Here is a 60,948-nt window from a genome sequence, read left to right on the forward strand (position 1 = left end):
CCTAGTTTTTAAAAATTATTTCCTTTTTCTCTGTAATAATAAAACAGTAACTTGTACTTGATCCCAACTAAGATATAATTAATCCTTATTGGAAGCAAAACCAATATATTGGGTTTATTTAATGTTTTCATGATTTTCTAGTTACTTAAGGACTTAAGGTATGAAGATTCAAATTACGGAAAGGTGCTTTATCCGGAAAACCCCAGGTCCCGAGCATTCCGGATAACAGGTCCCGTACCTGTATTTTGCTACAATAAAAATCCTTTTCCATAGAATAACATTTGACAAAACTCTGATAGCTAGACCTAGAATCTCAGCCATAAAGGAAAGGAAGACACAACTGCATTGGGTTTGAGCAAGTACAGTGTGAGCACACTGACAGAATGCTCTGTTATACAGATAGCTAGAATCTCAGCTGCCATAAAGCAGGACAGGACTGCTGCTTACAATGGGGATCAGATAGGATCTGTGCAGCCACTGGGACAGAATGTTCTGTTATACAGATAGCTAGAATCTCAGCTGCCATAAAGCAGGGCAGGACTGCTGCTTACAATGGGGATCAGATAGGATCTGTGCAGCCACTGGGACAGAATGTTCTGTTATACAGATAGCTAGAATCTCAGCTGCCATAAAGCAGGACAGGACTGTTGCTTACAATGGGGATCAGATAGGATCTGTGCAGCCACTGGGACAGAATGCTCTGTTATTCAGATAGCTAGAATCTCAGCTGCCATAAAGCAGGGCAGGACTGCTGCTTACAATGGGGATCAGATAGGATCTGTGCAGCCACTGGGACAGAATGCTCTATTATACAGATAGCTAGAATCTCAGCTGCCATAAAGCAGGACAGGACTGCTGCTTACAATGGGGATCAGATAGGATCTGTGCAGCCACTGGGACAGAATGTTCTGTTATACAGATAGCTAGAATCTCAGCCATAAAGCAGGACAGGACTGCTGCTTACAATGGGGATCGGATAGGATCTGTGCAGCCACTGGGACAGAATTCTCTGTTATACAGATAGCTAGAATCTCAGCTGCCATAAAGCAGGACAGGACTGCTGCTTACAATGGGGATCAGATAAGATCTGTGCAGCCACTGGGACAGAATGCTCTGTTATACAGATAGCTAGAATCTCAGCTGCCATAAAGCAGGACAGGACTGCTGCTTACAGTGGGGATCAGATAGGATCTGTACAGAATGCTCTGTTATACAGATAGCTAGAATCTCAGCTGCCATAAAGCAGGGCAGGACTGCTGCTTTTCCAGAAAGACTTAACCACTTGATTATATTTCAGCATGTAAATCATTTCTCCCCCAACATTAAATGAACAACAGAACCTTTCTCATCTGATTAATAGTGTCCTGCAGATGAACTGTCACAATTAAAGGAATATATGACAACACACTTCAGCCAGTTAATGAATGACGGTTGCATTGCTGCAAGTGACTAATGAATAAAGTAGAGATACATTACCTGCTGTCAGGCTGTCACTGCTCAGGCACAAGAGTCACACTGATCCTCAGTTCTGGATATTAATCTCCAGCCTTTTCTGCCTCTCGGGGGAAAATGACCCCCTATTTATAATAAAAGGACCGCCCCCCCTCGCTATGCCCCACCCCTCACTATGCCCCCTTGGGTGCACCTGGGATGCAATGTTTTGAAGGATCATCGTGGTTAACCGACAGTGCTTTTAAGAACGCCAGTATCATTTCAATGCCGGGGGCTTGGGAGGCAGTGCGTGACCTCCACAGCTGTGTTATTCGGCACCACTTCAAAAACACACAATGTTTTCTGTTTTTTGTGGGTCAAACATATTGTCAACAGCCCCCCCACCCCGTGCGTCAGGACAAACAGACTTTACCCTTTCACTGCCAGTGCAGAGCTTTCCAAGCTGCCAATCCTGGTTATACAGAGATATAAAGGAATCTGGATTCTAATCAAGTTGCTAGGGTCCTGCTTACCCTAGAAACCAGGTACTGGTTTGAAGGACACACATTCCCCTTAGTGCTCAGTTACTTAGGGGGTTATTTATTAAAGTCCAAATTGGAAAAACTCAAAAAATTCAAGTTTTTTTTTTTCACTAGCATTTTTTTCATTGGAAAAAAAAAAACCTCTAATGTGGCAAAAAGCCCAAATCTGAAAAAACATTATCTAAGACCTATCAGGGTCCTGTATAAGTCAATGGGAGAGGCACCTATATCAAATAGAAGTTATTTGCCAGAAAATTCGACTTTTTCTTGGTTTTCAGGCAAACACTCGAGCGATTCGGGAAAAAAAGCCAGAAAAATGACAGCAATTCGGCTTTATCCACAATCTGATTAAATCAAGTTTTGTTATAAATAAATAAGCTAACGGGCATGGGAGTTGGGTTGTGGTTTTTTAATAAAATAGGAGATACATTTGGATTTTAGTAAATAACCCCCTTAGTGTCCAGGGTCATAGTAAATAACTTCTTGTGTGTCTCCTACAAAACTGTGCACTGCTGCTTAAGACTATTGCAATAATGTAGGCATTGAGGGAGTCTTGGCTGGAGGAGCTTACTGGTTTCAATTTTATAATCACCATAAATGTGCAGAAACAGGTCGGCATTTTATTGTGGGGGTTGCAGCTCCTTTAATGTGTTTTGTGGTTGCTAGGGTCAGGGACTCCAGCAACCAGAGGATAGAATAAAAAGTCACATAGCAAGTGGGAGCATCGCTTTTGATAAGTCTTGAACACCCCTTGTACTTATATTGTGCAGAAATACTTACTGGGTGTTTCTGGAGACTCTGACCCAGGCCTGGACTGGCAATCTGTGGGTTCTGGTAAATACCAGAGGGGCTGCTGTAAATTGCCATAGACAGTCATTACTTAATGGGCTGGTGGGGGACCATTTGGGTTTCTGTGTACCTGAAATGCCAGGGCCTATTTTGAATCTCAGTCCAGACTAGGGATGCACCGAATCCAGGATTCGGTTCGGGATGCGGCCTTTTTCAGCAGGATTCGGATTCGGCCGAATCCTTGTGCCTGGCCAAACCGAATCGGAATCCTAATTTGCATATGTAAATTAGTTGCGGGTAGGGAAATCACATGACTTTTCGTCATAAAAGAAGATTTTTTTCCACTTTTTCCTTTCCCACCCCTACTACATATGCAAATTAGGGTTCGGATTTGGTTCTGTATTCGGCCGAATCTTTCATGAAGGATTTGGGCGAATCCCAAATAGTGGATTCGGTGCATCCTTATTCCAGACCTGGTCTGAGCTGACCCAACCTCAACCTGGCCAAATGCCCAGCTAGAGATAAACAAAATATATAAAAATTGGGCAATACCCAACATATCATTGCAACCAATGCTAGACTTCTGCTTCAGTTACAGTCCATAAACCCTCTTTCACTTCAATAAAACATCCTGCCAGCCAGGGATTTTGGTACTTTCCCATTATTGAGTATTGGCTGGAATGGACCATTTTCCCTGACAGCAGGGGAGCTTCCACTCCTGTCCATGCTGGCAGCACAAAGGGCTACATCGATCAGTAAGGGGAGCAATGCACATTTGTAGGGGCATTATGGGCAAAATACATGGTACCTATGGTTTGAGCTATATAGATTTTGAGCTAGTTTCGTTATCCTAGTATGCTGCTGTGCCGCAGGTTTGTAACATAAGTATATAACAACAAAGAAACGGTGAGGAAATAGACTATTGGAAACAATAAAGATAAGTTTCCATCTAGTACCTCAAAGCAAACCAGTTTGGTCAGCAGCGTGTCAAAAATGTAACAATACTTAAAATGTAACTTTTAATGATTTGTGCCAGTAAAATGCGCTCATTTGCATACACACCCACTGCTCAGCTATAATGCTGGCAGTGCTGGACTGTGTCCATAAAAAACATTAAAGGGATCCTGTCATCAGAAAACATGTTTTTTTCAAAACGCATCAGTTAATAGTGCTGCTCCAGCAGACTTCTGCACTGAAATCCATTTCTCAACATTTTTTTATATTTAATTTTGAAATCTGACATGGGGCTAGACATATTGTCAATTTCCCAGCTGCCCCCAGTCATGTGACTTGTGCCTGCACTTTAGGAGAGAAATGCTTTCTGGCAGGCTGCTGTTTTTCCTTCTCAATGTAACTGAATGTGTCTCAGTGGGACATGGGTTTTTACTATTGAGTGTTGTTCTTAGATCTACCAGGCAGCTGGTATCTTGTGTTAGGGAGCTGTTATCTGGTTACCTTCCCATTGTTCTGTTGTTTGGCTGCTGGTTGATATCACTCTAACTTGCAGTACAGCAGTAAAGAGTGATTGAAGTTTATCAGAGCACAAGTCACATGACCAGGGGCAGCTGGGAAATTGACAGTATGTCTAGCCCCATGTCAGATTTCAAAATTGAATATAAAAAAATCTGTTTGCTCTTTTGAGAAATGGATTTCAGTGCAGAATTCTGCTGGAGCAGCACTATTAACTGATTCATTTTGAAAAAAAATTTATTTCCCATGACAGTATCCCTTTAATTAAAAACAGCAAACGGTGGACACGTGGATTTTGCAAAGCTGAGACAATTCTCATGCCTGTGATACCTTTTTGCTTTTTTTAGTCTAGTATCATGTGGTCCCTGCACCCTCTCCCACCCTTCCAGCCAAATACAGCCCAAGTAATTCTGCCTGTCTACGTAGGGACTCGATGGGAGTTAGGCACTCCACGGTCCACCTATGCCAGCCAAACGCGTTTCGCCAGTTAGTCCGGCTTCATCAGGGGCATAAGTCACCTATGGTTTGAGCCCTATAATAGTTAAACCAAGAACAGTTTTATTGTGTTTTGCTCATGGAATCCAATCTGAATGTGGGAAGACCAAGTCTGAGTGGATCGTAACCATCAGTATGGCAGCTCCCTTCCAGCCTGGGAACAACAATCAGGCTGCAGGTAATGCAGTAAGGTTACATTGCCTGTCAAATGCAGCAGTAAAGGTAACGCTATGATTGACAGCTTTCCTATTTCTTATCTTTCCCTCTGGCTTCATTATAGAGGAAGCAGACCCCAGGGTCCAGGTGGGCTCAAACCGCAGTTTCCTCTGTAGAATGGACATCCCCCCTCCCTAAATGATCTGATACTGAGAGCTGGAAAGAGACGTGATTAGGCAGGACAATGGGGTGGTGGGTTTGCGTAGGCTTAGCTGTGCACAACAGGCCTATCCAGAAAATCTTTTGGGCCCTGTAGTCCTTCCCTCTGTTAAAATCAACACCAGGTATAGTCTTTACTGGTTTGGCACTGAGAGTACAACATGTATGGACTGACGGCCAAATGCCAAACTTAACTATGAAAGAGAAATGAGGGAGGAGAGGGCTGCTGGGGACATGCAAGGGCAACAGTACTATGGCAGCATTGGTATTCTCCTGTACTAAGCACAATTCAGCAGGAACAGTCCCCTAAGTTTGCTCATAGTCTGTACAGAGAGATCCCATAAAACTATGGCAGCATAGGTATTCCTCTGTACTAAGCACAATTCAGCAGGAACAGTCCCTAAGTTTGCTCATAGTCTGTACAGAGAGATCCTATAAAACTATGGCAGCATAGGTATTCCCTGTACTAAGCACAATTCAGCAGGAACAATCCCTAAGTTTGCTCATAGTCTGTACAGAGAGAGCCCATAAAACTATGGCAGCATAGGTATTCCCTGTACTAAGCACAATTCAGCAGGAACAGCCCCTAAGTTTTCTCATAGTCTGTACAGAGAGATCCCATAAAACTATGACAGTATAGGTATTCCTCTGTACTAAGCACAATTCAGCAGGAACAATCCCTAAGTTTGCTCATAGTCTGTACAGAGAGAGCCCATAAAACTATGGCAGCATAGGTATTCCCTGTACTAAGCACAATTCAGCAGGAACAGCCCCTAAGTTTTCTCATAGTCTGTACAGAGAGATCCCATAAAACTATGGCAGCATAGGTATTCCCTGTACTAAGCACAATTCAGCAGGAACAGTCCCCTAAGTTTGCTCATAGTCTGTACAGAGAGATCCCATAAAACTATGACAGTATAGGTATTCCTCTGTACTAAGCACAATTCAGCAGGAACAGTCCCTAAATTTGCTCATAGTCTGTACAGAGAGATCCTATAAAACTATGGCAGCATAGGTATTCCCTGTACTAAGCACAATTCAGCAGGAACAGTCCCCTAAGTTTGCTCATAGTCTGTACAGAGAGATCCCATAAAACTATGACAGTATAGGTATTCCTCTGTACTAAGCACAATTCAGCAGGAACAGTCCCTAAATTTGCTCATAGTCTGTACAGAGAGATCCCATAAAACTATGGCAGCATAGGTATTCCTCTGTACTAAGCACAATTCAGCAGGAACAGTCTCCTAAGTTTGCTCATAGTCTGTACAGAGAGATCCCATAAAACTATGGCAGCATAGGTATTCCCTGTACTAAACACAGTTCAGCAGGAACAGCCCAGTAAGATCCAGTATACAATATTTCTATAATACTATTCGGCTCGTTACAGCTATTCAGGAAGAGTATTCCTCCATACAAACAGTACAGATCCAGTACAACCCTCCCCACATCTCCCACAAACCCCCACGCTACACTTTACAAGTTTCCTTCCCCGGGACGTCACACGTTTACGACGCGTGGGCGGGTTCTTAGTACACGCCCCTCTCAGGCCTTGAGGTCACATGTCTGTGACATTACGACTTCCTCAAAGTCCCTCAGAAGTTTGTGTGTAGATTTCCGTCCCTGGGAAGAACAGATACCGGAAGTTGCTGTGGAAAATAAGTTTGCGCCAAGCGGCAGCAGAGAGAAGCCGAACGGGACTATTTCCGGCATGAGCTGGGTGTGACGTCGTGGGTGCGGGGGGAAAGTTCTGTGGGGACGGCAGGAAATGGGCCGCGGAGGAGAAAGTCGGGCAGAACGGTAGTTGCGGAGGCCGGTGAGTGAGGCGCTGGCGAAAGGCTCCTCTTATTAGTCACGTGTCAGTCAGCTTGTTTCACTGTGTGTACTGATAACTGTGTTATGTTTTGTACTGACAGCTGTCTCATAGTACTGGCACACTGTGTGTGTGTGTGTATCCACTTATATCTAAATATATATATAGTTTGTGTGTGTGTTTGTGTCAGACAGTAATCAGAGATTTACACCCTAATCCCTGTGTGTGACAGGCAGTAAGGGGTGATCCACTTCCCAAGTTTTGTGTGTGTGTGTGTGTGTGTGTGTGAGAGAGAGAGAGAGAGAGAGAAGATCCACATCCCAAATACTTTGTGTGTGTGTCAGACAGTAATAGGAGATCCACATCCCAATCCGTGTGTGTGTTTGTGTGTGACAGACGTTAAGGGGACATCTACATGCCAAGTACTGTGTGTGTGTGTGTGTGTGTGTGTGTGTGAGAGAGAGAGAGAGAGAGAGACAGGCAGTAAAGGGATATACACTTTCCAAATACTTTGTGTGTGTGTTTGTGTCAGACAGTAATCATAGCTGTACACCCTAATCCCTGTGTGTGTGTGTGACAGACATTAATAGGAGATCCACATCCTTGTTTGTGTGTGTGTGAGCATTAAGGGAATGTCTACATGCCAAGTACTGTGAGAGAGAGAGAGAGAGAGAGAGAGAAGATCCACATCCCAAGTACTGTGTATGTATTTGTGTGTCTGTCAGACAGTAATAGGAGATCCACATCCCAAACCATGTTTGTGTTGTGTGTGACAGACGTTAAGGGGACATCTACATGCCAAGTACTGTGTGTGTGTGTGTGTGTGTGTGTGTGAGAGAGAGACAGCATTAAGGGGAGATCCACATCCCAAGTACTGTGTGTGTGTGTCAGACATTAATAGAAGTTCTACATCCCAAATACTTTGTGTGTGTCAGACAGTAATAGGAGATCCACATCCCAATCCGTGTGTGTGTTTGTGTGTGACAGACGTTAAGGGGACATCTACATGCCAAGTACTGTGTGTGTGTGTGTGTGTGAGAGAGAGAGAGAGGCAGTAAGGGGAGATCCAATTTCCAAATACTTTGTGTGTGTTTGTGTCAGACAGTAATCATAGATGTACATCCTAATCCCTGTGTGTGTGTGTGTCAGACAGTAATAGGAGATCCACATCCCAATCCTTGTTTGTGTTATGTGTGACAGGCGTTAAGGGGACATCTACATGCCAAGTACTGTGTGTGTGTGTGTCAGACATTAATAGAAGTTCTACATCCCAAATACTTTGTGTGTGTCAGACAGTAATCGGATATCCACAACCCAATCTTAATCCCTGTGTGTGTGTGTGAGAGGCAGTAAGTACTTCCCAAGTAGTGTGAGGGGACATCTACATGCCTTGTACTGTGTGTGAGAGAAGGGGGAGATCCACATCCCAAATACTGTGTGTGACGGGCAGTAAGGGGACATCCAGATCCCAAACAGTGTGTGAGAGTGAATGGCATTATCTGATAACCAGAACTACAGGGCAGAAGATAACTGGCAAGCCCCTAGTTCAGTGACGAGCAGGCAGAACACTATATACTGTAACTGTACAAGCAGGACCCAAAGGCACCAGGGAGCGATGGCTGGAGGCCCATAGTGTGAATAAGACACACATATATAAATGCAGCAGATCACACAGGAGGTATGTGCACTTGGGAGATAACTACAGGCACTGACTGATGAGACAGTGACAGGTACATACCAGACACACCTATACACCCAAATAAGTGCAGGCAAAGGTGCCAGTAAATCTCCACCTGGAACAACACAGGCTTCTTATATATGAATTCACCCATCACTTGCCCCGATGCCCCCGTGTAACACCCACTAGCACCCACTGTAGTGACTCCCCCCCCCTCAGCTGCACCTGTTTGCTTGTAAGAAATAAGAGTAAAATAAGATTAATATGTTGCACTCAAGAAGCGAGTCGGTTACACCCCCACACGTGTGATCAAACGCAAGAAGCAGCATGTGATGCCAACGCTTTCCCAGAACTCCACACCCAATTGTAGCACACGCTGTGCATTCCATTAATCATCCACCAGGGGACTGGGGCACAGGTACAGGGGGTTAACCCTTCCAGTGCTGCAGCCTAGGGTAAGGATGGCCTGATTATACCTAGCCAGGGAAATGCTGAATATTATAGTTCAGCAGGACTTGCAGAGTCATAGGTTATGCATCTCCTCCAGCTTCCCCATCGTATAGGGCCCCTGTAGCCTTGCTACACTGAAAACTCAGGGGGACCCACAGCAAATACAGGACTTGTTGGAAAGGAGTATTGCTGTGAGCTTTTCGGTGCTACTACTGCCAGTTGCAATGCCCCGTATTCACATGAAATGACCCTAGCAACCATGCATTGATATGACTAAGAGACTGCAATATGAATAGGAGAGGCCTGAATAGAAAGAGGAGTAATCGGTAATAACCTTAATAACCTAATAAAAAGTATCAGTAACGGTAAATTTGTAGCCTTAAAGAGCATTTGTTATTTAGATGGGGTCAGTGACCCCCATTTCAAAGCTGGAAGAGACAGAAGACTAGGCAAATTATTCATAATCTATAAAAAAAAAAAAATAATGAAGACCAATTGTGGCATTCTGTTGTGAATTTTCGGGTATTTATACATGAAATTGTCACTCTTTCATCTGATGTGATTTCTGGAGGTATTACAACTGTGTTTTTTTTGGGGTTTTATAAATTAAATTGCTTCAGTGTCTTTTTTTTCTCAGAATGATGAGATTTGTGCTTTAGGAACAGCTAAAAGAAATGTTTAGCTACCGGTATCTATATATTCAATATTTCTCCCATAGTGGGCATAGTCACAGCACAATCCAGCAGGAACAGTCCCCTAAGTTTGCTCATAGTCTGTACAGAGATATCACATAAAACTATGGCAGCATAGGTATTCCCTGTACTAAGCACAATTCAGCAGGAACAGTCCCCTAAGTTTGCTCATAGTTTGTACAGAGAGATCCCATAAAACTATGGCAGCATAGGTATCCCCCTGTACTAAGCACAATTCAGCAGGAACAGTCCCTAAGTTTGCTCGTAGTCTGTACAGAGAGATCCCATAAAACTATGACAGCATAGGTATCCCCTGTACTAAGCACAATTCAGCAGGAACAGACCCCTAAATTTGCTCATAGTCTGTACAGAGAGATCCCATAAAACTATGGCAGCATAGGTATTCCCTGTACTAAGCACAATTCAGCAGGAACAGTCCCCTAAGTTTGCTCATAGTCAGTACAGAGAGATCCCATAAAACTATGGCAGCATAGGTATTCCCTGTACTAAGCACAATTCAGCAGGAACAGTCCCCTAAGTTTGCTCATAGTCTGTACAGAGAGATCCCATAAAACTATGGCAGCATAGGTATTCCCCTGTACTAAGCACAATTCAGCAGGAACAGTCCCCTAAGTTTGCTCATAGTCTGTACAGAGAGATCCCATAAAACTATGGCAGCATAGGTATTCCCCTGTACTAAGCACAATTCAGCAGGAACAGTCCCCTAAGTTTGCTCATAGTCTGTACAGAGAGATCCCATAAAACTATGGCAGCATAGGTATTCCTCTGTACTAAGCACAATTCAGCAGGAACAGCCCCTAAGTTTGCTCATAGTCTGTACAGAGAGATCCCATACAACTATGGCAGCATAGGTATTCCCTGTACTAAGCACAATTCAGCAGGAACAGCCCCTAAGTTTGCTCATAGTCTGTAAAGAGAGATCCCATAAAACTATGGCAGCATAGGTATTCCCTGTACTAAGCACAATTCAGCAGGAACAGCCCCTAAGTTTGCTCATAGTCTGTACAGAGAGGTCCCATAAAACTATGGCAGCATAGGTATTCCCTGTACTAAGCACAATTCAGCAAGAACAGTCCCTAAGTTTGCTCATAGTCTGTACAGAGAGGTCCCATAAAACTATGGCAGCATAGGTATTCCCTGTACTAAGCACAATTCAGCAGGAACAGTCCCTAAGTTTGCTCATAGTCTGTACAGAGAGATCCCATACAACTATGGCAGCATAGGTATTCCCCTGTACTAAGCACAATTCAGGCGAGCAGGCGTGCTTCTTTAAAAAATTAAGCCTGAAGTCGAAAGTTGGCAGTTGAAGGTGGCAGGCAGGGAGAGCAGGAAGAAGATCTCAACCCGGACCCACCCACCACCAGCAAATGGGAGTGCAGGTATCAGGCCATCCAGCACATCACTACTCCCTATAATTCCAGTAGCCTCTATATAAACATACCATGAACCCCCCGAGCAGTTTAGCACCCGTCTCCTTTATGGAGTAACTGTTAGAGGCACATTTATCAAAGGTTGAATTTCGAATTCGTGTGTGTTTTTAAAAACTCCCGTGAACTGGAAATTTATTTAAAAATAAAAAAAAAAGTAATTTGTAAAACCCTGTTGAATAGGATCGACCCAAAATCTAAAATTCGAATTCGTGTTTTAAAAACCGGAATTGAGTTTTTTCTCTGAAAAAAAAGTCGAATGTCAGGAAGGCTGCAAAAAACAACAAATTTGTCCCAGGTCTTCTACCCATTGACTAAAACAGCAATTCGGGAGATTTTAGGTGGCGAATAGTCGAATTTGCGTTCTTAAAAGGCCAGATTATGATAAATCCCAAAAATCTGATTTGAATTTTTAAAAAAACTTGAATCTAATTTGAACAATTCCCTAGTCCTAGTTGACCGTTTTGACCATAAAAAAAAACTCAAGTCTAATTTTCAATTCTATCCTTGATAAATCTGCCCCTTAGTGGGTTCTTCCCATCCCAAGGCAGGTATTCTCATTGCATTGAGACAACCCAGTCTGATCCAATCACTGGGGTCTCCTGCTACATTAAAGGGGTTGTTCACCTCTGAGATAACGTTTAGTATGATGTAGAGAGGGATATTCTAAGACAATTTGCAATTAGTTTTCATTTTTTATTATTTGAAGGTTTTTGAGTTATTTAGCTTTTTATTCAGCAGCTCTTCAATTTGCAATTTAAGCAGTCTGGTAACTAGGGTCCAATTTACCCTAGCAACCATGCACTGATTTGAATAAGAGACTGGAATATGAATAGGCCTGAATAGAAGGATCAGTAATAAAAAGTAACAATACATTTGTAGCCTTACAGAGCATTTGTTTTTTTTAGAAGGGGTCAGTGACCCCCATTTGAAAGCTGCAAAGAATCAGAAGAAAAAGGCAAATAACTATAAAACTATAAAAAACAAATAATGAAAACCAATTGAAAAGTTGCTTAGAATTGGCCGTTCTATAACATAATAAAAGTTACCTTAAAGGTGAACCACCCCTTGAAGAACTGTTTATATCGTATGAGGTGTCTGATAATAATCTGCTTTTTGTTCCCCATCAGGTGCTGCTGGTGAGTCCCCCCCCCCCCACCCCATTACTATGAGTATCCTGAACCCAAGGACCAGTTTGGAGGCAGGAGATTCAGACGACGCCTGCTGTGCGGCTATGGCCAGTGCTTGCTGCTTAAACACCAAGGAAGATTGTGACAGCCCCTCAACTGCTCTCCCCAGCGGGACCCCACAAAGCTTGGAAGTGGAGGAGGTTCAGGGATATGACGTGGAGTTTGATCCTCCCTTAGAGAGCAAATATGAGTGTCCCATCTGCCTCATGGCTCTGCGGGAAGCTGTACAGACACCTTGTGGCCATAGGTTTTGTAAAGCCTGTATCGTTAAATCTCTCAGGTGGGTCACCTGTCTGAATTTGTCTTTAGAGGCTCTGTCATCCCTTTAACTAAATGTCAGACTAGGGGGTTGTTCCTGCTGAATTGTGTTTAGTACAGGGAATACCTATGCTGTCATAGTTTTATGGGATCTCACTGTACAGACTATGAGCAAACTTAGGGGCTGTTCCTGCTGAATTGTGCTTAGTACAGGGGAATACCTATGCTGCCATAGTTTTATGGGATCTCTCTGTACAGACTATGAGCAAATGTAGGGACTGTTACTGCTGAATTGTGCTTAGTACAGGGGAATACCTATGCTGCCATAGTTTATAGTATCTCTCTGTACAGACTATGAGCAAACTTAGGGGGCTGTTCCTGCTGAATTGTGCTTAGTACAGAGGAATGCCTATGCTGCCATAGTTTTATGGGGCTGCATTCTGGGGGCGTGCCTTTGGTTGATAAGCAATAACCCCTGCTGGCTAAATTATAACCCTGGATCCTCTCCCTGTGTTATTGTATATGTGTCCTTGCCCCTATAAACTACATGTCACATGTATGAAATAAGGTCACTGGTCCTGCTGAAGTTCTAGGACAGCAAATTAGAATTCACCCCAAGAGCCTTCAAGATTGACTCAAGCTGTTTTGGGGCCAGTGAGGGAAAACAAGGGACTAGCATCAAGGTGGCTTGCCTATATAATTAATGGCTATTAGAAATCTAAATGTACTTGTCCTTTAATGAATATTTTTCAATGGGATTTACACAAGGGGGTTGTTATGAATTTGTGAACCATTTCCCTAGACATCAGAATAGAACATTTCCCCAGATGGGAGGTGATTGGCCAAATCCTAGAGCTGCTGTACAACAGGTGTAGCCCCAGGTAGGAGGTGATTGGCCAAATCCTAGAGCTGCTGTACAACACGTGTAGCCCCAGGTAGGAGGTGATTGGCCAAATCCTAGAGCTGCTGTACAACACGTGTAGCCCCAGGTGGGAGGTGATTGGCCAAATCCTAGAGCTGCTGTACAACAGGTGTAGCCCCAGGTGGGAGGTGATTGGCCAAATCCTAGAGCTACTGTACAACAGGTGTAGCCCCAGGTGGGAGGTGATTGGCCAAATCCTAGAGCTGCTGTACAACAGGTGTAGCCCTAGGTGGGAGGTGATTGGCCAAATCCTAGAGCTGCTGTACAACAGGTGTAGCCCCAGGTGGGAGGTGATTGGCCAAATCCTAGAGCTGCTGTACAACAGGTGTAGCCCCAGGTGGGAGGTGATTAGCCAAATCCTAGAGCTGCTGTACAACAGGTGTAGCCCCAGGTGGGAGGTGATTGGCCAAATCCTAGAGCTGCTGTACAACAGGTGTAGCCCCAGGTGGGAGGTGATTGGCCAAATCCTAGAGCTGCTGTACAACAGGTGTAGCCCCAGGTGGGAGATGATTGGCCAAATCCTAGAGCTGCTGTACAACAGGTGTAGCCCCAGGTGGGAGGTGATTGGCCAAATCCTAGAGCTGCTGTACAACAGGTGTAGCCCCAGGTGGGAGGTGATTGAGCAGAATCCAGGGGCGGAGAAATGTTCCACTTCTTCTTTTTCCAACTTCTGTTTTTTCAATTTCAGGGACGCAGGTCAGAAGTGTCCGGTAGATAATGAGATTCTTATGGAGAACCAGCTGTTCCCGGACAACTTCGCCAAGAGGGAAATCCTTTCTTTAAAGGTGAAGTGCCCCAGCCAGGGCTGCACAGAAACCATGGAGCTGAGACACCTGGAGGTGAGGGAAAACGTTGCTTCTTGTAGTTCCATCGACTCACTATGAGGACAGGCCTTAAAGGAGTGGTTTACCTTTAAGTTAACTTTTACTATGATCTATTCTAGAGAGTGATATACTGAGAGAATTTGCAATTTGTTTTCATTTTTTATTATTGAAGGTTTTTGAGTTATTTTGCTTTTTATTCAGCAGCTCTTTAATTTGCATTTTAAGCAATCTGGTAGCTAGGGCATAAATTCCCCTAGCAACCATGCATTGATTTGAATAAGAGACTGGAATATGAATAGGAGAGAGTCTGAATAGAAAGAGGAGTAATAAAAAGTAGCAATAACAATACATTTGTAGCCTTACAGAGCATTTGTTTTTTAGATGGGGTCAGCGACGCCCATTTGAAAGCTGCAAAGAGTCAGAAGAAAAAGGCAAATAACTAAAACTATGAAAAATGAAGACTAATCGAAAAGTTGCTTAGAATTGGCCTTTCTATAACATAATAAAAGTTACTTTAAAGGTGAACCACTCCTTTAAGTTATCTTTTAGCATGTTACAGAATGGGCAATTCCAAACTTCTTCAGTTGGTCTTTATTATTTATTTTTTATAGTTTATTTATTTGCCTTCTTCTTCTTCTGATTCTTTCCAGCTTTCAAATAGGGGGTCACTGACCCCATCTAAAAACAAATGCTCTGTAAGTTCACCTTTAATTTTTATCTTGATAAGTTACATTATGCCGTATTCTTAGCAGCTTATCAATTGATCTTCATTTTTTTATAGTTTCAGAATTATTTGCCTTCCTCTTCAGGCTCTTTCCAGCTTTCAAATGGGGGTCACTGACCCCGGTAGCCAAAAATATATTGCCCTCTCCTATTCATCGTCCAGTCACACCATTGGCTAGTTGCTATTGCGAATTAATTTATAGCAACCAGATTCCAGCTTCTGAAATTCCAAATTGGAGAGGTACTATACAAAAAGTAGTTTAAAAAAAATACACAAAAAGAAAAGTCAAGTGTAAAAAAAAAAAACATAATTTTTTTTAGTTTAATTTTAGTCCATTTTAAAGGTGAACTACACCTTGAAAGAGAACATTTATACTAAGTATAAGTGGATTTTCTACCAGCACCCACCACCCTGTTTAAAAATAACATTTTATAGTCTCTACACTTCCATCCTCATAAAATCCCCATGATGGTAGATGGTTTCTCTGTTTATAATTAACATTTCTTATTGTTCTTACTGTAATTCTACTTGGTGTAAACCAGGTCTGTGACCTATACACGTCTTGTTCTGTTATATGGGTATATAGAGTATTAAAGGGGTAGTTTGCCTTTAAATGAACTTGATATGAAGTAATATATTGAGACCATTTGCGGTTGGTCTTCATTTTATATTTTCCTTGTTCGATTATTTAGCTTTCAACAGCTCTCCAGCTAGGTATCTGGTCGCTAGGGTCCAATTTAACCCCTGACAGAACACACAAACACACACACATTTATGATATTGGCAGTGTACAATTGCTAATATCATGAAAAAGTAAATAAAAATATATCTTTACAATGCAAAAGTGCTCCTAGGAGCAGATGGGTACATGACAAACCTTGTCTTTTGTTGGAAAGCAAATATCTGTGGTTATTTATCTCTAGAGCAATTTACTTTCATGGGTTGTGCTTGAAAAGTCCGTCTCTATATGAATTCATTTTGCAGCGTCACTTGGGGCAGTGCCAGTTTGCCAGCGTTGAATGTAGCCAGTGTCAGGGCTCCTTCCCAAAGTCTCGCCTGGAGAAGCACATGGAGCACGAATGTGGAAGGAGGAAGATATTCTGCGATAATTGTGGTCTGGCCATGGCGTATGAAGACATGTCGGTATGTACTTCTTAGAGCTGCCTCTAGGGGGAACTTAGATTGGGATCAATGCTGCGGATTATGGGTGGAGCTAAAACTGTCATAAAGAGTGACTGAAGTTTATCAGAGCACAAGTCACATGCCTGGGGGCAGCTGGGAAACTGACAATATGTCTAGCCTCATGTCGGATTTCAAAATATGAAAAAAGCTGTTTGCTCTTTAGAGAAATGAATTTCAGTGCAGAATTCTGCTGGAGCAGCACTATTAACTGATTCATAAAAAAAAATAAAAAAAAGTGTCCCTTTAAAATATCAGTGGTGTGTTGGTCACAAGTTGTACCTTTCCTGCAGTTGTAGTTAAACCAGTCGTAGTTCTCCCCAGGCAGCAGTTCCCACGAATGAACCTGATCCCAAGTGAATATCTAGAATCCCTGCCATAAAGCGAGCCAGGGACTGCTGTGTTTTGACTAGAAAGAAAGTAGAGGCAGTCAAATAGCTTCCTGGAAATAAATATATATAGTGTGGCTCATTTATAAACATTGGTCAAATTTGCACCTGGGCAGTAACCTATGGCAACCAATCAAAGGTTTGCTTTTATTATCCAACCGACAGCTGCCTGTAAAAAGCCAGTTACTGATTGGTTGCTATGGGTAACTGCCCAGTTTTTATAAATGAGCCCCAGTAAGTTAGTTAGGTCTCACTGTGCTTTCTCTCCATTGTTTTCCTCTCTCACCCTTTTGTTTTTCCTGTGTTTTAGGGACATGAACTAATATGCCCTCTGGCCTATGTGACGTGTGAATACTGTCAGACCAATCTCATCCGAGAGCAGGTAAGTGACTCTTTGCAGAAACAACAGCAGGAAAATGAATTGGTGTTTTAGAAGGGTTAGATCAGCTTGCAGTCCAAACAGATGCAAGATCTACTACACACAGTGACCCCAGACCTAGTCAAATTTAAAGGGCACCTGTTGGGCAAAAATATTATCCTCAAACAAAAGTGCAGGCTAATAGAGCCAGCGCTCCGATTGGGGGTAACAGTAGTTTTTTTTTAAATTGCCCACTGCCGACACTAGGCCACTCGCTTCATGGGGGAGCTCCCCGTGTGAGCGGCCATGTTTTATATAGTGCATAATGCGCGACTTACGTCTCACGTAAGTTGCAACATTTTGCTCTTTATGTACATGTGTGTGCCCCAACATGGCCACTTGTACTGGGAGTTGCCAGGGAGTGCGGGCTCTGTTATCCTGCACTTTTGGTTGGGGATAATATTTTTGCCCAACAGGTGCCCTTTAAATTTGACAAGGGTCCCCCTATTTTGTGTCCCGACTGCACCAGAGTATAGTGTTTTAGTGCTGCTAAAGCACCAACAGTTGGGAAATACCAGCCCAGCCTCCCTGGTTCCAAGAGGAATTCTCTGCATTTAGAATGGATTTATGTTTTCGACCCTCAGGTCCCTCAGGGATGTTGGGGAGTTCACAGTCGTTGGGTTTACTCCAAATCTATCCCTCCTCCTGCATTATGTAGAGCTAAACTCCGTATATTTCTGCTTTGCTTACAGATATTGGGGGGTGTTTGTGTTTCAGATGCCGTCTCACTACAGTATGGACTGCACCATGGCTCCAATCCCCTGCATGTACTATGAGTTTGGATGTACAGAAAAGGTATGTTACTTTTTCCCTTCATGGTAGAGTCCTGCAGTGGGTCGGGTAAAAAAAAGGGGGCACCTTACAGAAATAGGGGGGGATTTTCAGGTGCCGGGTATAGATGTGAGTTTTGTTGCGGGTCTCATCTAAATTTCTTATGTAATATTGTCTATATTTTACTCCTTTTTAAAGTTTCTGTCCGTCTTTTGTTGATGTCACTTCCGGTTTGCAGCAACATCACTTCCTGTTTCATGGTGGTCAGTGGGTTGCGGGTCAGGTTGCGGATAAGGCTGTTGTGGGTCCGGGTCGGGTAGCGGATCAAAGTGGGTAAATATGCAGGTTCGGGTTTTAGAAATTGGTTCCGCACAGGACTCTACTTCATGGTATTGGGTCAGTATGTAGTGAGCATGGGCCTAAACATTTAATTTGCATATGCTCCTGTTAATTCCCCACCCCCATAAATGAGCTGCAGCGGCAACACTAAAGGGATCAAGTTCATTCCCCCGACACTGGGAGGGGGCGTAATACTAAAACATTTCCACTTCTCCTCCTGAAAATTCAAGAAACAATCTTCTTGACTTCTATTTAACTTATTTACTTTACAGCATCACGCCACATCATTCTATAATGATCTCTTCTCTAAGATCTCTTCTCTGATCATTCTATAACGATCTCTTCTCTAATCATTCTATAACGATCTCTTCTCTAATCATTCTATAACAATCTCTTCTCTAAGATCTCTTCTCTAATCATTCTATAAAGCTCTCTTCTCTAATCATTCCATAAAGATCTCTTCTCTAATCATTCTATAAAGATCTCTTTTCTGATCATTCTATAAAGATCTCTTCTCTAATCATTCTATAAAGATCTCTTCTCTAATCATTCTATAAAGATCTCTTTTCTGATCATTCTATAAAGATCTCTTCTCTAATCATTCTATAAAGATCTCTTTTCTGATCATTCTATAAAGATCTCTTCTCTAATCATTCTATAAAGATCTCTTCTCTAATCATTCTATAAAGATCTCTTCTCTAATCATTCTATAAAGATCTCTTTTCTGATCATTCTATAAAGATCTCTTCTCTAATCATTCTATAAAGATCTCTTCTCTAATCATTCTATAAAGATCTCTTCTCCGATCATTCCATAAAGATCTCTTCTCCGATCATTGTATAAAGATCTCTTCTCCGATCATTGTATAAAGATCTCTTCTCTAATCATTCCATAAAGATCTCTTCTCTAATCATTCCATAAAGATCTCTTCTCTAATCATTCCATAAAGATCTCTTCTCTATTCATTCTATAAAGATCTCTTCTCTCATCATTCTATAAAGATCTCTTCTCTAATCATTCTATAAAGATCTCTTCTCTGATCATTCTATAGAGATCTCTGATCATTCTATAGAGATCTCTGATCATTCTATAGAGATCTCTGATCATTCTATAGAGATCTCTGATCATTCTATAGAGATCTCTGATCATTCTATAGAGATCTCTGATCATTCTATAGAGATCTCTGATCATTCTATAGAGATCTCTGATCATTCTATAGAGATCTCTGATCATTCTATAGAGATCTCTGATCATTCTATAGAGATCTCTGATCATTCTATAGAGATCTCTGATCATTCTATAGAGATCTCTGATCATTCTATAGAGATCTCTGATCATTCTATAGAGATCTCTGATCATTCTATAGAGATCTCTGATCATTCTATAGAGATCTCTTCTCTGATCATTCTATAGAGATCTTTTCTCTGATCATTCTATAAAGATCTCTTCTCTGATCATTCTATAATGATTCCTAGTGGCCAGAAAAAAGAACTGCAGGACATGCATCATAGTGGTTCATTTACTCCTGTGTTGTGGAACAGGATTTTCTCCCTATGGATACAATAAAGGGATTCTGATTTTTATGGTGTAGTTTTTATTTCTAAATGATTCTGTTTATATTGTAAATAATTCACTCTACAATATAAAATTTCATTCCTGAACCAGCAAGTGTATTTAGTTATAATATTGGTGTGTAGGTGCATCTCAGTTCATTTTGCCTGGTCATGTGATTTCAGAAAGAGCCAGCACTTTAGGATGGAACTGCTTTCTGGCAGGCTGTTGTTTCTCCTACTCAATGTAACTGAATGTGTCTCAGTGGGACCTGGATTTTACTATTGAGTGCTGTTCTTAGATCTACCAGGCAGCTGTTATCTTGTGTTAGGGAGCTGCTGTCTGGTTACCTTCCCATTGTTCTGTTGTTAGGCTGCTGGGGGGGGGGAACTGACAATATGTCTAGCCCCATGTCAGATTTCAAATTTAAATATAAAAAAAATCTTTTTTTTTTCTTTTTTTTTTTGAGAAACTGATTTTAGTGCATAATTCTGCTGGAGCAGCACTGTTAACCCTTTAAAGTACTAGTTAAAGTGTTTCAGATGTTAATCTAGCGGTGTCTTTTCTTTTGTTTAGATGCAAAGGAATGATCTAGCCCGGCATCTGCAAGACTTCACCCAGGCTCACATGCGCATGATGTTCCAGACCCTGCGAAGCTTCAGCACCACTCCCACCAGCCATATCTCCGATATCTCATTCTGTGACCCCAACCAGTTTGAGCCTGTACCCCTGTCCGTAGCACCCGCCCACCCTTCCCATATGCCTTCTCATCAAGACTGCAGTCAGGAGACCAGGAACCTGCGGGAGACCATTGAGCAGCTGGAGGGACGCCTCGTCAGGCAGGACCACCAGATCCGTGAGCTCATAGCCAAGATGGAGACTCAGTGCACGTATGTGAATGAACTGAAACACACCATCCGTTCTCTGGAGGATAAACTACTCGACGTAGATGGGCATCACTGCAACGGGGTCTTTATATGGAAGATCAAGGGTTTCAGTGGCCTCCAAAAAACCCAAGAAGAAGAGAAGCCGGTGGTTATTCACAGCCCGGGGTTCTACACCGGGAAACCTGGATATAAGCTTTGTCTAAGACTCCACCTCCAGCTTCCCAGCGCCCAACGATGTGCCAATTACATCTCCTTGTTTGTCCACACCATGCAGGGGGAGTATGATAGCCTCCTACCTTGGCCACTCCATGGAACCATCCGTCTGTCTATCCTTGACCAATCAGAAGGCGCCATTATCCAGGACCAAGAGGAAGTGATGGACACCAAACCAGATCTGCTGGCTTTCCAGAGGCCGACCACTCAGAGGAACCCCAAAGGCTTCGGCTACGTCACTTTCATGCACCTCAATACACTGAAGCAGCGGCAGTACGTTAAAAACGACACTCTCTTCGTGCGCTGCGCGGTGAATATTCACCTGGATGTGATCAGCCCCCGCCGGGAGGGTTTCCAGCCTCGCAGTGGAGACGGGGCCCAATAATCTAGTCTGGAAACCATTGGACTGAAGTGCAGCTTAATGATCTGCAGTTCTTGCCTGCTGCACAGTGACTTATTCACAACTGAACAAACCCAATTAAATCATAGTGGCAAATTTACATAAATGCAGATTTTTTTTTTTCCGTCTTACTGCCTGATACTCAATATTATACCGGCCTACTGGTGTATAGATATCAAGGTGTTCTATTACCCAAAGGAGTCTGTAAGATATGACTACTGTCTGGCACTCGTATTTAAAGGGATACTGTCATGGGAAAACTGCTGTACTGCAAGTTGGAGTGATATCATCCCCCACCCCCAACAGTTCCTGTTGCTTACCTTATTTTCCGTTGCATCCGACTTGACGCCTGCGTTTTGGTGCTGAGCGTTGGATCCGGCACAATTGCGGTAAGATCGCCCATGTAGGTGTACCCTTAAGGTGGCCATAGATGTAGAGATCCGCTCGTTTCTCTCCCTGATATGACCACATTTAAGTGGGTGATATTGGGCTGATCCGATCGTGAGCCCTAGGGCCCAATGATCAGATTATAATGGATCCGATACGGGCAGTCGGATCGCGGGACCACATAAACGCACAGATGCACCCACGATCCAACAGGATTTTTTAATCTGCTCGATCGAGATCTGACCGACTTTCAGGCAGATATTGATCAGGAAAGCCCATCAGATGGCCCCACACACGGGCCAATAAGCTGCAGACTCAGTCTGTTGGCAGCTTTTATCGGCCCATGTATGAGAGCCTTTACAACAGAACAATGGGAAGGTAACCAGATAGCAGCTCCCTAACACAAGATAACAGCTGCCTAGTAGATCTAAGAACAGCACTCAATAGTAAAATCCAGGTCCCACTGAGACACATTCAGTTTCATTGAGTAGGAGAAACAACAGCCTGCCAGAAAGCAGTTCCATCCTAAAGTGCTGGCTCTTTCTGAAATCACATGACCAGGCAAAATGGCTGCCTACAGACCAATATTATACATTTAAAAAAATACACTTGCAGGAATGAAATTTTATATTGTAGACGAAATTATTTGCAGTGTAAACAGTGTTATTTAGAAATAAAAACTACATCATAAAAATCATGACAGAATCCCTTTAAATAGGATTTATCATCTTTCCCATTGGAAACGATATACTACTGGACTCTTTAGTGGAATACAATAAGGATCATTTACTGAACTGGGAGGTCTGTGGCTCTTTTCAGGCCTTTGCAGATTGCAGTTTGTTGCTGTGATTGGAGGCTAGACAGGGGGTAACTATAGAGGAAGCAGACCCTGAGGCTGCAGGAGGCCAAGAGGTATAGGGGCCCCATCCGGCCCTAATTCTTATACAGTTTCAATAAATATTGGTAAAACAAGTCAACCTCTAGACATTTTGGGGGCCTGAAAAACAATTTGCTGTGGGGCCCAGTAATATCTAGTAACGTCGCTCCCATTTAAGAAGTCCCAAGTGGACAGAATAACATGTAAAAGTTTTTTTTTTTTTAAGGGTCGTTTCACCTTTAAGTTAACTTTTTAGTATGTTATAGAGTTGCCCATTCTAAGCAGCTTTTCAGTTGGTCTTCATTATTTATTTTCTATAGTTTATTTAATTATTTGCCTTCTTCTTCTGACTCTTTTCAGCTTTCAAATGAGGGTCACTGACCCCATCTAAAAAACAAATGCTCTGTAAGGCTACAAATGTATTGTTATTGCTACTTTTTAATTCTTATGTTTCTATTCATGCCCCTCCTATTTATATTCCAGTCTCTTATTCTAATCAATGCATGGTTGCTAGGGTCATTTGGATCCTAGCAACCAGATGGCTGAAATTGCAAACTAGAGAGCTGCTGAATAAAAAGCTAAATAACTTAAATAATAAAAAAATAAATAAAAGGCAATTATAAATAGTCACTCACTCCATCATACTTCAAAGCTAATTTAAAGGTGAACAATCCCTTTAATGTTCCAAATAGGTAAAGTACATAGTTTCCAGGCAAATAAAACAACACTTTATATATTGATGATCTTGTCTCTTTAAACAGAGTAGTTAGACAGAACTCCATATATTGTAAAGATCTTTATTGTATTCATTTTATAAGAGAGTTGTAATTTATTAAGTACTATCAGGGCCGACATTAGAAATCACGGGGCCCCATATATCAACATTTTCTGGGCCCCACCCACCCTGGCGCCCAAGCCCCGCCCATTCCTCATCACAGTTAAAAGACCACACAGACATCAGCGATAAGAAAAAGGAACCCCCCTCCCACACACAAGCTATAAAAAGCTATTGATGGTCAGGGCCCCCTTATAAGTAGGGATGCACCGAATGCAGGATTCGGTTCGGGATTCGGATTTTTTCACTAGGATTCGGCCAAACCAAATCCGAATCCTATCCTAATTCTATTTATATACGCAAATTCGGGCGGAGAGGGAAATCGCGTGACTTTGTCACAAAACAAGGAAGTAAAAAATGGTTTCTCCTTCCCACCCCTAATTTGCATATGCAAATTCGGATTTGGTGGGGGTTCGGCCGAATCCAAAATAGTGGATTCGGTGCATCCCTACTTATAGGTTTTAAAAACAACTATTGGCGCCAGGGCCTCCCATAAAAGTTTTTTTTTTTTTTTAAAAAAGCATTAATGCCAGGGTAAAAAAAAATTGGGGCCCCAAAAAAATATTTTTTAAAAAAAACATTGGTGGCAGGGGCCTATAGAATATTAAAATAATACATTGGTGGCCAGGGGATTAAAAATAATTTAAAAAAAAACACAAATTGGTGTTGAGAGGAATTGAACTCGTGACTTTGGGTCTTTTCGCCTCTTTGGGAGTTCGGCTTTTCGGCACTTCCACATTTTAGGCTGTTGGGATTCAGAAATGGCTGCAAATTTTCGGCACTCACAAGGGGGGGGGCTGGTTCTTTTATAAGTGCAGCACGGCCGGGCCCCCCTTCATGCCCGGTTCCCTCTTTCCACCCCTGATGGCGGCCCTGAGTACTATACATACAGTTGCTTTATAGGTTCCATCAAATACAGTTTCCTTGTTCAGCCCATTTTCGGGAGGTGTAATTTAACATTCAGTCTGCAGAGGGCAGCAGATACTATTGCATTATTGAGATTTTTATTCAGCAGTCTGGTAGCTAGGGTCCAAATTATCCTAGCAACCATGTATTGTCTTGAATAAGAGACTGCGATATTAATAAAATAGGACCTGAATAGAAAGAGGAGTAATAAAAAGGAGCAATAACAATTATTGTGTGGCATTACAGAGCATTTGTTTTTAGATGGGGTCAGTGACCCCCAGTTGAAAAGCGACAATTCAAAAACTATAAGAAAAAATGAAGACCAATCAAAAAATTGCTTAGAATTAGCCATCCTGTTACATACTAAAATGTAACTTAAAGGTGATCTCTTTAAATCCTCACCCTAAATCAGCAGATTATACAAGTGCTGGCTGTGTGCTGCACTGGTTTCTTTGTCGCCATGCAGTATACATCTGAACCAATTAATAAATCCCTATACTTATTACATGTTTGATTTATAGAGACGATTGCAATTCCTGTGCTGAGAGACGTGGAAAAAGACTGTGGTGGAGAGTATATAGTGGATAATGTACCCCCTACTGTAATTTATAAAGATATCATGTCACCGAGGAGTTATGTGACCATATAAAATTCGGCCGAGTGCTTTTATACAGTTCACATAACTCCGAGGTGACTTCTAATATCTGTATAAATTACAGTAGGGGTTACATTATGCATTATCTACATTTTGTGTGAAATGGAGAGAGGGGGGTGGAGGGGTAGGCGTCCAATTCGGCAGCTGGGGACCCCTGTTATAAACGGTACTTTCTGATGTCAGAACGCGCCGTTTATAAGGATATAATTTACAGTCTGGTCCCATAGGGAAATGACCAGACTGTAGATAGTGTATATAGTGAATAAAGTGCCCCCTCTTGTAAATTATAAGGATATTATAAATTACCGAGGAGTTTCATGACCATATAAAAGTACGAGGTCACAGTACATGGAACTCTGAGGTAACTTCTAATATCCTCATATTTTACAACTGGGGGTACTTTATTTATTATAATACACACGTTTTAGTGAGTCATGTGACAAATGACATCAGAACTCACCGTTTATAACTGATGACATCAGAACTCACCATTTATAAGGATATAATTTACAAGATAGTCATGGCTTTTGTGTATTATATAGTGAATAAAGTACCCCCTCTTGTAAATTATAAGGATATTATAAGTTACCGAGGAGTTTCATGACCATATAAAAGTACGAGGCCGAAGGCCAAGTGTTTTTATACAGGTCATGGAACTCCGAGGTAACTTCTAATATCCTCATATTTTGCAACTGGGGGTACTTTATTTATTATAATACACAAGTTTGAGTGAGTCATGTGACAGAAATGACATCAGAACTCACCGTTTATAACTGATGACATCATTACTCACCGTTTATAAGGCTATAATTTACAGGATATTCATGGCTTTTGTGTATTATAAAGCTATAAATGACCCCCTGTATTTAACCCCTTCCCTTCAGTTATACAGTGGTGCCAGTACTCGGTATTACCAGAGCAGGCGCTGAATTAAAAGTAAAAATTAAAAGTAAAAGTGATATGAAGAACTATTTGGCCTGATACACAAACATAGATATAGATTAATAAGGAGACATCTCATTCCTCCCACTGCTCTCTCAGTATTAGCGGTGCTGCTGGGAGGAGCAACACTCCGTTGGCAAGACTTGCAGGAACAGGAAACGCTGCAATACCACAAATAAAGTCTCGAACATCAGATAAACCGGCCCTGGATTTCCCTTCTGACTCGTTTGTTTCGGAGAAACCTGCAAACCCCACGCGTCTGGAGGATGCGAGTATCAGGCGGCTGTTTGTGAAGGCGGAGTCACAAGTACCTCCCCCCCCATATCAGCCAATTGGTGCAACTTACCCCAACTGTTTGCCCATTTAGGACACACTACCATTGGTGCCTATGGATTATATTGTCCCACTATACAAATTCACTCATTGATAAAAGTTTAGAATGGCCTATTTGATATAAAATATTAAAGGGGTGATTCACCTTTAAGTTAACTTTTGGTCTGTTATACAATGGCCAATTCTAAGAGCTGCTAAATAAAAAGCTAAATAACTAAAAAAACACAAATAATGAAAAATGAAAACCAATTACAAATTGTCTCAGAATATCCCTCTATACATCATATTAACTGTTAATTTAAAGGTGAACAACCCCTTTAACTACATTTAAACTACAGTACCAATTCCATGTATAATACCCCAGAACACACAGCAGGATAAATACAGTGCCAATTCCATATATAATACCCCAGAACACACGGCAGGATAAATACAGTGCCAATTCCATATATAATACCCCAGAACACACAGCAGATAAATACAGTGCCAATTCCATATATAATACCCCAGAACACACAGCAGGATAAATACAGTGCCAATTCCATATATAATACTCCAGAACACACAGCAGATAAATACAGTGCCAATTCCATATATAATACCCCAGAACACACAGCAGGATAAATACAGTGCCGATTCCATATATAATACCCCAGAACACACAGCAGGATAAATACAGTGTCAATTCCATGTATAATACCCCAGAACACACAGCAGATAAATACAGTGCCAATTCCATATATAATACCCCAGAACACACAGCAGGATAAATACAGTGCCAATTCCATATATAATACCCCAGAACACACAGCAGGATAAATACAGTGCCAATTCCATATATAATACCCCAGAACACACAGCAGGATAAATACAGTGTCAATTCCATGTATAATAACCCCAGAACACACAGCAGGATAAATACAGTGCCAGTTCCATATATAATACCCCAGAACACACAGCAGATAAATACAGTGCCAATTCCATATATAATACCCCAGAACACACAGCAGATAAATACAGTGCCAATTCCATGTATAATACCCCAGAACACACAGCAGATAAATACAGTGCCAATTCCATGTATAATACCCCAGAACACACAGCAGGATAAATACAGTGCCAGTTCCATATATAATACCCCAGAACACACAGCAGATAAATACAGTGCCAATTCCATATATAATACCCCAGAACACACAGCAGATAAATACAGTGCCAATTCCATGTATAATACCCCAGAACACACAGCAGGATAAATACAGTGCCAATTCCATATATAATACCCCAGAACACACAGCAGATAAATACAGTGCCAATTCCATGTATAATACCCCAGAACACACAGCAGGATAAATACAGTGCCAATTCCATATATAATACCCCAGAACACACAGCAGATAAATACAGTGCCAATTCCATGTATAATACCCCAGAACACACAGCAGATAAATACAGTGCCAATTCCATATATAATACCCCAGAACACACAGCAGATAAATACAGTGCCAATTCCATGTATAATACCCCAGAACACACAGCAGATAAATACAGTGCCAATTCCATATATAATACCCCAGAACACACAGCAGGATAAATACAGTGCCAATTCCATATATAATACCCCAGAACACACAGCAGATAAATACAGTGCCAATTCCATGTATAATACCCCAGAACACACAGCAGGATAAATACAGTGCCAATTCCATATATAATACCCCAGAACACACAGCAGATAAATACAGTGCCAATTCCATGTATAATACCCCAGAACACACAGCAGATAAATACAGTGCCAATTCCATGTATAATACCCCAGAACACACAGCAGATAAATACAGTGCCAATTCCATATATAATACCCCAGAACACACAGCAGGATAAATACAGTGCCAATTCCATATATAATACCCCAGAACACACAGCAGATAAATACAGTGCCAATTCCATGTATAATACCCCAGAACACACAGCAGGATAAATACAGTGCCAATTCCATATATAATACCCCAGAACACACAGCAGATAAATACAGTGCCAATTCCATGTATAATACCCCAGAACACACAGCAGATAAATACAGTGCCAATTCCATATATAATACCCCAGAACACACAGCAGATAAATACAGTGCCAATTCCATGTATAATACCCCAGAACACACAGCAGGATAAATACAGTGCCAATTCCATATATAATACCCCAGAACACACAGCAGATAAATACAGTGCCAATTCCATATATAATACCCCAGAACACACAGCAGATAAATACAGTGCCAATTCCATATATAATACCCCAGAACACACGGCAGGATAAATACAGTGTCAATTCCATGTATAATACCCCAGAACACACAGCAGGATAAATACAGTGCCAGTTCCATATATAATACCTCCATCTGCCAATGAGTGGGGGTATTTGGGAGGTGCCGTTTATCAACAGCCCAGGGGATCTTTAGTTTGAACCACTGTGTGAGCTCTGCAGCCAAGGGTCCTTTTAGTTGAACATTTTCATCATATACTGCAGCTCATACATCAGTCGTATATTTGAGAACTACAATTACCCAGCAACTCGTTGGCTTCTAGGGCATGCTGGGAGTTTATGTAAATGTCTGCGCTGCTAGGGGCCCCTATTCTCAGAATTCTATTCCTGATTATACAAAGAGAGATTTTCCTGGAGAAGGGGCCCCCGGACAAGTCACTTATTGTACCTTCAGACCCGTTTCCCAGTTTCCAGGGTGAATTGAGAGCGTGAGCTGCGGGGGCATTAGATGTGCAATAAAACATTGAGCTCAGACCCCCGGCCCCTCTCATTCCAGCTGTTCCTTTCTCTGCTCCATGTATTAATGTGTTGTCTCCCTAATCCCCAGCTGCACTCGTGCCCCCCCCATCTCTCTGCAGATCGTTGCTATGGGCTGTTGCTATGGGCTGTTGCTTTTGGAATCAAAGGGAAACTGCACACACATTGTAAAAACTATCCATATTATCCATACGCCCGACTAGGGAGGTGGGACATTTGAAGTTCTGCTTTTTCGGCTTTCCAAAGCCGCCCGAAGTTTCCTCGTGAGGCAACTTTGGGCGACTAAAGAAAATGAAGTGTTCCGAGTGCCATCCCGCTGGCGATTTTCATTCTAGCTGGTGGGAGGGCAGTTCGGGGAGATCAGTCGTCCAAAGAAGAAGTGATTTGTCGCTAGGCGACTAATCTCCCGAAATAGCAGCGTGTGTCTCTGCCCTTATGCGAACTTTTAATATGTTATAAGATGGTCATTTCAAAGCAACTTTCCAATTGGTCTTCATTATTTATTTCTAATAGTTTTTTTTTAATTGTTTGCCTTCTTCTTCTGACACTTTGAAATGGGGGTCACTGACCCCATCTAAAAACAAATGCTCTGTAAGGCTACACATTTATTGTTATTGCTACTTTTTTATTACTCATCTTTCTATTTAGGTCCTCTCCTATTTATATTCCAAATCAATGCATGGTTGCTAGGGTAATTTTGACCCTAGCAACCAGATGGCTGATCTTGTAAACTGCAGAGCTGCTGAATAAAAAGCTAAATAACTGAAAAACCACAAATAATAAAAAATGAAAAACAATAGCAAATTGTCTCAGAATATCCCTCTCTACATCATACTAACAGTTCATTTAAAGGTGAACAACCCCTGGCGTGTGTTCTGGGGCATTATACGTGGAATGGCCCTGTAGTTTAAATGTAGTTTAAAGGGGTTCTGCCCCTTTAAATTAGCTGTTAGTATGATGTAGAGAGTGATAATCTGAGACAATTTGCTATTGTTTTTCATTTTTTATTATTTGTGGCTTTTGGGTTATTTAGCTTTTTATTCAGCAGCTCTTCAGTTTGCAATTTCAGCCATGTGGTTGCTATGGTCCAAATTCCCCTAGCAACCATGTATTGATTTGAATAAGAGACTTAAATATAAATAGGACAGGCCTGAATAGATAGAGGAGTAATAAAAAGTAACAATAATAATACATTTGTAGCCCAATTGTATTAGATGGGGTTCAGAAAGCTGGAAAGAGTTAGAAGGTAAAATATTCAAAAACTATAAATAATGAAGACCGATTGAAAAGTTGCTTAGAATTAGCCATTCTATAACTTACTAAACGTTAACTTAAAGGTGAACCACTCCCCCTTTGAGGCCACACCTTTGATTGATGGCCAGTAACACCCAGACAAGCCCCACCCACTTTCTGCTAAGCCAAACCTTCTTCGGGATGTGGGGGATTCCAGACAGTCCGGCCTAAATCTGGAAACGTAACCGTCACTGACTGGTCCACTTTGAGGAGGCATGGGGGGGTATATGTTATGCTATAGCTTTTTTTCAGTAGATTATAAACTCGCCCTGTGCCCCCCCCCCCCGTTGCTGCCGTGGAATAAGCCGCAGGCTGCACCGGTGCACAACACAGCGCTAACAGGATAGGCGAGACTATTTGTTCATCTGACGGGAAGTCGCATCTCATAACATTTATATAGATGGAAATGTCATCAAACCACAACTGAACCATATCTGCCCTAATTACTAGAACTAATGTTATTTCCTGCTGATTGTGTGTCCGGCACCCCCACCTTATGTGCCCCCCATATATATATATATATAAACACACACCGTATATACAAGTTTCACTGGTTAGTTACAGTGTATGGACTTTATACTATATTATTCATTGTTTATGGCTGCCGAAAAACCCAAACCCAGAGGTCCAGCCGTCCTATAACAGTAATGATTGAGATCTTCAAAGTTGCCTTCAGCAGCTCCCCATCTTGGATCTTGTTAGGCTTCTCTTGTGAGTCAGTGGCACTGCACATGCTCAGTGGGCTCTGATTGGCTGTTGAGAAGCTAAGCTTAGGGCTCGTCACTAATTATCCAGCAGAAAATGAGCTTCCCTGGCTGTAATATAAGCTGATGTTACAGGTTTGCTGATTATTAAATTCTGATGCTAATTGCACTGGTTTCTGTGCTGCCATGTAGTAATTATGTGTATTAATTACTAATCAGCCTTATATTGTGACATTTCTATTCTATGTGTACTGTATATTGTGAGTGGCTCCCTAAGCTCAGTAAGTGACAGCAGCACAGAGCATGTGCAGTGAATCAGCAGAAAAGAAGATGGGGAGCTACATCTATAGGAGTCACATACCTCCCAACTGTCCCGTTTTGAGCAGGACAGTCCCGCTTTTGACAGCTCAACCTGCAGTCCCGGATTTGTACCGATATTTCCCGAGTTTTTGATCTGCTGCACTGAACAGCCAGAAAAAGATACAAACTTTCGAACTTAATTGGCTCTTGGCAGAGAGCCCAGAATAGATACTTAAAGGGGTTTTTCACTTTCAAACAACTAGTTGTTTTCAGATAGATCACCAGAAATAACGAGTTTTCCCAATTACTTTCTATTTTTCTAATATTAAAGGGTAAAGTGTCATTTTTCACCTGCTAAAGCAGCTCTGGGAGGGGGGGGGTCGCCGACCCTGATACATTTCTTATCTTTGTCCCTGCTGAGCAGAATCTCTGGGTTTCATTACAGGCAACTGTTAGACTTGATACAATAGTTGCTAATACTCCAGAGATGCTGCTGAGAAATGGATCAACTCAGTGTTGCAAAATTATAACAGTTTAGAGTCTGCGCCTGATGAACATTCAACTTTAAACGAAGATTTTGGATTACAGTAAAAAATAAATAATGAAAAGTAATTGAAAAAAGTCGTTATTTCTGGGGAACAGACTGGAAACAACTGAACTGAAAAAAGTGTTTGGAAAGTGGACCACCCCTTTAAGATACTTTTGTTACATTTTCAGATAAGAGCGAAGACTCGCAGCTTAAAGGGCAATTCACCTTCATTAGCAAAACTGTAATAACGTCGCCACAAAAAAACTGCAAAACTGTAATAACGTGGCCACAAAAAAACTGCAAAACTGTAATAACGTGGCCACAAAAATGGACGTGGTCAAATGTTTTTGTCCCTCTTTCTGTTTCCAAAATGTTGGGAGGTTTGCTGAGTAAGTAAACTGGATTTGCTGTATTTTTTTCTCTTGAAGACTTCTCCGACTTGCTTTAGCCCAGAGCTCACTGAGCATGTGCAGTGCCACTGACTCACAGGAGATGCCTAACAAGATCCAAGATGGGGAGCTGCTGGGAAACAAGTCCTGGGTCATTCCTGTTATAGAACTGCTGGATCTCTGGGCTGGTACAGTAAGTTCACTATATAAAATACAGCATTTGTACTTATACAGGGGATTGCTCACACATGGGTGGGATATTATTCCGTCTCTGGATACAACACTAGCACCCCCCCCCCCATACCTTAACATTTAAAGGTACAGATTCCCTGCTAACGAGCTGAGGGCCTTGGGCTGGTACAAACCCCCAAGGCATAAGGTGCAGCCCAACTCTTTGTCGAGGTTTAGTTCTCCTTTTAAAAAAGCAATTTACCTTAAAATCATGAGTAGAATATGGGAGATATTGACTACTGGTGCACAAAAGATTGCGCCGCAGCACATGGGCATCTCCTGGGAAGCCTTGTATTTGCCATCAGCCTATGGTGCAGCCACAAGTGCTCTGTGTATGGGCTCTAAGGTGATATTTTGTGCCCTTAGCACTTGCACCCGGGGCAAAGATCAGTGTTACAAGTAGAGTTGCCATCTGGCTGATCAGTATATATATATATATATATATATATATACATGTATGTACTAAACCCACCTAGTGTTATGTCTCCTGCACAGGACCCCCTCCCAAACGGCTACAATCTCCATTTCTGGCCACTTCATTTCTGCCTGGAAATCATTGAAAAAGAATCTTCTAAAAGGGGATCTGCTCTTGACTTCTGGTGTAGTGATGTGCGGGTTATTAGGGTCGGATGCAGGTGCAAAGGGGCAGGTTAAGGTTGGTTTCAGGTGCAAAGGGGCGGGTTAGGGTCGTTTTCAGATGCAAAGGGGCAGGTTAGGGTCGGATGTGGGTGCAAAGGGGCAGGTTAGGGTCCCTATTTCACTATCAAGTGCACATGCCGCTGATCAGAGATTGGTACAAGGGAGCGAAAGTGAGTCGCCCATCATGGCAGCTCTGCCTTAGGAAGGCAGTCCAGGGGCCCCATGTTAGCTGCTGGGGTTACTTCCCCTTTAAATCACAAAACAATTAGATAAATCGGTCACAAATGATTAGCTAATAGTTTTGTGTTAAAAACAAACATTCTGGAGTGAAGGTGCTCAGTTCTGTGAGAATACGCGATTATTCCCCGTTGTGAGACATTTTCGTGTTATGTTTTGTGGTTTCTGTGGCCGCTGAGCTGGGGGGGCTGAACCACGTTCTTCAGTCAGTGAAGTTGCTGAGTGCACTTAGTTCTGCACAACCACAAACAGCATCACACTTACTCATATTAATGGCGCTCGCCTTAAAGGGACACTGTCGGCATAATTATAGTCCTGGCTATTGGTGGGGGGCTGATCCCACAATCCTTGGGATTTATGTGGGTATCACACAATATCTGTTGAGTAAATCCTCTGATCAGAAGTGAATCCAATCCAAGCCTCTCCCAGTAGTAGTCCATCTATAGAACCCTGGTTTTCAGTACTTCCTTCTCCTGGGCTGCTCTCCTTCCCATTGTCTGGAAGGGGGCGGGGCTTCCCAGTGCATTGATATCTGAGTAGCACCAAAATCACTGTGCAGAAACTTAAAGGGGCAAACACTCCCTCTAGCTGGAGGAGCAAAGTCAACCTGCATTATAACTGCTCATGGATCCTCATTTGAAACAAGCTCCGCCCTCCTGCAGACCTGGGGGAAGAGAGCAGCCAGAGTGGGGAAGCAGAAACTCATTGGTATATTCATATAATAAAAAATGTTATCAGTCATATCTGAGCCCCCTGCATTTATAAGGGGGAGGTTCAACCCAAAATGACTTAAACTAATGGAACTGCCAGCGGGGGCGTTAGATATACCCATAAAACAATATAAAACCGAGGATAAATAATTACGACTTCGAGACTTGAAATATATTCTTTATTGCAGTTGACCGTGTTGCTCATGTTCTCCCATTGGCCACTTTCTATTCCATTGGAAATGTCTCTATACAAACGTAGCTGGACCTCCAGGCTGGTCAGCATATCAAATACAGCAGATTCTTTTTTTAAGGGTCAGTTCTCCTTTAATGCTTTGCTGCGCTTTATTATTATGGAGCTACAACAGGAAGTCATGAGCAGCTTCATGTTCCGCAGGAGAGGAAGTTGAATAATAACAATGAATAGATGTTCCAGATTGTCCACGACCAGCGACATATAGATTGTAGCTCTTGTGGGAAGGGTCCTCATTATCTAATGTATCACTTTGTATGTCAGTTATGTACCCTCATGTACAGCGCTACAGAATAGGTTAGCGTTTAATACATAAATGTGTCATAGTCTGTACAGAGAGATCCCATAAAACTATGGCAGCATAGGTATTCCGTGTACTAAGCACAATTCAGCAGGAACAGTCCCCTAAGTTTGCTCATAGTCTGTACAGAGAGATCCCATAAAACTATGGCAGCATAGGTATTCCCCTGTACTAAGCACAATTCAGCAGGAACAGCCCCCTAAGTTTGCTCATAGTCTGTACAGAGAGATCCCATAAAACTATGGCAGCATAGGTATTCCCTGTACTAAGCACAATTCAGCAGGAACAGTCCCTAAGTTTGCTCATAGTCTGTACAGAGAGATCCCATAAAACTATGGCAGCATAGGTATTCCCTGTACTAAGCACAATTCAGCAGGAACAGCCCCCTAAGTTTGCTCATAGTCTGTACAGAGAGATCCCATAAAACTATGGCAGCATAGGTATTCCCTGTACTAAGCACAATTCAGCAGGAACAGACCCCTAAGTCTGCTCATAACATCATGATATAAAGCTGCTTGTCACATAATACCATTTCTAAAACATAAGGACTGTTCCGCTGCTCCAGTGCATTTACTCAACCGCCTCCAATCAGATCTTTGCTTTGATTTTATAACTTGCAGAATAATAATGAAAGTTTCTTGTTGAAGAATACAGATGAGGTGTCGATCTTTCTGTGTTGCTGACTGCCCTGACTACACTCACTAGGTGCCAATCAGAATGGCTGGCCAAATGCAAGGTCACATGGGGGAACAATCCACTGAATATGCGGAGTCTTGTTTTATCCTGCAGCATTGTGGGAGAAGTGGTTTCCGTTGACCTATATGCTCCAAGTCCCCATGACATTTCTCCACAGCACCAGCCCACTGCTCAAATTGTCCCATGCCAGACCCTGTAGCTGTGCCGTCAGCTGGTGGCGGTGCATTTCTGCTCTGACGTCTGTTCGGGGGAGGCCCCGAGAAGCTCCGCGGGGGCGTCGGCTATGTTGGGCTCACTGCTGCACTGTCGCTGGCTGAACGTAGGCTGAAGTAGCAGACATTGTTCATCAAGCTCCGCCTCTTCAGACCTCCCTGGGTGTAGGATGGAGGCCATTGCCAGAAGCTGGATGTCCGTGTGTGCGTTGGCCACCGTGTGCCTCCGAATGCTGCCGCACTTTTCCAAGTAGGCTTCTCCATCTTGTTCTGTGAGGGGGGACAGGGAACGTTGGCTGGCCAATGAGCTTGTAGCGTGTGGGGAGTATGGCATGGTCTCTGTTCTTGAGTGACACCTGGAGAGGCGGGACTCTGGGGGGGACAGAAAGCAAAGATGGCTTAGTAATCCTGGACTCCATCTACTCCTAGGAACTTGCCCCTGATAATGTCATGCCTGTAGAATTCTATTACCTGGGCCTGGACCGCTAGAGCTTTCACCATATTAAAACACAATAGGATGTCTATGGGAGGCAATATGAAAGCCTATGGTCAGCTGATCTTTATAGAAAGCAAGGATCCGCCCCTATGCCCCGACTACAGCTCGTAGAATTCCCTGTGATAACTTAAAGGGCAACTAAAGTCTAAAATAGAATACGGCTAGAAATGCTAAACATAAACATGAACTATAACAAACAGGGGAAAGTTGTGCTCACCACTAGTTTTTAAAATCATTAAGCGGGGGTGCAATGAGGGTGTGACCACAAAAAACATATAGATAAATAAGAGATTCCTCTGCACTCAACCCATTATCAATATATTTAAGACAGAGACATTTTGTGCATACTGCTACTGAAAAATGCCTTACCCTTTAAACAAAATGTCGCTGTCTTAAATATATTGGTAATGGGTTGAGTGCAGAGGAATCTTGTATTTATCTATATGTTTTTTGTGGTCACAGCCTCATTGCACCCCCGCTTAATGATTTTAAAAACTAGTGGTGAGCACAACTTTCCCCTGTTTGTTATAGTTATACAGGAGCAGTGACCAGCTCCATGTTGTAGCTCCAACTATAGTCAGGTGATCCCACTGGTGTCTAATAAAAGGGCAGCCAAGTTTGGGAGTTTTACTTTGTAAGCAGCAAGTAAGTTGCAGGTAAAACGTATTCGTCCCTTTTATAAAATGTATAATTAAACCATAGAATTCTTAATGAATCAGATGAAAATTGAGCATAGGACTGGCCAGATATGGGATGACTTTGACGTAGTTGGCCAGCTTAAATATATTGCAATATATGGACAAACAATCCCTGTTTTGTTTAAAGGGTAAGGCATTTTTTAGTAGCAGTAGCACAAAATGTCTCTGTCTTAAATATATTGATAATGGGTTGAGTGCAGAGGACTCTTGTATTTGTCTATAAACATGAACTTACTGCACCACAAGCCTAATCAAGCAAATGATTTATGCTTTCAAAGTTGGCCACAGGGGGTCACCATCTTGTAACTTTGTTATACATCTTTGCAAGACCAAGACTGTGCACATGCTCAGTGTGGTCTGGGCTGCTTAGGGATCATCATAAATGATCAAAACAGCACAAGTCAAATAATATCTGTCAGAAGCGGATACAGCAAGACTGATTAATAATCAGAATATACAGACTGCACTGGGTCCTGTGTTGTCATGTAATCTAATGTGGATTTTATAGTTTTTGTATTGTTTAATACAAACTTTCTCCAACTCTGCAGAACCAGTGGCTGCAGCAAAATAATCCCCCAAATAGAATCCCAGTTTATCTGTTTAAATCTGGCTCCATGATCTTTGTCCCTGCAGCTGGAGTTGGAAACAGTAAAGGGGATGTAAAGGCAAAAATAAAATCCAATACAAATCTCTACACAGTCGCCGACTGCTCTACAGGGAAACAAACAAAGCTGCTTGAGTTCTGCATGGCTGGGAAGTAAGGCGGGGGCTCCCCCTGCTGTTCATAAGTATGATTGTTTCCCTGCAGAGCAGTTAGGGACCGTCTGACAATTCCTATCCACAGCAGTAAATGAAGGGAGAATTTCACTGCATACAGTCAGGTTTCTTATAAAAACGGTACAAATTTTTTAATTAAAGTATATTGGAGATAGGTTTCTTTTTCATTAAAGAAAGTAAAAATTGGATTTTTTTTTATGCCCTTTAAAGGGGAACTATCGCGAAAATGAAAAATGTATAAAAGCTTCATCATACTCAAATAAGAAACTTTCTAAATACAATCAATTAAATATTCTGCATTGTCTCTGAAATAATCAAGTTTATCTTCACTATTCCTCTCTCAGAATCTGTTTCTCTTCATTCTCTCTTCATGCAGCAGTTGGGTGTCAGATATTCACTGACAGTTAGATCCAATATATCTTATAGGGGGGCTCCTTTTGCCTAGAAGATGTATTAGAGCTCACTCTATTAAACTCACCAGACATCATGTCTCTCTACATGTAGAATTTATGCAAAAGGCAGTTATTTTGTTAGATTTTGTTTGTACTGGAATCAGTTATTTGAATTGTGAAAGTCGGAGCTGATAGTGCAGAGGGGCAGGAGTCGCAAACAATGAACTTTTCAACTCAGCAGTCGGCCTGAGCTCTACGCGTCCAAATACTGCAGGAAAAAAAGTGAAATTCCAGGGGATTTTCTCCTGTACGGACATGGTCTGTTTGACAAGCCTCGGGGTAGGAAATTATATGGGGTTATAGTAAGTTTCATACAGACACAATTACTTGTTGAGGATGAACACGGTGTTTACATGGATTGAGTAGCGAGGGGGAGAGGAGCAAATAAATAGGTCTATTAAAGGGGAACTAAAGCCAACACATTTGCTTTGTTAGTGTGTATCAGTGTATAGAGCTGCTGTATTATATAACATATACATCAGCCAGTTATAGCACAAGAATAACCACCTTTGTTATTGCTACTTTTTATTACTCCTCTTTCTATTCAGGCCTCTCCTATTCATATTCCAGTCTCTTATTCAAATCAATGTATGGTTGCTAGGGTAAATTGGAACCCTAGCAACCATATTGCTGATATTCAAAACTGGAGAACTGCTGAATAAAAAGTGAAATAACTTAAAAAAACACAAATAATGAAAACCAATTACAAATTGTCTTAGAATTTTACTCTCTACATCATACTAACAGTTAATTTAAAGGTGAACAACCACTTTAATGAGATCCTGACTGATTTGCAGATTACTGCCCCCAAATTATGGTCGAGAGGGAGCCCCTAAAACTGTCCTGTGCTTAAACCACTGCTTTAAAAATGAATGAACAAATATTGTCCTTTGGGTTCATTCCCCCTTTAACTGATTTACAAGCCTTTGGTTATTAAAGGCACAGATGTCCTTTTCCAGTGTAATAATAAATATAACTAAATAGCTTGTGATTTCCAAAGAAGTCTGATAGAATGAGAGCGGGATCCCTCAGTCAGATCAGACGCGGGGACGGATCTCATAGTGTGTGATGGGAATAGGTAGAAACACCAGTTTTAGGGTACAGCTCTTGCCCCAGGCTCCCAGAATCAGGGGGGAAAAAATGTTGTCCCTTGCAGTTCCACTTCTCACACTCTGTTGGGAGAAGGTGATTCTTTTCTATAGAACAGCGCCACTAGCTAGAAATGCTGCAATATTGGATTAACGGCAATTAAAGGACATGCAAAGGCAAAAAAATAAAATCCCATTTTTACTTTCTTTAATGAAAAAGAAACCTATCTCCAATATACTTTAATTAAGAATGTGCTTTGTATTTATAAGAAACCTGACTGTATGCAGTGAAATTCTCCCTTCATTTACTGCTGTGGATAGGAATTGTCAGACTGTCCCTTCCCAGCCATGCAGAACTCAAGCAGCTTTGTTTGTTTCCCTGTAGAGCAGTCGGCGACTGTATAGAGATTTGTATTGGATTTTATTTTTGCCTTTACATCCCCTTTACTGTTTCCAACTCCAGCTGCAGGGACAAAGATCATGGAGCCAGATTTAAACAGATAAACTGGGATTCTATTTGGAGGATTATTTTGCTGCAGCCACTGGTTCTGCAGAGTTGGAGAAAGTTTGTATCAAACAATACAAAAACTATAAAATCCGCATTAGATGACATGACAACACAGGACCCAGTGCAGTCTGTATATTCTGATTATTAATCAGTCTTGCTGTATCCGCTTCTGGCAGATATTATTTGACTTGTGCTGTTTTGATCATTTATGACGATCCCTAAGCAGCCCAGACCACACTGAGCATGTGCACAGTCTTGGTCTTGCAAAGATGTTTAACAAAGTTACAAGATGGCGACCCCCTGTGGCCAACTTTGAAAGCATAAATCATTTGTTTGATTAGGCTTGTGGTGCAGTAAGTTCATGTTTATGTTTAGTATACAAAATACAGCATTTCTAGCCTTATTCTATTTTACACTTTACTTCCCCTTCAACTGGCTTCCCCCATAGGCTTCTGGAGACTGTGGGTGGGTTTATAATTAACATTTACCCCCATGTGACCTCTATAACCCTAATCTGAGCACCACGTCCCTCTTTCCCCCTCATTCCCACACACCTTCCCTGTTGCCCCTGGGCCATGAACATTCCACATCACTGACCTGGCTAATTATTTCTCAGTAATTAGCACAAAGGAACCACATTTCCCATTTCGTTACTACACTGTGGTTAATAGAAGACGAATATAAAGGTTTCATGGCGTGAGAACATCCACGGCCCGGGTACAAATGTATATATATATATATATATATATATATATATATATATGTAATAATATATAAATGATTTCTAGTATCAGAAATCATCAGACCAGCAAGGAATTTAAAGGGAAACTACAGCTTGATCTAAGAATTCCAAAGAAGAGGAAGGTTTGTAATTACACTTAAATCCCTTAATAACTTAAATTATTTGGATTTAAGAAAACTGGATTCCCAGGGAGCAGAAGGTGAGGGGAGGGGGAAGGATGGGAAATAACATATGCCATAATGCGGGGGGGGGGGGGGGGGGGGTAAATGTGTTAACCTAAAGCTATTTTGAACAGGACCTTGGAATTTCGTGATACCATGAGCAAGTTCTTTAACATTCTCAGTAAGTGTCACAAGTCCAGACATGAAAGATTATACAGCCCACTGGGCCAAGGGGATACTTGGGTAATTCCCACCAATACAGCAATGTTCAAGAAATTACCTTGGGCTGGTAAGGTTCACATACAAGGGCATAGTGTTTTTCTTCCCCTTTAAATAACATTTAAGACTGTGGAGCGGAGCCATTAAAAAGCAGCAGTTTTCTGCAAAATAACCGTAGTGGTTTAGTTGTCCTTTAATCAGAGCCATTCTTAAAGGGGTGGCAATTAGGAGCTCTGTGTTTGAGAAGGACAGTGGGATGGACAATGTTGAGACAGCCTGACACCTTTCGCCATGGAGCCGCTGGAAGCAATACTCCCTGTACCTCCCCGTAGCCCTGCCCGCACTGGATAGCTATTCCTGGGCCCCTTAAACGCTGCCCTGTTATTTGGCCCAAATACAAGTGATCCTGCCAAAGGTTTCATCTCCCTAACAAAGCTGTATCATGTGAGAGGCTGGGACTAGTGATGTGTGGTAGTGATGTGCAGGCTGACCCGCTACCCGCGGTTCGGGTCAACCTCGCACTGCTCTTCACTGGTGGTGGGCTTCAAATGCCAGCTTCATAGCCGCGCGCCTGCTCGCCCCGCCCCTTTTGTGACGTCATTGGCGGGGTGGCGCTGGTCTATAAAAAGGCTCGGGTGCGGGTCGGGAAATCACTAATTTGCGGGGCCAACCCCATACGGGTCGACCTCGCCCCGCCCTTTTGTGATGTCATCGGCGGGAAGGCTCGGGTCTATAAGTGCAGATGTGGGCAGGCCAAGGGAGGGCGGGTTAGGGTCGTGCCTGACCTGCTCATCACTAGCTGGGGCGTTTCTGCTGGAACAGGAGATGTAAGTAAATCTTAGGCGAGGTCAGAATGGACCATTGGGGGCCCATCGAGTTCCAAACTTTCAAACTGGGGCCCCACATAGTGCCAATGCTCAAATGCCACCGCTCTGTATTTAATATTTTACGGCGCCAAGCGATCGGGGAGAGGGTCTGGGCCCATGAGGGCCTACAAGGGTTTTTCCAGGTGTCTCGGCCCAGTCCGACCCTGATCCAAGGTCAGAGTGAGAGAGAGAGGGGGGGGGAACTTACCATGGATACTAGAGGCACCCATAGAATTGTAGTTCCTCTCTCCATAGGCACCCACATACGGCGACACCACCATCTTCACCAGCTCTTCCAGCCTCAGGAAACTTTCATTGGGGCCCGAGGGCTCGTGTACACTCTGGAAGAGAGACGTAAACACTAGACAGGGATGTGAACACCACAACAACTACAAATCCCAGCAACCTTAGCGAGACACTGGTGCCTGAGAAGGCTGACGTTTGTATTTGTGATGGCACTAATACTTAATAACGGGGGATACCATACAGAACACTGTACTACTGGTGTCTGCTATAGATAAATATATCTCACACTGGAAGTCGTTGGAAGATATCTCGTTACGCCTGCTGCTGAATTCTGCCTGTGCTTGGCCGCAGAGCTAATTTGATGCCATCGTAAATTAGTGCCAGGAATGCTTAGAGCCAAGGTTCCTAATGTGAAGGCCATATATAAGTGACCACTCTAGAGCCAAACTGTCCCCTCTTGTCATTATATGCTATTGTGTCCCCTACCTGAAGGACCAGTAGCATCTGCAGGATAGAGGGCGGGACCTGGGAAGAGACCAATGACAGCGCTTTGGCCAGATTCACTTTCAGCACAACGGAATCCCTGAAGCCAAGCAGAGCGATCTGACGGATGGTCAACTCCTGCCCCTGGAAGAAACACAAACAGGGTCACATCGGAATCATAGGATCATAGTCATCTGGCTTTTAAAAATACACCTAAATACACATATATATATATATAATCAATGAAGGCGGTAACATCCATCTAATTGTTGTGAGAGCGGACCCAGGATTCCAGATTCTCTGGTGGCCCCTAAGAGGCACCCTGGATGGCAGGTTCTCTGGTGGCCCCTAAGAGGCACCCTGGATGGCAGGTTCTCTGGTGGCCCCTAAGAGGCACCCTGGATGGCAGGTTCTCTGGTGGCCACTAAGAGGCACCCTGGATGCCAGATTCTCTGGTGGCCCCTAAGAGGCACCATAAATGCCAGATTCTCTGGTGGCCCCTAAGAGGCACCCTGGATGCCAGATTCTCTGGTCGCCCCTAAGAGGCACCCTGGATGCCAGATTCTCTGGTGGCCCCTAAGAGGCACCCTGGATGTCAGATTCTCTGGTGGCCCCTAAGAGGCACCCTGGATGGCAGGTTCTCTGGTGGCCCCTAAGAGGCACCCTGGATGGCAGGTTCTCTGGTGGCCCCTAAGAGGCACCCTGGATGGCAGGTTCTCTGGTGGCCACTAAGAGGCACCCTGGATGCCAGATTCTCTGGTGGCCCCTAAGAGGCACCATAAATGCCAGATTCTCTGGTGGCCCCTAAGAGGCACCCTGGATGCCAGATTCTCTGGTGGCCCCTAAGAGGCACCCTGGATGCCAGATTCTCTGGTCGCCCCTAAGAGGCACCCTGGATGCCAGATTCTCTGGTGGCCCCTAAGAGGCACCCTGGATGCCAGATTCTCTGGTGGCCCCTAAGAGGCACCCTGGATGCCAGATTCTCTTGTCCAAAGCTGCTACTTGGAGTCCCAAGGCACCTGCATCTTTATTGAATGTACTAAACAGGCCGGGTCTCTATTTCCCATTGCAGGGAACTGTAATTAACCAGTGTTTACTTCATCAGCTAATCATTAATGTGTAAGGGGGAGAATGCTAGCGCTAACATCGGAGCCTCGACGGGAGAAAATATGATTTAGTGTTAATTAATAACTTCAGTCAACACAAACAAAGCCATTAATGAGGGTCATTTCTTCCGGGCTGGATATAATGAGCCGTTTAAAGGGTAAATACGGTTTATTGAACAAGTAGAGTTTGTCTTCCATTGAATTCCCCTTAAAGGAAAACTATACCCCCCAAACAATGTAGGTCTCTATTAAAAGATACTGAGTAAAACAGCTCATGTGTAAAACCCTGCTTCATGTAAATGAACCATTATCATAATAATATACTTTTTTAGTAGTATGTGCCATTGGGTAATCATAAATAGAAAATTTCCATTTTAAAAAATAAGGGCCGCCCCCTGAGATCGTAAGATTCACTGTGCACACATACAAACCACATGTAAGGTCACATGAGCCAATTAACAGACAGAGTTCTGCCTTTTGCTTCCTCACTTCTTCCTGTTACAGTTAGAGCTGTAGTATTTCTGGTCAGGTGATCTCTGAGGCAGCACAGATAGAGTCACGAAATGGTGGTTCAAGGCAAGAGATGTAAAAGGGCAATATTTATGTAAATATATATTCCAGTTTGGTAAGATTCTTTAATATGTCATTCAATTTGATATAAACTATCTGTTGCTTAAGTATTCATTTTGGGGGTATAGTTTTCCTTTAAAGGGGAACTATCACAAAAATAAAAATTTAATATAAGCTTCAGCATACGGAAATAAGAAACTTTCTAAATACAAATAATTAAATATTCTGTACCGTTTCTGAAATAATCAAGTTTATGTTCACTATTCCTCTCTCAGCATCTGTTTCTCTTCATTCTCTCTCCATGCAGCAGTTGGGTGTCAGATATTCATTGACAGTCAGATCCAATATATCTTATAGGGGGGCTCCTTTTTTCTAGAAGATGTATTAGAGCTCACTCTATTAAACTCACCAGACATCATGTCTCTCTACATGCAGGATTTGTGCAAAAGGCAGTTATTTTGTTAGATTTTGTTTGTACTGGAATCAGTTATTTGAGTGAGCTCTAATACATCTGCTAGGAAAGGAGCCCCCCTATAAGATATATTGGATCTAACTGTCAGTGAATATCTGACACCCAACTGCTGCATGAAGGGAGAATGAAAAGAAACAGATGCTGAGAGAGAAATATTGAAGATAATCTTGATTATTTCAGAAACAATGCAGAATTTTTAATTGCATTCAGAAAGTTTCTTACTTCAGTAAGAGGAAGCTTATATTAAATTTTCATTTTTGCAATAGTTCCCTTTAAGGGGAATTTAATGGAAGGCAAAACTCTACTTGTTCAATAAACCGTATTTACCCTTTAAATGGCTCATTAGATCCAGCCCGGAATAAATGACCCTCATTAATGGCTTTGTTTGTGTTGACTGAAGTTATGAATTAACATTAATTTTCTTTTCCGCGAGGCGAACGTCGCATGTACAGAGCCGGGATATGAAAGCAACAAAGGTCGATATACAGAACATCAGTTCCCTTTAAATCCACATCCAGATCAATGAGGAAGTGAAGGTTTTTTATTTGTACTCTCAATAAAAACAGGAAGTCTTCTATTTCCTGTAGATCAGTGATGGATTAAGCTATTTATTCTCAGCAGAAAGCAATTTTGACTCTGGGGTCCTGAAAAAATAATATTGGGGGGCTCTTGTGATTGGTACTGAATATACTCCAGGGTCTCACATAAGTCCCTGGTTCTCCTGCTGCCCCTAAAGGAAACATACAGGGGCTTATTTATCAACACTGGGCAAATTTGCCTATGGGCAGTAAACCATGGCAACCAATGAAAGTGCTGCATTCATTGTTCATTGTTCAGCTGGCTTTAAATAGCTAACCATTGATAGGTTGCTATAGGTAACTGCCCATGGGCAAATTTGCCCGGTGTTGATAAATGAGCCCCGCAGTGTTATCTGCTCATGATGTTATAAAGGCAATGGGCATTTATTTGGGCACTTTTAGGGCCACATTTTTTTAACAGCTGGGAGGTGCTTGAAGCAGACCCCACCCCACACACACACACTTTGGACTAAAAATATTGGCGCTTAAAGGGGTGGTTCACCTTTAAATTAACTCTCCAAATGCTATAGAATTGCCAATTCTAAGGAACTTTTCAGTTGGTCTTCATTATTTGTTTTTTTTTATATAGTTTTTGGATTGTTTTCTGCCTTTTCTTTCCAGCTTTCAAACAGGGGTCACTGACCCCAACAGCCAGAAAACTATTACACTGTGAGGCTACAATTTTATTGTTATTGCTACTTTTTAAAACTGCTGCTCCTCTCTTATTTATATTTCAGTCTCTCTTTCAAACAACTGTCTGGTTGCTAAGGTAATTTGAACCCTAGCAATTAGGGATGCACCAAATCCACTATTTTGGATTCGGCTGAACCCCCGAATCCTTCACAAAAGAATCGGGCGAATACCGAATTGAATTTGCATATGCAAATTAAGGGTGGGAAAGGGAAAACATTTTTTTTACTTCCTTGCTTTGTGACAAAAAGGCACACAATTTCCCTCCCTCGCCCCTAATTTGCATATGCAAATTAGGATTCAGATTCGGGCAGAAGGATTCGGCCAAATCCGAATCCTGCTGAAAAAGCCCGAATCCTGGATTCGGTGCATCTCTACTAGCAACCAGAGAGAGCTGCTTAACAAAAAGTGAAATAATAAAAAAAAAACTAATAACAAAAATGAAGACCAATTGCAAATTGTCTCAGAATATCACCCTCTACATCATACTAAAAGTTAACTCAAAAGTGAACAGTCCCTTTAAAGGGGTTGCTCACCTTTACATTACGAGTAATAAAAGTAACAATAACAATAAATATGTAGCCTTATAGAGCATTTGTTTTTTAGATGGGGTCAGTGACCCCCATCTGAAAGCAAGAAAGAGTCAGAAGAAGAAGGCAAATAATGCAAAAACAATAGAAAAATAAAAAATAAAGGCCAATTAAAAAGTGTTATCTTAAAAGCGAACTGCCCCTCTAAAGGAGAACTAAACCCTAAAAATGAAAAGGGCTAAAAATGCCATATTTTATATAGTGAACTTATTGCACGAGGCTAACGTTTCAGCTTGTCAATAGCAGCAATGATCCAGGACTTCAAACTTGTCACAGGGGGTCACCATCTTGGAAAGTGTCTGTGACACTCACATGCTCAGTGGGCTCTGATTGGCTGTTGAGAAGCTAAGCTTAGGGCTCGTCACTAATTATCCAGCAGAAAATGAGCTTCCCCTGTAATATAAGCTGATGCTACAGGTTTGCTGATTATTAAATTCTGATGCTAATTGCACTGGTTTCTGTGCTGCCATGTAGTAATTATCTGTATTAATTACTAATTAGCCTTATATTGTGACATTTCTATTCTATGTGTACTGTATATTGTGAGTGGCTCCCTAAGCTCAGTAAGTGACAGCAGCACAGAGCATGTGCAGTGAATCAGCAGAAAAGAAGATGGGGAGCTACTGGGGCATCTTTGGAGACACAGATCTTTACTGCTAAAGGGCTGTGGTTGCCTTGGGCTGGTACAGAAGCACAAAACATCATGTACAACAGTTCTAGCTACTTCTTTAGTTTAACTTCCCTTGACCTTTTAAACAGTCCCTAATAGAATGCTTTGGACTAGCTCATGTATCTTTTTAAGCACCATTTGATGATTTTATATGGGAGAGTTCAGAACTGAGAGGCACAGGAAGTGCAAAGCGGGGTCAAGAGTGCTAAATCCCCATTTAAATTCCCATTTATGTCCTTCCTGAGTCTTCCTGTTAATGGACCAGTCTGGTTCCAAAATAACTCACCTGAACAGGGTAAAATATGGCCTGTAACGTGGGCAGAATCTCCGTGTAGAAGTGATCCCACAGCTCGGACAGGATCGCAATGCGGTTTTCACCTTAAATATAGAGAAGCAATGAAATCATTTTGTGTGGCAGTTACACAATTATACAAACGTTAATGATTAAAGTGATAGCTGCTGAATGCTGTATTTGTTTGTGCCTTTCTGTTCTTTGGTTCTGACTCCCGAAACAATGTAGCCAGCTTCTACTATGCTGTTTCAAGAGTCAGAACCATAAGAAGTGCAGCCAGAGAAATACAGGTATGGGGTCCCTTATAGCAATGCCATTTTCAAACAACCTTTGAATGAATGTACAGTATATTGGAAAGTTGTTTAGAAATAATAACATACTGTATATACCAGTAATGCGTGCAGCTCACTTTGATAAGCAAATGAGTCCTTGGTATAAAAAGGCTTCTTTATTCTTAAAGGGGAACTGTCACTGGCTCATTCATAAACACTTCTGCTTTTGCTACATTCTTGGTTGTTACATTGCGCTTGGGAGTTGCGGTTCAGCGAGATCTTGACGGCCACATGTTCACTATTGATGCTCTGCTCTGGATGTAATTACTGGTTTGTGTTGTATCTCTGCTGCGGGACTGAGTGGTAACACCAAAAGTCCCACAGCAGAGTTCTGACTCATGACGTGGCTGCAGGTTTGTTATAAGTATCTTCCTGCCCCGATGATACAGAGCAAAACCGCTCTCCCCTCGACGTGTTCTCACCTTCATACAGCTTCACTTTCTCTTCCATATAGGTCAGACCTTTAGCCAGCAGCTGGTTCTGCAAACAGACAATCGGGTGTTAATCAGAATAACCCCTCCCCCCAATTAGGGGAAATACAAATTAATCTGCCAGTTTCCAGCATAGGCTTCCTCTTTCTCAATGTCCTGACACAACCAACTGACTGATGCTATTTGTTAGAGGCTATAGTCAGGGCCACCATCAGGGGGGCACATTTGTACGGGGCTAAAGGGGGGCCCAGCTATGCTGCACTTTCGAATTAGCTGGGCCCCCGTTAACAGCGCCAAACCGCTGAAGACCCAAAGTCCCAAATGGAGCCGAAAGCCACGAAAAGACCCAAAGCCAAGAAAAGACTCAAAGCTGTGAAAAAAAACCCAAAGTTGTGAAAAAACCCAAAGCAAAGAAAAGACCCAAAGCCAAGAAAAGACCTGAAGTTGAAGTCCTGAAGCCGCAAAAAGACCTGAAGCCAAAAAAAGACCCAAAAGCCAAGAAAAGACCCAAAGCCAAGAAAAGACCCAAAGCCAAGTAAAAACCCAAAGCCAAGTAAAAACCCAAAGCCAAGAAAAAACCCAAAGCCAAGAAAAGACCCAAAGCCAAGTAAAAAGTCAAAGTCAAGAAAAGACTCAAAGCCAAGAAAAGACCTGAAGTTGAAGTCCTGAAGCCGTGAAAAGATCAAAAGGCACGAGAAGACCCAAAGCCAAGGAAAGACCCAAAGCCAATAAAATATCCTACGCCAAGAAAAGACCCAAAGTTGAAGTCCTGAAGCTGTGAAAAGGCCAAAACGCATGAGAAGACCCAAAGCCAAGGAAAGACCCAAAGCCAAGAAAAGACCCAAAAGCCAAGAAAGGACCCAAAGCCAAGAAAAACCCAAAGCCAAGAAAAGACCGGAAGTTGAAGTCCTGAAGCTGTGAAAAGGCCAAAAGGCACGAGAAGACCCAAAGCCAAGGAAAGACCCAAAGCCAAGAAAAGACCCAAAGCCAAGAAAAGACCCAAAGCCAAGAAAGGACCCAAAGCCAAGAAAAACCCAAAGCCAAGAAAAGACCCGAAGTTGAAGTCCTGAAGCTGTGAAAAGGCCAAAAGGCACGAGAAGACCCAAAGCCAAGAAAAGACCCAAAGCCAAGAAAAACCCAAAGCCAAGAAAAGACCCAAAGCCAAGAAAAGACCCAAAGCCAAGAAAGGACCCAAAGCCAAGAAAAACCCAAAGCCAAGAAAAGACCGGAAGTTGAAGTCCTGAAGCTGTGAAAAGGCCAAAAGGCACGAGAAGACCCAAAGCCAAGGAAAGACCCAAAGCCAAGAAAAGACCCAAAGCCAAAAAAGACCCAAAGCCAAGAAAAGTCCCAAAAGCCAAGAAAGGACCCAAAGCCAAGAAAAGGTCCCTGGCGCCAATTTTTTTTTTAACTTATAGTGGAGCTCCAATATTTTTTAAAGAAAACTTTTATGTGGGACCCTGACCGCCAATGTTTTTTTTTAACTTATAATGGGGTCCTGAACATCAATGGCTTTTGATGACTTGTGTGTGGGAGGGGTTTACTGTTTTTAGCACTGCCTTTTTACTGTGGTGTGGGGTGGGATCTGGGGAGGGACATGGGCGGGCGGGGTCCAGAAAACTTTGTTGTACGGGGCCCCGTGATTTCTGATGTCGGCCCTGGCTATAGTCATGAGTCAGTTGGCTGTACATTTTAACTAAGCTAATCATTTTATCTCCCCTTTAAAGATGTGGGGCAAATTAACATGTCTACTTTGCAATTAGGCAAAGCTGCAGCTCAGACACAACTACTAGACTGATGATTCATCATGGCTGAGATAGACGGCACAAGACTTTTCCAACGGTGAAACTACAGGACACAACTGCAGCGAGTCGAGCAGACGTATGAGATGTAATTACTGTTACTTACCTGGAAGTAATCTGTAATAAATGGTCCCAGGTCGCTTTTCAGCAAGTGCCTGACAGAAAAAGAAAAGACAAATGTTGAAGTCCTCCCTAGCGGTCCGTGTGTCAGTGGAGCTTTCAATCTATTCGACCTCAGGCCCAAATACAGGTTGGTTTAAAGGAGAACTAAACCCAGGTACAGATTGGCTTCCATTGGGGTTTATGGAATGACAATGAAGTGGCTGGGGAGAATGAAGGGAGCCCTATGGTTGGGGTTTAGTTCCCCTTTAACCTATCAATATATTTAACCCACCAGCACAAAAGAACCCCAGTGGTGTCTATGGACACAAGGGAATCAATGGCGTGATTCAGCAAGGCTCCCCATCAAATATATTGAAGGGGTTGTTCACCTTTACATTTACTCAGTTCGAGTGAAGGAATAGAATAAAAAAAACTTTGAATTTCGAATGGCTACTTCGACCATCGAATTGGCTACTTCGAATCGAACGATTCGAACTAAAAATCGTTTGACTATTCGACCATTCGATAGTCAAAATACTGTCTCTTTAAAAAAAACTTTGACCCCCTACTTCGCCATCTAAAACCTACTGAACCTCAATGTTAGCCTATGGGGAAGGTCCCCATAGGCTTTGCAAGTTTTTTTTGGTTCGAAGGATTTAATGGATTTTTCGTTCGTTTTAAACGTATTGCGGAAAATCCTTCGACTTCGAAGTCGAAGGATTTACTTTCGGCAGTCGAATTCAACCGTAAATCTGCCCCTAACTATTAGTATGATGTAGAGAGGGATATTCGGAGACAATTTGCAATTGGTTTTCATGTTTTATTATTTAAGGTTTTTGAGTTATTTGGCTTTATATTCAGCAGCTCTTCAGTTTGCAATTTCAGCAATCTGGTTGCTAGGGACCAAATTTCCCCAGCAACCACACCCTGATTTGAATAACAGACTGGGAAATGAATAGGTGAGGCCTGAATAGAAAGAGGAGTAATAAAAAGTAGCAACAACAATACATTTGTAGCCTTACAGAGCCTTTGTTTTTTAGATGGGGTCAGTGACCCCCATTTGAAAGCTGGAAAGAGTTTTAAGAAGAAGGCAAATAATTTAAAATCCATAAAAAATAAACAATGAAGACCAATTTAAAAGTTACTTAGAATAATCCATTCTATAGCAACTTAAAGGTGACCCACCTCTTTCATGAAAGATCCTCCATCAGTGCTTTCCTGCACCCTCAGTTTCCTTATGCTGCACCTAGGATTGCTGCCTCACCCCTTTAAAACCGAACACATGTGGAATCCACAGCCTGCATGGCTAATTAGCAATTCATTTAGATGCATGACGCAGACTGAACTGATTTATGTGCAGCCATGCATCTAAATGAATTGCTGATTAGCCATGCAGGCTGTGGATTCCACATGTGTTTGGTTGCCTGCACCTCAGTTATGAGCAACAGGCACAAGGGAAATCAGCATGACTATTATTTAGCAGTTGGGCGGGTGCCTTGGCAGGAGGGTGCAAGAAGGGACACCTGTGTGTTGGATTGTGGTGTGAATGTGTCAGGCTGATGTTTGGGGAGCACACATACACACACACACACACACTAACCTGATGTTCTCGTTCAAAGTGTAGAGTTCGTTGACTTGCAGGCCCCCTCCTCGGAACACGTTTATAACCGCCGTTTGCACACTGGGGAGAGGAAAACTTCTGCTTATTCAGCTTGTTACATCCCGTCTCATACATCACAGCCTCATGCACAGAGACAGCAGAGCGACACAGAGACAGGGGATCGGCACAGAGACAGCAGAGTTACACAGAGAAAGTGGAGCAACACAAAGATAGCAGAGTTACACAGAGACAGCAGAGCGACACAGAGACAGGGGATCGGCACAGAGACAGGGGATCGGCACAGAGACAGGGGATCGGCACAGAGACAGCAGAGTTACACAGAGAAAGTGGAGCAACACAAAGACAACAGAGTTACACAGACAGCGGAGCGGCACAGAGACAGCAGAGCAACACAGAGACAGCAGAGTTACACAGAGACAGGGGAGCAACACAGAGACAGGGGAGCAACACAGAGACAGGGGAGCAACACAGAGACAGGGGAGCAACACAGAGACAGGGGAGCTACACAGAGACAGGGGAGCAACACAGAGACAGGGGAGCAACACAGAGACAGGGGAGCAACACAGAGACAGGGGAGCAACACAGAGACAGGGGAGCAACACAGAGACAGCGGAGCAACACAGAGACTGGGGAGCAACACAGAGACAGGGGAGTTACACAGAGACAGGGGAGCAACACAGAGACAGCAGAGTTATACAGAGACAGGGGAGCAACACAGAGACAACAGAGCAACACAGAGACAGGGGAGCAACACAGAGACAGCAGAGTTACACAGAGACAGGGGGCAACACAGAGACAGCGGAGAAACACAGAGACAGGGGGGCAACACAGAGACGGCGGAGCAACACAGAAACAGCGGAGCGGCACAGAGACAGCCTAATCCTAATTTGCATATGTAAATTATGGGCTGAATAAAAAACGAAATAACTCAAAAACCACAACTAATAAATAATGAAAACCAATAGCAAATTGTCTCAGAATATCCCTCTCTACATCAGTGATCCCCAACCAGTAGCTCGTGAGTAACATGTTGCTCTCCCACCCCTTGGATGTTGCTCCCAGCGGCCTCAAAGCAGGTGCTTATTTTTGAATTCCAGGCTTGGAGGCGAGTTTTGGTTGTATAAAAACCAGATGTTCTGCCAAACAGTGCCTCAATGTAGGTTGACAATCCACATAGGGGCTACCAAATGGCCAATCACAGAACTTATTTGGCACCCAGGAACATTTTTCATGCTTGTGTTGCTCCCCAACTCCTTTTACTTCTGAATGTTGCTGATGGCTTCAAAAGGTTGGGGATCCCTGATCTACATCTTACTAACAGTTAACTTAAAGGTGAAAAACCTCTTTAAAACCATTGAAGTTCTGTGATAAACTTATACTGGAGGTTGCTTAGAATTACATTTTCTTTCATTAGGCAACAAATGAGTTTTGGGGTGTATTTCCCCTTTAGAAACACAATCTGCCTTTTAAGTGATTCATTGATCTAGATTTTTAAGCCATTGTGTATTGTTAAGAGTCTGCATTGAGCAGTCGCTATCAGCAGATAAACAGCTCCCAGATCTGTCTGCATTTTGGGCTAAAAAAAGATGTGTTTATTGGTAAAATCCCATCTTAATCCTATGAGATAAGGTTACATTAAGGGCAGTTGGTGGCACAATGCAGGGCGGGATTAGTCTGTGTGTTTTGAAGTCCATTCAATGAGAAGCAAATAAAAACACAAGGTTACAAATTCAGATCACAGTGTTGTACATTGCCCCCCCCCCCCAACATTTAGATAGTCAGCCATGCGTACTGAGATTTCATGGGGAAAATGGAATAACTATAGGGGCCTGGAGAGAGAGGTGGAGGGGGTGGGGATGGAGTTCTCTGTGAATGGCAATTTAAAGGCCATTCTCGATCGGGCACATTAAAGTGGCCATAGACATCTGCTCGTTTGTCAATCACCAAACTAGCGGATTTGTCCCCGATATGCCCACATTGAGGTGGGCGATATTGGGCTGATCCGATCGTGGCCCCTAGGGTCCAACGATCAGATCATAATGGATCCTATATGGGCGGTTGGATTGCAGGACCCCATAAACGCACAGATGCGACCGCAATCCGGCGGGATTTTTTAACCTGCCCAATCGAGATCTGCCCGACTTTCAGCCAGATATCGATTGGGGAAGCCCGTCGGATGGCCCCACACACGGGCCAATAAACTGGTGACTCGGTCTGGGGGCAGCTTTTATAGGCCTGTGTATGGGGTCCTTTAAATAAATCCCTTCGGATCGCAGCCGCATCTGTGCATTTATGCGATCCCGTTATCCGACCGCCCGTATCGGATGCATTGTGATCCAATATTTCACGATCGGATCAGCCCGATATCGCCCACCTCAGTGTGGGCATATGGGGGAGAGATCCGCTTGTTTGGTGACATCGATCTCTACGTCTATGGCCACCTTAAGAGTTGTGTGTTGAGAGTTGAGGGATCCAGGCCTCCAAAGTTACGGCCCTGCATGGGGGGGATTAATTCTAAATTCAATAAGATGTAGCTCTCCCCTCCCCTGGGGGGCTCTGTAAATGTCCACTATAGAGAGCTACAATAAAGGGTTGATTTACGTAGACCCTGGAAGGATGTGCAAGAGAACTAAAGGTGGCCATACATGGGCAGATTAAAGCTGCTGATATCGGTCCTTTAAGGTGGCCATAGACGTAGAGATCTGCTCGTTTGGTGATTTCGCCAAACGGGCCCACATTGACGTGGGCAATATCGGGCTGATCGGATCGTGGGCCCTAGAGCAAACTTGCGAATTTCTTCGCCAGCGGCGAAACGCAGAAATTCGCAGCGAATTTGCGACTGGCAAATAAATTTGCCCATCAGTAGTCAGGAGAAAGAAAGAGGCTGCTCTGATGTTCTTCTGCTTAGGAAAGAGTTGAGAAATGTTTCTAATTTTATTCCTAAGCAGAAGAACATGAGAGCAGCCTCTTTCTTTCTCCTGACAACTTCCTTGACTACTTGCTGGTCAGACTGGTGGGAAAATGACCAGCAGGTGGCGCTGTTGTAACACAATTCATTTGTGCTAATAGTACATTACTGATCTGCGGATCGGGTTTTTCCCGCCGCCACCCACAACCGACTTCCGGGTTCCTTTTATAGACCTGCATCGCCCTGCCGATGATGTCACAAAAGGGGTGGGGCGAGCAAGCGTGCGTCTATAAAAGTTCAACCCGGAAATCGGAAGCCGGCTTATATAGAAGGTCACTCGAAAAGGGGGGTTGCGAGGTCGGCCCAAACCTGCCCGAACCGTGGGTAAACCCGTGGGAATCATCCCGCCCACAAATCACTACAGTACATGGATCTTTTGATATCGTGGAATTACAAAATATATAAATAATGAATGTACATTGCAAAAGTGCTTAGAATAGCCCCCTCGTCAATTTTACATTCACTTATTTTTAAGTTTTACTCATCCTTTAAGGATTACCCAGTGCCCGTATAATGCAGCCCCAGGTTAAACACTACTTTGGCTAAAGATTAAACTTGACCATAGATTCTATAACGCAGTTACAAAAAGGTAGACTGTTGTATATTGGATTTGGTACTTTACCTGTTCCACATGGCGCTGGAGTTCAGCTGTACCGCCTGGCGACCGGCGTAGAACCGCGGCAAGTCACTGAGAGCCGGAGAGCTCATGAACCGCGGCCTGGGCCGCTTAAAGGAGCCCATCTTGTTGAAGTGGACCCCAAAGTACGGCAGCAGAGTCTGACTCCCAGTCATACGGACAGGAGGGTGTTCGGTGCCGGATGAGGAAAGCTGAATGCTGGAGCACAGGCTACTGGCAATAAACTGTGGGGAAGAAGCACAAAACAGTGTTACTTTGCTGTCCTTCCTTCCTACAATAACAGTTCAGGAATTAGTAGCACAAATATATTACTCACAAACATGCCCTGAGACTCCATCACTGCTCCTCTCCCAGGGAACCACTGGACTCACTGCATGGCCTGGGAGGAAGTGGATGTGTATCCCCCCCAAGTGTGAAAATGCAAAGTACATTAGCCTCCCCCTGCTGTGTCCCCTAAATTAGAAACAATAGATTCAACTCATTGTCTGACACCCTCCCACCAGTTCTATAAGGGTCCTGGAGAATACAGTCTATACAGCAAACATAGGGGGCTGTTCCAACTGAATTGTGCTTAGTACAGGGGATACCTATGCTGCCATAGTTTTATGGGATCTCTCTGTACAGACTATGAGCAAATTTAGGGGACTGTTCCTGCTGAATTGTGCTTAGTACAGGGAATACCTATGCTGCCATAGTTTTATGGGATCTCTCTGTACAGACTATGAGCAAACTTAGGGACTTTTCCTACTGAATTGTGCTTAGTACAGGGGAATACCTATGCTGCCATAGTTTATGGGATCTCTCTGTACAGACTATGAGCAAACTTAGGGGCTGTTCCTGCTGAATTGTGCTTCGTACAGGGAATACCTATGCTGCCATAGTTTTATGGGATCTCTCTGTACAGACTATGAGCAAACTTAGGGGCTGTTCCTGCTGAATTGTGCTTAGTACAGGGAATACCTATGCTGCCATAGTTTTATGGGATCTCTCTGTACAGACTATGAGCAAACTTAGGGGCTGTTCCTGCTGAATTGTGCTTAGTACAGGGAATACCTATTCTTCTATGGTTTCTATGGTTTCTTCTACAAGGGCCTCCCATTAGATCATATGTGAAAGAACTAGCACAAGAGAGCCCCCAGGCTAAAGAGACCCCTTGAGACATTGTGCTGTGGTTGGTTCCATAAATTAGAGGGGTTTATATCTTATAAATGAATGGCACTGTACCTCTAAGCCAGATTCCTAAAAATTCTACCCTGCCTCCCCCTAAGGGTGACCCAAAGCAGTGGATAAGGAGGAAACTAGGATAGCAAACTGCACAAAATGTAGCATGATAAATATAAAACGATATATCTTTAACCTTATTTGGTACCCGGGGCCTCAAACCACTAGTTGGACCTTTGAGGGTGGGGTTGAACCTCAACAAATTTGAAAAACCACAGCCCTAGGCTGTTCAGCAATGTTTTTCAAGCCAACCACAGAACCCATACCTCCCCATGCTTTCTGCTTTGTAGTATTTCAGAGGCGTCTATGATCTGGGCAACAGAGCATCCTCCTGTCAGTTAAATCTCCTGGAGAGGAAGTCCCACCCTCAACACACTACACAACAGGAAGTGCACTTTGCATAAACACATGTCACATATATGGTGAGCTTTTAAAACTCCGTATTTCAAATGAACCTGCTGACAATTTAAGGGACTTATTATGGGTCTGTTGGTGTCTTTCTTTTAGCTTTATCAGTATCACTTTAAGAGTCTAAAATTTTCTCCTAGACAGAGTGTGAAGGGATCAAGCAGAGGTTTGCATAATACATAAGCTCATATTATACCTGTAGTTAGGTAATACAGTGTATTCTGGATTACTGATAATTTAAAGGCCCAATCTCATTATCAGGGGCATGGGATTTACACGTGCCTCACACAGGCGCGTGTAGGCGCCGAACGCAGGTTGAGACGCAACATGCTGCACTTTTCCTGCGTTCGGCGCCTACACACGCCTGTGTGAGTACAGCCCCATTGAAAAAAGCTTAATGCGTCTATTCCTGCGCAGGGGAGCGCAGCTTCAACTGCTCGTCAGTAAGAGCCCTAAGGGTAGGACTACACGGACGTTTTTGGCACGATGCAACAAAACGCCGGTGTCACAGCGTTGATCCGAAGCGACACGACTGTCGGATGCATATGCATCGTCTGAATACGCATCGTCTGCATACGCATCGTCTGCATACGCATCGTCTGCATACGCATCGTCTGCATCCGACAGTCGTGTCGCGTCGGATCAACGCTGCGACTTCATCCAACAATGCATTCACTTACCTTATTTCTGTTGCATGCAATTTAACGCCGGCAGTTTTGTCGCAGTGCGTCAGATCACGCCGAAAACATCTGTGTAGTCCTACCCTCATACCCAAAAAAAAGGCAGTATAGGTTCCAGGCACAATGCCACAGATAATATGCCATGATAAACCCAAAATATAAACTTCTTGCAAAAACTGTGCCAGGTTCATGTATAAGAACTAAAGAGCACACTGTAAGTTAAACACAACACCAATTTCAATACACAGTATCGAACAATATATTTTTCATGACTGTCCTAACTGAGAGGAGAATAAGCACGTCAAGCTGTGAAAGAATCCGTGAACTTTCCACTTGTAATTAGTGCAGAAAGTTGAACTACAACACCCAGAATACGCGGAAGGTCACAGGCATTTTCATGTGTCTGCTCCGATCTCCTCCTTCATTGCAATGATGAAACCGACCCATGGAATTTAGATTGTAAGCTCCACTGCTCAGGTACTGATATGAATCTATGATCTATGCATGCTATATATAAATACATGTAATATACTGTCCCTTTAAGAGGAAATAAATAGTAATTAAGCAAAGAGATAAACTCTAGGAAAGAGTGCCCTAATTAACTAACGTGCTGCATTACACTCACTCGCTCGCACACACATGTGGTCTCTCTGGGGGCATCATGGGAATCAGCGAGGGGATTTAGTCATCAGCAGGAACGCTCCAGACGGTGCAGAAGGGGTGACTTCCAGACACCATATGACCCAGTGAGGTGTCACAGTGCTGTGAGTGTCACAGAGGGAGGCAATATAACTTTCATAGTTGTACTTTTTGCATGAATTTGGTTATCGGTTCCTATTTTACAAAGGTTAACAATTAACCCTCGGGGTGACTTGCAGTAGAGCAGCTTCTTTATTATAAGAGCAGAGGAACTGGAACCGGGCAGAACCGATCTCCGGAAACTGCAGTGGTACTGGCTGTGCAAAGACAGAGGCCAGCACTGCACCTTTCACCCAAAATCCAAGTTCATTAACCCATGTCCTGCCAGATTAGTAGCACATGTCCCTACCTTCCCCTCTGCATTGGCATATATACCTGTATATAGATGCAGATATAAAGAGAGGGCCACACCTTGTTGTGTGCAGTATATGTGAGTGTTTAACAGACACCGCAGTTCAACAGCAAATGAAGGTGCACATGGCAGTGCCAGACAAACACAGGCAGTATTTTTAGTAACAAATCAATATGGTCATTTGGGTTCACATCACGGACATAAACTGGGGAAGACAATTACTGATATGCGGGTCGAGACCCTAACCGGACTCATCAAGACCCACCCCCTACCCTAACCCGACTCAATACCCCCACCTGACCCAACCCATCAAGACCCACACCCAACCTAAACCCAACTCATCAAGACCTGCACCCGACCCTCACCTGACTCAATACCCACACCTGACCGTAACCCAACCCATCAAGACCCACAACCGACCCTAACCCGACTCATCAAGACCCACATCCCACCCTAACCCGACTTATCAAGACCTGCACCCGACCCGCACCTGACCCAAACCCAAATCATCAATACCCGCACCTGACCCTAACCCGACTCATCAAGAACCGCAACCGACTCATCAAGAACCGCACCTGACCCTAACCCGACTCATCAAGAACCGCAACCGACTCATCAAGAACCGCACCCAACCCTAACCCGACTCATCGAGACCTGCACCCGACCCTCACCTGACTCAATACCCGCACCTGACCCAACCCATCAAGACCCACACCCGACCCTAACCCGACTCATCAAGACCTGCACCCGACCCTAACCCGACTCATCAAGACCCACATCCCACCCTAACCCGACTCATCAAGACTCACACCCGACCCTAACCCAACCCATCAAGACCCACACCCGACCCTAACCCAACCCATCAAGACCCACACCCGACCCTAACCCGACTCATCAAGACCCGCACCAGACCCTAACTCGACCCATCAAGACCCACACCCGACCCCTAACCGACTCATCAAGACCCGCACCAGACCCTAACCCGACCCATCAAGACCCACACCCCACCCTAACCTGACTCATCAAGATCCGTACCCGACTCATCAAGACCTGCACCCGACCCTCCTGACCCATCATGACCCGCGTGCTAACCCGACTCTCATAAGACACACCTGACCTGACCTAACCCGAACGTCATCAAGACCTGCAAACCGACCTTAACCCATGACCCACATCAGAACGCGCGAACCTGACCCCTAAATACCGACTCCATCATAACCCGCCGCCCGACTCTACACGGCCGCGTACCGACTCACAAGACCCGCACTCGTTCCTGGCTGCTTACTTATTGAGAATGTGTTGCATCTGTGTGATAAGTGGTATCACGTAAGTACCTTTGGATTTGGGTTGGTAGTGCGTCAGTAATCGTGGTGTGGAAGGCTTCTCGCAGATATTAGAGGGTGTGTGTATGAGATGGATGTCTTTTGCATTGTGTATTAATGCTTCATCTGTGAATATTAGAAGTCTATTGAGTCAGTCGTATCTGCGTGTCTTTATATGATTGTTAAATTCATTTTGTCGACTTCCGTTGTAACTTGTGGTTGTAGGTAGATTTGGTTGATCTAATATGCGGTGCTCTGTGATCGATATGACGTGTATCGTATTGATTTTGATGGCCATCGTATGTTATGTAGTCAAACGCGTAGTAGCTAAGACTTTGGTGGGTGTCTATTCCAGTTATCGCGAGTTAAGAGTGTCTTAGTCTGTTTTAGTGGGGCTACTCTTTTTCCGCATTTGTGCTCTTGTACGTCCTTGCTGAACAGAGTTGTAACTATAGGCTGGTCACATTCATGAGTGTGCTTTGTCACATCAACGTTCTTGTGATTCTATTCTGTAAGATGCATCGTTTTCTCGGATGCCAGTCTTTGTACTTATAGTAGATTAGAGCGTACGAAAACCGCTACTTGGATTGGTAACAGCAGAGTGGTATTATCTAATCTGAGACGTGCGAGTTTGGCCGGTAGACCGAAAATAAGGTTATGAAAATAGTCACAGAGGAGAATCGAGAACATAGTGCTTGGTGTTATTCGCTTTATAATTCCTGTCAGATATGTGCGTTGTAGGACATGCGTTAAATATTAGATTGGTGGATACTGGGGATTGATAAGTGTACCTGCTTCTTATGGCTCACGAATGTAGCATTCTTCTTTATTTCTCAGGGTATAGTTGATTTTTGTAATTTACTACCGAGTTCATCAGTCCTATGAACGTAATGTAATGCTCAGAATTCAGTAGATACGGCAGACCATCGTGTTTAGTGAGTCGAATGATATGAGTACGAACGATATTTCTAAATAAATGCAGTGAAGGTGTTATTCTATGTCCTATGATGGTTCTGTGAGGATTTACAGCTTCTCGCATTATGTAGTGAATTTTTATACATCGAGCTTGGATAGATTGTGATACTGCTACTGAGGATGGATGCAGAGAGCGTTCAAGTTAGCAGACCAGCTATTTTATATCTGCCACTTACAATGTAATTGGCCTTATTTACACATAGCATTTTGCTCTCGTCTGCAGT

General features: G+C 43.0%; 3 protein-coding genes across 5 annotated transcripts in view; 1 reads left to right on the forward strand and 2 right to left on the reverse strand.

Moving 5' to 3' along the window:
• The window catches only part of rag1.L (recombination activating gene 1 L homeolog), a 9,946-nt gene extending 8,332 nt beyond the window's left edge, over positions 1-1,614 (reverse strand). Inside the window, exon 1 of the mRNA XM_041589106.1 lies at positions 1,477-1,614. The gene's annotated coding sequence lies outside the window, so the exon portion shown is untranslated. The remainder of the gene's footprint in view (positions 1-1,476) is intronic.
• Positions 1,615-6,669: 5,055 nt separating this feature from the next.
• Positions 6,670-21,345, forward strand: traf6.L (TNF receptor associated factor 6 L homeolog). Its single transcript, NM_001092879.1, is given in 7 exon segments — positions 6,670-6,915; positions 12,311-12,650; positions 14,239-14,389; positions 16,083-16,241; positions 16,977-17,048; positions 17,802-17,879; positions 20,322-21,345. Coding segments are annotated over 6 exon segments (1,671 nt in total). The 5' UTR covers positions 6,670-6,915; positions 12,311-12,348; the 3' UTR covers positions 21,231-21,345.
• Positions 21,346-34,179: 12,834 nt separating this feature from the next.
• prr5l.L (proline rich 5 like L homeolog) lies at positions 34,180-58,215 on the reverse strand. Of its 3 annotated transcripts, none has more exons than XM_018257319.2 (9): positions 58,002-58,215; positions 55,053-55,291; positions 51,442-51,522; positions 49,846-49,894; positions 47,932-47,989; positions 47,172-47,263; positions 42,213-42,353; positions 41,689-41,821; positions 34,180-35,845 (listed from the first exon to the last, which is right to left on the reverse strand). In XM_018257319.2, exons 2-9 carry the CDS (start codon positions 55,220-55,222, stop codon positions 35,469-35,471), a joined length of 1,101 nt encoding a protein of 366 aa, XP_018112808.1. In that variant the 5' UTR covers positions 55,223-55,291; positions 58,002-58,215; the 3' UTR covers positions 34,180-35,468. The 3 variants fall into 3 exon arrangements, with proteins under 3 accessions (XP_018112808.1, XP_018112806.1, XP_018112807.1); XM_018257317.2 differs by lacking the exon at positions 58,002-58,215 and adding an exon at positions 55,384-55,533; XM_018257318.2 differs by lacking the exons at positions 51,442-51,522; positions 58,002-58,215 and adding an exon at positions 55,384-55,533.
• Between the last annotated feature and the right edge of the window lie 2,733 nt (positions 58,216-60,948).

The sequence above is a fragment of the Xenopus laevis genome, chromosome 4L (assembly GCF_017654675.1).
Source record: "Xenopus laevis strain J_2021 chromosome 4L, Xenopus_laevis_v10.1, whole genome shotgun sequence".
Classification (NCBI taxonomy): domain Eukaryota; kingdom Metazoa; phylum Chordata; class Amphibia; order Anura; family Pipidae; genus Xenopus; species Xenopus laevis.

What these genes read in the sequence shown, in the direction of transcription:
- prr5l.L (XM_018257317.2), bottom strand. Translation starts at nt 55,404, where the DNA reads ATGGAGTCTCAGGGCATGTTT. An exon ending in TGGAGTCTCAGGGCATGTTT is followed by an intron (nt 55,292 to 55,383) that starts GTGAGTAATATA and finishes TCTTCCCCACAG; the next exon opens with TTTATTGCCAGTAGCCTGTG. An exon ending in GGGTGCCTCTAGTATCCATG is followed by an intron (nt 35,846 to 41,688) that starts GTAAGTTCCCCC and finishes TGTCCCCCCCAG; the next exon opens with AGTCCCGCCTCTCCAGGTGT.